General features: G+C 41.3%; 2 long non-coding RNA genes across 2 annotated transcripts; one reads left to right on the forward strand and one right to left on the reverse strand.

Moving 5' to 3' along the window:
* Positions 1 to 8,807: 8,807 nt before the first annotated feature.
* Positions 8,808 to 31,840, forward strand: LOC116663101. The gene is made up of 2 exons (XR_004319154.1): positions 8,808 to 9,280; positions 28,561 to 31,840. It is a non-coding gene; the product is annotated as an uncharacterized LOC116663101 (long non-coding RNA).
* A 2,818-nt stretch (positions 31,841 to 34,658) lies between these two features.
* LOC116663385 lies at positions 34,659 to 52,385 on the reverse strand. Its single transcript, XR_004319629.1, has 3 exons — positions 52,375 to 52,385; positions 42,530 to 42,534; positions 34,659 to 34,993 (listed from the first exon to the last, which is right to left on the reverse strand). It is a non-coding gene; the product is annotated as an uncharacterized LOC116663385 (long non-coding RNA).
* Positions 52,386 to 72,089: the final 19,704 nt, after the last annotated feature.

Below are 72,089 nucleotides of genomic sequence, written 5' to 3' on the forward strand. Positions count from 1 at the left end.
CTGATCTTGTCAGAAAAGTTAAGTACTGGAAAACTGTTAAGCTCATAATGACACATTACATTTTGCAAAATGCTTATTTTCACTTAAAGGCTTGAATTTTCTTATTGGTAACAACATAATGTCAGTGATTTTTCCATAATGTGGCAGGTTCACTTCACTCCTTTTGAGAAAATGCTTGCCAAACACCCATTTCTGAAAAACCAAAGTTTGTCAGTTATTCTCCCAAGAAGAAAATGATGTTCCGTGAAAACTGGTTAGTTCAGCTTGCAACTCAAACAGTCACAGCAGTGCTTTCCCCTCAAGAATAAGCAGTCATACTTTGGAATGCAGGTAACGTGCTTTATGTTTACTTCCCATGTTGTCAAACAGAATATTGAAAATGCACTCAAAGGTCAAGATTTAATGAAAATAGTCATTTTTACTTATTCATCAAGGACATTATCAAGTGAAACTGTTCTGTTATTTTCTTTTTCAAGCTAAAGTTTGTTTGAGTCTACTTGGTCTGTGAAGGGAGGCAAGCAATTGGGGAAGGTAGGGCAGAACATTATGCATTTGAGACTCAAGTTCCTTTACTCTTTGTTTAATAAGTGAAAAGGAACATTAGCTACTTAAGAGGAGAATTTGTATTTCTGTATGCTTGCTTTGAAGCACTTAAAATATAGCATTCTTAAAGATTCACACATCTATTTAGCCTTATTATAAAGAGAGAAAAACTAAAAATACGTGATAGTATTATAATACTGCAAAATCATTTGAGAAGCTGCCAGATACCGTAAATGAACAAATGCATACAAATGCTGCTCTAGGCTGACCAATTACCCATATGAGCTGCAATTATATTAGCGTGCAAGGGCAATTGGAGGGAAAATTGGACCCTGTGGACATCCAGCTGAGCAAACAGGACTGAGGAAGGATAGAGGATGTGTGTTGCTTTGGGAAAAAAAATACATCTAAGCTTACTTAAAAAAATATTTGTATCAGTCACAGTACATTCTTTATATGTCCTCTGGTTACCTAGTATTTTTCAAATTAGCCGTTTTCTCCAGGAAAAAAAAAATGGCTCTGCTTAAATATCAGACACCTAAATAGCAATGTGTTTTGCATGTTAGAAAGTCAGAATAATTTGGGAAATAGAGAACTTGGGATATAGAAATCCAAACATTCAGATGCTACTGTACACATGCACTTAAGTGCGTCATTAGTAGTCTGGACACAGTCTGGATAATATTTATCCTCAATACCAAAATTTACTATTTTTTATGAGTAGAAGTGTTCCCTCATTTTAACTGGGGAAGATTTCTTGGCAAAAACCAAATGATTGAGGATCCAGTACGATGTGGAGTTTTTATAGTTCACATTGAAACTATGGATGAGTAATGACCATCAAGTTAATGAGATTTGTTCTATAAATTGTACAAGGTGTGTAGATATGGCCAAAATACCCTCATTCCATTTAACACGTTTATATTTTAATGGCAGCTTGAAGTAACCAGCATCAAATTTGGGGGTGGTCTATACCGGTTACAACTTGATGTCTTATTTAGAAAGTTCTTGAATGTTTCAAAGCACTCAACATGGACGACTACCCACAATATGGAAAATACCAATCCGTCCAAAGTGCTCTAATTTTTGCCATTCATTTTCCGTGTGCATTTTTTATATTTGAAAAAAAAATTTTTTCAAATTTTTAAAATTTCGGTGATCACTGAGGTAGGTGACCGCTAAGAGGGCCTCCAGGGATCCTGACCTGGTATCCAAACCCTTGTAGGATCTTCCCCTTTTCCCTCCCCAGAGGGGAAAGCTGTTCTAAATTTTTCATGGTTTTTTTTTTAACTTTTTTATTGATTTATAATCATTTTACCATGTTGTGTCAAATTCCAGTGTTCAGCACAATTTTTCAGTTATTCATGGACATATACACACTCATTGTCACATTTTTTTCTCTGTTAGTTATCATAACATTTTGTGTATATTTCCCTGTGCTATACAGTGTAGTCTATTCTACAATTTTGAAATCCTAGTCTATCCCTTCCCACCCTCCACCCCCCTGGTAACCACAAGTCTGTATTCTCTGTCTGTGAGTCTATTTCTGTCCTGTATTTACGCTTTGTTTTTGTTTTTGTTTTTTAGATTCCACATATGAGCGATCTCATATGGTATTTTTCTTTCTCTTTCTGGCTTACTTCACTTAGAATGACATTCTCCAGGAGCATCCATGTTGCTGCAAATGGCGGTATGTTGTCGGTTTTTATGGCTGAGTAGTATTCCATTGTATAAATATACCACTTCTTCTTTATCCAGTCACCTGTTGATGGACATTTAGGCTGTTTCCATGTTTTGGCTATTGTAAACAGTGCTGCTATGAACATTGGGGTGCAGGTGTCCTCCTGAAGTAGATTTCCTTCTGGATACAAGCCCAGGAGTGGGATTCCTGGGTCATATGGTAAGTCTATTCCTAGTCTTTTGAGGAATCTCCACACTGTTTTCCATATTGGCTGCACCAAACTGCATTCCCACCAGCAGTGTAGGAGGGTTCCCCTTTCTCCACAGCCTCTCCAGCATTTGTCATTTGTGGATTTTCGAATGACGGCCATTCTGACTGGTGTGAGGTGATACCTCATTGTAGTTTTGATTTGCCTTTCTCTGATAATTAGTGATATTGAGCATTTTTTCATGTGCTTTTTGATCTTTTGTATGTCTTCCTTGGAGAATTGCTTGTTTAGGTCTTCTGCCCATTTTTGGATTGGGTTGTTTATTTTTTTCTTATTGAGTCGTATGAGCTGCTTATATATTCTGGAGATCAAGCCTTTGTCGGTTTCACTTGCAAAAATTTTCTCCCATTCCGTAGGTTTTCTTCTTGTTTTATTTCTGGTTTCCTTTGCTGTGCAGAAGCTTGTAAGTTTCATTAGGTCCCATTTGTTTATTCTTGTTTTTGTTTCTTCTAGGAGAAAATTTTTTAAATGTATGTCAGATAAAGTTTTGCCTATGTTTTCCTCTAGGAGGTTTATTGTATCTTGTCTTATGTTTAAGTCTTTAATCCATTTTGAGTTGATTTTTGTATATGGTGTAAGGGAGTGTTCTAGCTTCATTGTTTTACATGCTGCTGTCCAGTTTTCCCAACACCATTTGCTGAAGAGACTGTCTTTATTCCATTGTATATTCTTGCCTCCTTTGTCGAAGATGAGTTGACCAAAAGTTTGTGGGTTCATTTCTGGGCTCTCTATTCTGTTCCATTGGTCTATATGTCTGTTTTGTTACCAATACCATGCTGTCTTGATGACTGTAGCTCTATAGTATTGTCTGAAGTCTGGGAGAGTTATTCCTCCAGCCTCTTTCTTTCTCTTCAGTAATGCTTTGGCAATTTAGGTCTTCGATGGTTCCATATGAATTTTATTATGATTTGTTCTAGTTCTGTGAAATATGTCCTGGGTAATTGGATAGGGATTGCATTAAATCTCTAGATTGTCTTGGGCAGTGTGACCATTTTAACAATATTGATTCTTCCAATCCAAGAGCATGGAATATCTTTCCATTTTTTAAAGTCATCTTTAATTTCCTTCATCAGTGGTTTATAGTTTTCTGTGTATAATTCTTTCACCTCCTTGGTTAGATTTATTCCCAGATATTTTATTACTTTGGGTGCTATTTTAAAGGGGATTGTTTCTTTACTTTCTTCTTCTGTTGATTTATCGTTAGTGTAAAGAAATGCAACTGATTTTTGAACGTTAATTTTGTAATCTGCTACCTTGCTGAATTCTTCAATCAGCTCTAGTAGCTTTTGTGTGGACCTTTTAGGGTTTTCTGTATATAGTAACATGTCATCAGCTTATAATGACACTTTTACCTCTTCTTTTCCAATTTGGATCCCTTTTATTTCTTTCTCTTGCCTGACTGCTGTGGCTAGCACTTCCAGGACTATGTTGAATAGGAGTGGTGATAGTGGGCATCCTTGTCCCAGATTTTAGTGGGAAGCTTTTGAGTTTTTCACCGTTGAGTACTATGCTGGCTGTAGGTTTGTCATATATAGCTTTTATTATGTTGAGATATGTTCCCTCTATACCCACTTTGGCGAGAGTTTTTATCATAAATGGGTGTTGAATTTTATCAAATGCTTTTTCTGCATTGATTGAGATGATCATGTGGTTTTTGTCCTTTCTCTTGTTGATGTGATATATTACACTGATTGATTTGCGTATGTTGAACCAGCCTTGTGTCCCTGGGATGAACCCTACTTGGTCATGATGTATAATCTTTTTTATGTGTTGTTGGATTCTATTTGCTAAAATTTTGGTGAGGATTTTGGCGTCTATGTTCATCAGTGATATTGGCCTATAATTCTCTTTTTTTGTAGTGTCTTTGCCTGGTTTTGGTATCAGGGTGATGGTGGCTTCATAGAATGAGTTTGGGAGTATTCCCTCCTTTTCAATCGTCTGGAAGAGTTTGAGAAGGACTGGTATGAGTTCTTCTTTGTATGTTTGGTAGAATTCCCCGGTGAAGCCGTCCGGTCCTGGACTTTTATTTGTAGGGAGGTTTTTAATTGCCATTTCTATTTCCTTTCTAGTGATCGTATTGTTCAAGTGTTCAGATTCTTCTTGATTCAGTTTTGGTGGACAGTATGTTTCCAGAAACTTGTCCATCTCCTCTAGGTTATCCAGTTTGGTTCCATATAGTTTTTCATAATATTCTCGTATGATATTCTGTATTTCTATTTTATTTGTTGTAATTTCTCCATTTTCCTTTCTTATTTTGCTAATTTGTGCTCTCTCTTTTTTCTTCTTTGTGAGTTTGGCCAGAGGTTTGTCGATTTTATTTACTTTTTCAAAAAACCAGCTTTTGGTTTGGTTGATTTTTTTCTATGGTCTCGTTAATCTCTATTGTATTTAATTCCTCTCTGATCTTTATTATTTCCTTCCTTCTGCTGCTTTTTGGGGCTTTTTGTTCTTCTTTTTCTAATTCATTCAGGTGGTGGGTTAAATTGTTTATTTGAGATTGTTCTTCTTTTTTGAGGAAGGACTGTATCACTATAAACTTCCCTCTTAGCACTGCCTTTGCTGTGTCCCATAGGTTTTGAGTGGTTGTGCTTTCATTATCATTTGTCTCAAGGTATTTTTTAATTTCAGCTTTGATTTCCTCATTGATCCATTTTTTTTTTCAATAACATATTGTTTAATCTCCATGCTTTCCTTTTTTTCTCCTTTGTTTCTCTGTTGTTGATTTCCAGTTTCATGGCATTGTGGTCAGTAAAGATGCTTGAGATAATTTCTATCTTCTTAAAATTGTTGAGGTTTCTTTTGTGCCCAAGTACATGATCGATCCTGGAAAATGTTCCATGTGCACTTGAAAAGAATGTATATCCTATTTTTTGGGGGTGTAATGCTCTGAAAATATCCACCAAATCTAGTTTTTCTATTATAGTATTTAATTTCTCTGTTGCCTTGTTTATTTTCTGTCTGGAAGATCTGTCTAGTGATGTTAATGCAGTGTTAAAATCTCCAACTATGATTGTATTCCCATCAATATCCCCCTTTATCTCTGTTAGTAATTCTTGTACGTACTTAGGTGCTCCTATATTGGGTGCATATATATTAACGAGTGTAATATCCTCATCTTGTATCACTCCTTTAATCATTATAAAATGTCCTTCTTTATCTTTCTTTATGGCCTTTGTTTTAAAGTCTATTTTGTCTGAAATCAGTACTGCAACACCTGCTTTTTTGGCTTTTCCATTTGCATGGAATATCCTTTTCCATCCTTTCACTCTCAATCTATATGTGTCCTTCTCCCTAAAGTGGGTCTCTTGTATGCAGCATATTGAAGGTTCTTGCTTTATTATCCAGTCTGCCACTCTGTGTCTTTTGACTGGAGCATTTAGTCCATTAACATTTACAGTAATTAATGATAGATGTGTGTTTATTGCCATTTTGAACTTATCTTTGCAGTTGAATTGGTATATCCTCTTTGTTCCTTTCTTCTTCCTTTTGTGGTTTGGTAATTTTCCTTTGTATTATCATGGATTTTATTTACTTTTTGTGACTCCTTTGTAAATTTTTGGCTTGTGGTTACCCTTTTTTGTAAATCTATCAACCCATTACTATAACTGTTTTTATTAAACTGATAGTAACATGATCTCAAACCCATCCTACTGTTAAAAAAGTTTAAAAAAGAAAGAAAAAAATATTCTATATTTCCCTGCCTCCCTCTCCCACTCTCAGTGATTTGTATGTCTTCTTTTATAATTTCGTGTTTACTTTATTTGTAATTCATGAGTTATCACCTTTCCAGTTGTGTGTTTCTCATTTCTGTAGCATCCTGCTGCTTTTCTATTTAGAATAGCCCTTTCAATATTTCTTTTAGCATGGGTTTAGTGTTGCTAAACTCCTGCAGCTTTTTTTTGTCTGTGAAACTCTTTATTTCTCCTTCTATCCTCAAGGATAGCCTTGCTGGATAAAGGATCCTAGGCTGCATCTTTTTTTCATTCAGGGCTTTGAATGTATCTTGCCACTCCCTTCTGGCCTGTAGTGTTTGTGTAGAGAAATCAGCTGAGAGCCTTATGGGGGTTCCCTTGTAACTTACTCTTTGCTTTTCTCTTGCTGCCTTTAGAATCATTTCTTTATCCTTGACACTGGCCATCTTGATTATGATATGTCTTGGTGTGGGTCTATTTGGGTTCTTCCTGTTTGGGACCCTCTGAGCTTCCTGTACTTGGATATCTGATTCCTTCTTTAAGTTTGGGAAGTTTTCAGTCATGATTTCTTCAAAAACCTTTTCAATCCCCTTTGATCTTTCTTCTCCTTCTGGGACCCCTATTATGCCAAGATTGGGACGCTTTATATTATCCCATAGGTCCCTTATGCTATTTGCATTATTTTTTATTTGCTTCTCTTGTAGTTCTTCTGAATGGGTGCTTTCTATTGCCCTGTCTTCTAGATCACTAATTCGTTCCTCTGCATTATCTAGTCGGCTTTGCACAGCTATTAGGTCATTCCTCATCTCTGTCAATGAGTTTACCCATTCTACTTGGCTCTTCTTTATAGCTTCAATTTCATTTTTGACATATTTTATATCTCTAAACACTATCTCTTTTAATTCCTTCAGCAATTCGATCACTCCTTTTTTGAAATCTTGATCTAGTAGGCTATCGATGTCTATTTTGTTGATCTTTCTTTCAGGGGATTTCTCTTGTTCTTTTAATTGGGAAAGGTTTTTCTGCTTCTTCATCTTGCTCATACCTCTTTGTCACTGTGGTTTATGGAGTATCAGTTGTTTGTTTTGGTCCTTAAGGATTTTATCTATCTGATGCCTATTTAGGAATAGAACTTAGGAAAAAAAGAAAAAAAAATAAGAGAGAGAGAGAGAAAGAATTTTAAAAGAAGGGAGAAAGAGGGGTTGAAAACAGTGTATAATGAATAATATAAGAGTGAGTTGAAGCAGAGTATTAATCGGGTTGAGACATCCTTTTGAAACCTTTACAAAAAAAGGGGGGGGAGATGAATAGATGTATTTGAAACCTGTGTCTAATCAATAGCAGGACATCAAAACCCAAGAGAAATAGAAATGAATTAAGAAGTAAAGATTAAGAGAGTAATAGAAAATAGAACAGGTAAAAACAGATTTAAAAAAAAGGGGGGGGGGGTTGTCGGTGTTCTCCTGGAGTCTGTGCTTTTAATGTGAAGTCTTTCTGTCTTCGTCCTGTTTTGGAAGCTCAGCTTGCTGTTTTCAGAGGCCCTCCGTTGGCGCCCTCTTCTGTGCTGCTCCCAGCACCTGTCGGCAATCAGATCGCGCCTCCTCCTAACACTGGGTCAGGTGCAGCTCTCTGCTGTGGGCGGGCGGGTCGCTGCCCCTCCGGATGCCGCAGTCAGATGTTGCAGACTGGCCGGGTAGGAGGGCGGGTCGTGCCCCCTCCCAGCACCTCGGTCAGGGGCTGTGTTCCTGCCCGAAAGGCGTGGGGGGGGGGGCGCTCTCCCTCTACCTGCACCGCAGGTAGTTCTGCTCTCTGTGTGGCTGCGCGCTCTGCCCTGGTCGGCGCTCCGCGGGTGGGCTCGGGGAAGACCGAGGGACAGCCCTGTCCCTGCTCCGAGCCAAAACCCAGCTCCTTGTTTGTCTTTGTGGAGCAAGTTCTCTGAGGGACCAGGATCTGCCCCGGGCTGCAGGCCAGTCTCAGTCTGGCCTTTGAGGCTGCTAAGCCCTTCGGTGTGGATGCAGGTTTCGCCCCCGCCCCCGCCTGGGTGCTCAGCGAGGAGGATATGGCGGCTGTGCCTGAGCCCCGCCTCTCTTCCCCCGAAAACTTTCCGCGGGTTTTCAGAGATGGGGGTGTGCACCCTTCCCCCGAGAGCACATCAACCTTGCTGTTTTATGGAGGGCCCAGGTTGTTCTGCCCTGTGCACCCACAGCCACGGCGCGCAGCCCCTTGCGTTCCCCCGGGGCTGCCTCCGTGCAGCCGCTTCCGTCCTCCACCCGGCTTGTGCAGCCTGGCCCTGCCCGCCGCTGCCGGCCAGCGTCTCAGGCTGGGTGTCGAGGGGACGCTCTGTGCCCGTTTAACTTAGTTCTGTTAGTCAAGGGCTGCTCTGTACAGATCCGAGCCTCGGAGGCTCCCCCTCCGTCCCGCTGGCCTCTCAGTTGGAGAGGGGAGACCCAGCGAGCGAGCGCCAGTCCTCCTTTGCTGCTCCCTCCCGGCGGGACCCGTCCCGCGCTGCTTTGCCTTTTGTTCTTTCTTTTTTCCTTTTCTCCTACCAGATTTTTGGCGTCTTTATCTTTTGAAGAGGGCGATGTTCTGTCAGAGTTCCACAGGTGCTCTGGTTGGCTGAGTGGATGTGGGTCTTGGTGTATTTGTGGGAGAGGGTGACCTGCGAGCGTCCTTCTACTCCGCCATCTTCTCCATCTCCAATTTTTCATGTTTTTATTCCCCACTTCCACTTATTTTTTATGAATGTAATATGGAATTTTATTGTCAGATTATTATTTTATATCTTCCATTTTAAAATAAATTTTATTGAGGTACAGTTTACATATAACAAAATATTCCCATTTTAAGGGTATCTCAGTTAATTCTTACAAACATATACACCCATGTAACTATCAGCACAATCAAGATATAGAATATTCAGCCATTCCAAAAAGTTCCCTGGAGCAGCTTACTCCTAACCCTAGGAAACACTGATCAGCTTTCTTTCACTGTGTTAGCTCTGCCTTTTCCAGAATTTCACATGGATGGAATTACATGGTATGTCCTTTTTCTTTCACAGGCTTCTGCTCAGCATTGTTTTTGAGATTCATTCATGTTGTAAGTATGAAATTTTTTTTTTTATTGTTGCTGTTGTTACTGAGTGCTATTCTGGTGTATAAATAATCCTCAGTTTTTAATTTATTCTACTTCCTAAAACAGTTACAAAGGATTGGTAAATATTTGATATGTTTCACCAGTGTAGCTAACTGGACCTAGGCTTTTTTATGCTGAAAGATTTAAAATTACTTACTCCATTTGTTAATCTCGTATGGGTATATTCAGGTTTTCTGTTTCTTCTTAAGTCTGTTTTGGGAATTTGTGTCTTCCTAGGAATTTGTCTATTTCATTCAAATTGTCTAGTATGTTGGCACAAAGTTGTTATAGTGCTCCCTTAGAAGCCTTTTAATTTCCTTAATGACAGTAGTGATGTCCCCTCTTTCATTCTTAATTTTGGTAACCTGTCTTCCTTTTTTGTTTTGATTTTTTGGTCTACTGAAAGATTTGTCAGTTTTGTGATCTTTTAAAAAGTCATGCTTTTGTTTTCATTGATTTTCTCTATTTTTGTTTTCTATTTCATCGATTTGTATTATCATTTCTTATTACCACTCTGTTCCTTTTCTTCTGCTTGCTTTTTATTTAGAGTTCAGTGTGCTTTTCTTTTTCTAGTTGCCTTAAGCTGAAAGCATAAATTATTGATTTAAAACTTTTACTCTTTTTTAACATAAATGTTCAAAGCTATAAACTGCCGTCTTAGTATTGTTTTAGCTATATCCCATAATTTTGATGTGTTGGATTTTTGTTTTCATTCAATTTAAAATATTTTAATTTCCCTCATGATTTATTTTTTTGACCATAGATTATTTAGGAATATGTTGTTTTATTTGCAAGCATTTAGAAATTTCCCAAATTTATTTCTATGGCTGATTTCTAATTTAATTCATTGTGATTGGAAGGTTCACTTTGTATAATTTCAATTCTATTAATTTATTGATATTTGTTTTATGGCCTAGCATATGATGTTTCTTGAAGAATATTCCAAGTATGTTTGAAAACAGTGTGCATTCTGCCGGTTTTAGGTACAGTGTTCTACAAGTGTCAGTTACGGCAAGTTGGCTGATATGTTTGTTCAAGTCTATATCCTTCGTGGTTTTATGTCTAGTTATTCTATCAAGTATTGGGATTAGGCTATTGAAATCTCCAAATGCTATTTTTGAATTACATATTTCCTCTTTTAATTCTTTCAGGCTTTGCTTCATTTATTTTAGAGTTCGCTTGTTTGAGTATGGATTTATAATGGCTATATCTTCCTGGTTGTGTACCATACTGCTTGGTTTATAATACAGATATTTTATAAAATATGTAAAACAAAATAATACAAAGGAAGAGAGGAAATGGACCTATAATAGAACCAAGTTTCTGTGTTTTACTGGAATTAAATAAGTATTAATCCATAGTAACTGAGATAAGTTACAACAGACATTCTAATTGCTGAACTAACCATTAAAATAATCTGATAAAATATAGTTTAAAGTCAGTAGAGGAATTAAAACTAAAAATATATATTTAAGACAAAAGGAGGCAGTATGGGAGGAACAGGAAAAAAAAATAGAAAACATAGTAAAATGGTACATATAAATCCAACCATATCAATAATACTTTAAAACAAATGGAATAATAATTCCAGTCAAAAGGCACAGATGGTCAGACTGGAGAAAAAAGCAGGATTCAAGTATATGCTGTCGGTAAGAGACAAAATTTATGTTCAGAGACATAAATAGATTAACATAAAAGGATTATAAAAGATAAACATGCAAGCAGTAATCATAAAGCTGGAATAGCTCTAATGATATCAGGCAAAATAGATTGTATGCTGTATTTCTAGAGAAAAAGAGGACTAGTTTACAGGAGAGGTACTGAAGGGTCATGATTTGATAGCACCAATAGTTTTTACTGCTTCATGAATGATTTTCTTAACTGAGACTGAATTTTTCCCTGTAAATCTTACATCTTTAATGATGATGAAGAATACAATGACTACCAGTACAGTCTGATGTTTTCTATTGATTTGTGCTAAGGGACCATAGACCACAGTTTTAGAACTGCTGATTTACGCCATGTACACTTAATGTAATTATTTTTATTGTTGTATTTGAATTTATCATTTTGCTACTTGTTTGTCATTTGCCCTATCTTTTCTTTGTTCCATTTTCCTGCTTTTGGGGGGATTAATTTAGTATTTTCTTAATACCTTTTTTTATCCCTACTATTGGTTTATTAACTGTCCCTCTTAATTTTTAATGGTTTTTCCAGGATTACAATATGCCTCTTTAATTTATCAATCTACTTTTAAATATTGTTATTCCACTTCATGTGCATTACAGAAACCATACAATATTTTGTTTCCATTTCCTTTTGTTTTCCTTTTGGATATTGTTGTCATATATTGTGCTGATATGTGTGTTATAAACCTCACAGTACATTGCTATTACTTTCCTTTTACTAATCAATTATATTTTAAAGAAATCTTAAAATTTAAAAAATGCTTTTGTTTACAGTTTCTGGAGTTCTTGGTTCCTTTTGGTTTCCATGTATATCTTTTCCTTCTACCTGAGAATATCTTTTCACATCTCTTGTGATTCAAGCCCACTAGTAATGAATTACTGAACTTTTGTTTGTCTGGGAAAGCTTTATTTCACTTTCATTTTTGAAGGATATTTTTTATTAAATGTAGAATTCTAGTTTGGTAGGGTTTCCACACCATCCCTCCCAACTCACACACCCACACTCAGCCCCTTCCATTATGTTGTTATCTGGCAGGCATATTTTCTGGTGAGAAGTGTGTTAACAAGTCTTCTATTTTTTTCCCTTTATCTATAGTTTTCAGCGGTTTAATTATAATGTGTTTTGGTGTGATTTTCTTTATGTTTATTCAGCTTGAGTTTACTGAACACCTTAAATGTATGGGTTCATATTTTCATCAAATTTTGAAAACTCTGGCTATTGTCTCTTCAAATATTTTGTCCGCACTATCACTTTTAAGCCCGTGCTTTACCACTTGGTGTTGTTCCATAGGTTACTGAGGCCCCGTTTATTTTTTTCAGTCTTTTTTTCTCTGCCTCTGTTTTCTTCTTTGAGTAGTTTCTATTCTAATTTTTCAAGTTCACTATCTTTTTTTATGCAGTATCTAATCTACTGTTAATCCCATATAGTGAATTTTTCATTTTAGATATTATATTCTTCATTCCTAGAAGTTATACTTAGTTCCTTAGACCATTCATTTCTCTTTTTATTGTGTACTTGTTTTCCTTTAAATAGTTAAACGTGACTATAATGGCTATGTTTTAAGCCCTTTGTTAAGTCCGTCATTTCTGTCACTTTTTCATCTGTTTTTATTGACTAACTCTTCTTGTTATGAGTCACATGTCCTTACTTCTGTCTGTGTCTAGTAATGTTTGGTTGGAAGCTGGACTGTTTGAATTTGACATTGTTGAGCAAGAGATACCATTGCCTTTCTTTAAGAGTGTTGGACTTTGTTATGAGAAGCTGTTAAGTTACTTGCTGATCAGCTTGATCCTTTGGAGTCTAGTTTTTAATCTTTGATTAAAAAGGCTAATTTAATCCTAGTGCTAAGGCATGAGTGTTCAACTTGAACATCTCCAATTTGAAAATTGTTCTGCTCACAATTTCCCAGTCGTTTGTGGCTCAGCCTTGCAGAGTCTTACCCCCACACAAGTGTGGCTCAGTATTCAGCAGCAGTCTCAGAGATCCTCATGAAGACTTCTGGAGTTGTTGTTCTGTGTGATACCTTTCCTTGTGGTACTCTGCCCTGCAGATTCCAGTCTCCTCTAACTCCCTGAATCCCAGCCCCTGTCTCCTCAGCCCAGTAAGAGTACCATGCTCTGCATGGGGTTTCCCCTCCTTATGTAGCAGACTACAAAGTGACTTGACTGCAAGCAGAAATCCAAAGGGATTTTAGGATTTACGTCACCCTCCCCCCTTTTTTTGTGTTCATCGTTCTGTCTGAGAGTGATGGTTTCATATATTTTTGTCTACCTTTTTAGTTGCCATGAGGACTACATTAACATGAAAAGTATTTAAAATCTTCACCATGAACACCGTAAACATATCCATCACTTCCCAAAGTTTCCTCCCACTGACTTTATTATTTTGTGTGTGATAAGAACACTTCACATGAGATTTTGCCTCTTCACACATTTTAAGTATGTAACGCAGTACTGTTAGCTGTAGGCACTGTGCTCTATAGAGCATCTCCAGAACTCATTTATCTTGCATGTCTGAACCTTTGTACTACTTGAGCATCACCTCCCCATTTTCCCCTGCCCCCAACCCCTGACAACCACCATTCTACTCTGCTTTTATGAGTTCTACTATCTTAGATTCCATATATAAGTAGGATTATATGCTATTTGTCTTTCTGTATCTGGCTTATTTCACTCAGCATAATAGCCTCCAGGTCTACGTTGTCACAAGATTTCTTTCTTGGTTATGGCCTTGATGGTGGTGATAGTTTCAAAGGTGTAGACTTATCCTCAAATTCACTGAGTTATGTACATTAAATATGTACCACTTTTTACCTGTCAATCATACCTCAATAAAGTAGTTATGAAAAACATTAGAAATCTTCTATTTTAAGAATACTTTGGACTCTGGAATTCATTCCCTAGATACATCTCTGTTTCAGCTGGTCACAGGCCTGACTTGGCTCACTGACTTAATCTTTCTTCAGCTAAAAGACAAATTAGTGAGTATTGTTTTCCTCCCAATTCTTTGGTTTCCAGGGGACTCTGACCCAGTGAACTTCTGTTCTCAACAGTTTCTGCTTCTTTTCTCTTGTGATTCTCTGGTGTTCTGACCCCAGAAAAGGCATGGAGAAGTACAGTGACTGGGGCGCACTGCTGTGAAGGCCCTCTCCAGTTCTCCTTCCCCAGTGCTTTGTGCGTGTGTGAGTGTGTGTGTGTGTGTGTTACCTGCTTGGCTGCAAGAAGATACTAATGAGGACTATTGCAGGAAAAATTGTTTTCACGGCGCATTCTTGATGAGTAGAGAGGGATAGTAGCCCAGCTTCCTGGTTTGTACAGGTTTGATCGTCTGCGTTAGTGGATTCTTGATGGAAAGATGTGAAATCTTTTGTGTCTTTTCTCAGGCTATTTCTGTTTCATGAGATAAAGCCAGAGTGGGTTGTGAATTGAAGCTTCTATATATAGTTCTCTTTTTAAATTTTGCTCCACCAGCCTTAAAACTAGTAATAATAACATATACTTTATTGGAATCTCAACGTACTGAGGAAAAAACCTTAAGTTATTTTTCTAAATAAGTATGCTCTGTTAGCTGCCATTTCCACCCCTGGGCGGTGGGTCCCTTGATGGTATTTTGCCCAGATTCTGCAATGTTTTCAGCCACTTTTGGTTATCAAAACAGATTTATTGTAATATTTAAGCCTTGTTCATGCTCAGTTTAAAATTTCAATCCTACATTCAATTCAGAGCTCTGTCCATCCCCACCCCCATCTCAAATCCCACCAGAGATGGGACTTCAGAGCTGCTTCTGAACATTGGTTGTCCCTGCTTCCCTGGCTGCCACTAGCTGGCTGTCAGTGCTTCTGGGTGGCCAGTCCCCTCTTGCTGGCTCTCTGATGGACTCTTTGGAGGACCCTGGGAGAGACAAAGGACACTGTTCTCTGCAGAGCCCTTGATCTGAGAGGTTAGGCTCAGCTTAGCGTCTTTCCTTTCTTTGATTCCAGTGGAAGGCGGTCCCGGAGCTCCTTGTTCAGATACAGGTGAAATGAAAAAGCCCAGCCACCTCTAGGTGCTGTCCACCCAACCATGGAATATTCTTGTTCCCTTGCTGGGAGCACAGTGGAAATATAAGCGCTGCTCAGCCCCTCCTCCCCTCAACACCACCATCTCTTTCCCACTCATTTCTCTAAGCCCAAGCAACACATTACTCACCTGGCCTGTCACTTCAACACCCTTCAGAGGCTGGATGGTCATTAACCTCTTGGTTGATGAGAAATGGGGGTGTTGGGAACCCCCACACTTAGAATTTTTCCTAGGATCCGCCTCCCCTAGGTTCCTGGAGAAGAACCAGCAAGTGTCTTTTCCTGTGTGGAAGGGAAGGTCGTTGTAGTCGCTTTTTCTGACTGTTCACCCAGAGGCCATGCTTCTCTGCCAGTTCTTCCTTTCCATTAGCTGGGGGGCTGGAGCAAGGGGGTGGGGGAGACTAAAACGAGCACCACGCAGTAAACCTAGAACATTTTGTGCCATTACTTTATGCGTTTGCTACAGTTCCAGGAAAATGGGGAAGATTCTGTTTTACAATGACAGTAATAACCAGGAAACCGCTACTTGTGCAAACATTTACTGCGTATTTCCTTTGTGCCCCGCATGGTGCTGAGGGCTGTACAGGCATTATTATCTTCTCTAATCCTCAGAACAAGCCTATGAAGTTGTCCCCATTATCTCCATTTGGCGGCTGAGAAAATTAAGATTACCTAACCATTAAATGGTAGAGCCAGAATTCGGGCCTAGAGCCTGCATCTTTAACCATTTCCCCCACACTGTGCGTCTGGCTGGCAGTCTTAGTGATGCTATTGAGAGTTTCCATCTTCACGTTTATCTTCATAGGTATCGGTGGGAGAAATTGCAGGGGAAGCACCGGTGCTGTTAGAAGCCATTGTCAACCAGAAGTCTCATTTTCCCCTTGGAGTCTTTTTAACTTTAGGATTCTGTGATTCAGGCATCAATAATAAATATGGTTTAGCCGAGGTTAATAAAACACTCATTGACTTACTGCCAGCTTCACTCTAGGTCCTAGTTTTTCTGGTTCTCTTAGGAAATAACTACCTCTTTGGGAATTAATTTCCCCATGTGGATTTGAATGAATTCCCTCAGGCCACAGAACTGTAGTCTGGAAGAGTTCATTTAGCAAATGGCACCCAGCTTTTCTCACCCTGGTTTGCCAGAGACACTGTGAGGCTTTGTTTGAACACAGACAACAGTACTGGACGGCAGATGTTTGCAAATACCATTTGTTTAATTGCTCAGGCACTTTATAATATATTTTTCTCCTAAGCTGTGGGAAACACATGCTTTATCAGCTTTAAAACAGAGTGCAACTTTGGAGAGCCATTCTGTCTGCCTTTTTTCCTTGTGCATTGGTCCAGACGGATCGAGTAAACAAAAAGAAGAGAAAGGGGAAGCTGTTGGCAGTTACCCTCAACTTTGCTTCTTTGTAGCCACAGTATCAATATAGAAATGAGTACCTTTTCCCATCCTGCTCCCCACCCCCTAAAAAAAAAACCCCAACCAACAGAAAAGCACTCACGAGCATCAAGCTGAAAAGACAGTCAAAGGGAAGGAGGTTCACATGGCGGTAGCCCTCCCTAGCAGCGCGTCTTACAGCACCTACAGTTAGACTGAATTCTGGGAATTTCACAGGGACCTGGCATTGCCTTGGGGCTGGCGCGAGCACTAATGTGAGGTTTCCATGGGTGCGATAGAGTGCCCAGTGTGGCCTTTCCCTCTGTGTGCATTCACTTCAGTCTCTTATACGAGCTGCCGAGCCCTGACAGTTGCACCTCAGAGGACGTGGGTGTGCGGTAAGTTGGTCTAGGTTTCATATGCATTGCCGGTGCTAGATGAGGCCCACGGAAGGAAGTGAGGCTCCTTAGAGCCCTCTTTAATGATGTCTTCCCCTCAGTCAGCACACCAAGCCTTAGGACCATCCCACTCCACCCTTATAGAATTTCCAGTGATGCTTCCAAAACTACACCCAGCCAGACCTCACCTGGGGACGATTCAACAGGTCTTGATGAGGACTTGGGAATCTGCATCCATGTATCAATCCATACGTGACTCAGATGTGCAGCTAGGGTTGAAAACCACTACCTTAGTGCCTTCTAGCATGAGACACTAGATGAAGTCTTTGTATGTACCAGTTACAAGAAAGGTCTCTGGAGCAGAGATTCTGATCCTGTCTCTGCCATTTCCTAGCTGTGTGATCTTGGACAGTTAACCTCTCTTGCCTTATATCCAGTTTCTGCTACAGGGATGATCACAGTGCCTCCCTCACGAGGTGGTTTGAGGTTTAGATGAAATAGCACAGGTAAAACACTTCGAATATAGCAGTCCTTCAGGAAATTCTTACAACCTATTTAGAAGGCAGAAGAAATGGCCATGTATTTGCTTTGAGGTTTTTGTTTGAATTCTGTAGGAAATTGCCTCACTCTCTATCTGTGTAGCCATTAAAATATCAGGCATAGTAAAAGCCTGTGGAGCTACCTTTCAGTGCCAGGTTTTTCCTTGAATTCTTATTTTTCCTTATATCTTTCTTAAAAATGTTCTTATAGAATCCAGTTTTAATAGAGCTAGTTATATTTTAAAGAAAAATCTCTGAAGGTGCTACTTCCGGTTTCTCCAGGAGTCAACCTGTCAGCCAGACAAGGCACAGTCTCCTTGTGACAAATGCACCTATTCCAGGTGCGCACTAGGTGTTCCAGCTGATGATAACCTGCGTTTGTGGAGGCCTGGATGCTAAGGGGGCACTTTTGTCTAATCGGACATGACTGTCACAACGATCACGGAGGTGTTAATAACAGTCATAGTGTCACTTATCACGTGCCAGGAACTAGGCTAAGAGGTGTCTCTGTTGCCTCATTTATTCCTTAAAATAGCTGGAAGGTCTATTCACATCCATATTTTACAGATAAAGCCACTGCAGCTGATAGGTCAAAACTCACATCCAGGTTTTCCTGTCTCCAGAGCCCAGAGTTACATGATTACACTATACACTGTATTATTATCTGTGTTTTATGAATGAGGAAACCAAGATTCAAAGAGGTGTAGACTTACCTTGGTATCACAGCTTGACTGAAAATCAAGTCCCTATCTTCTGCTGATATGTTTCTGATCAATCTAGTAAAAAGGACTAAACAAGTGTACAAACAACCATACTAAGAAGCAGAGTAAGAAAAAAGGAGATTCTTAGGAAGAAAGTGAACTGGCCCTAGTAGAATGAATAAGGTTTCTAGAAACGGAAATAACCAGGAAAGATACTTCCAACAAATGCAAGAGAATGAGCAGAAGTAAATGCAAAAGAATGGCGAGTTCAGAAAGCTGGTATACTGATGAAAAACTCACCACAGTGTGAGGCACACATACAGTGTGCTGGGAGACTTGGCTAGAAAGCTCTGTGTGCTTCAATGCAAGTCTGAAGGGTTTCCTCTTACGTTGTTGGAGAATGGGGAGCCATTGAATGTTTTGGAGCAGGGAATGTGTCACGATCAAAGCCATACTTTAAGGAAGGTCATTGTGGCAGGCAACACTGAGACAAAGAGGAGGCCATTGCAGCGGTTCTTAGGCTAGAAGGGGGGTCTGAGCCAGTGTCAAAAGTACAGAAGGTGAGAATTCAGAGAACTTTTACAACGTAGAGCTAGCAGAACCTCACAACTGCTTGGATGTTGGAGGCCACACAGAGTGAGTTATTAAATATAGTCTTGTGTTTGAGACCAGGTCCCTAAAATAATTGTGTTGCCATAAATGAAAGTGGAGAATTAAGAAAGAGGAGGGGAGATGATGATCTTGGATTAGAATATGGCAACATTGAGGTGCAGGCTGGTTATTAAAGTTGAAGAACGTGAACTTGAGTGGAAAGTGATGCAACTGAAGATGTAGTTTGAGGAGGCATTCAAATGAAGGTGGTGGTGGACTGGGCCCTCAAGGGACGGGCCCAAGAAGAGGAGAGAGAAGGCATAACCTTTGGAAATTCCTCCACTTAGTGGGCAGGCAGGTGATGAGGATCTTAAAGAAGGTCAAAAAGTAGGTGGAAAGATAAACGGAGAACCAAGAAGGTACAATGCCATGAAAACCAAAGAAGGGAGTGTCTAGAAGGGAGTGTCTAGAAGAAAAGAATGACTAACATTAGGAAATGAGATAGACGACAACGAAGTCGAAATCAGAAAAAAAGATCTTAAGAGCAAGTTTGATTCCAGAGTGGTGGTGAGTAGAGCCAAGGACACAGAGGATAAGAATGAATGGACCAGGTTGAATGAATGTGCTGCTAACTCTACCAAGAAATCTTTCTATAAAAGTCAAGAGACAAGAACAACTCAGTCGTAGTTTGCAATATCAAATGGTGTACTGCGTGCAAGTCGAGGAGGGTAAGCCCTTTTAATACATGAACCTGTATCTTCAGGAGATTTGGAGAAAAAAGTTTTTAAGTGTTAGGAATCAACGTGAAAAAAAAAAAAGGAATCAACGTGAAGGAGAATTCTAAGGCAGTTATTCTCAAGTGATGGATGAAAAATTCAACACAGGATGGAAACAAACTTGCGACTTAAGAAAAGATCACAACTTTGGCTTTTATACAGCATTCCACTAATCATTAGAGGACAGAAAACTACAGCCTTTGGGGGAAAAATACTCAAGTCATTTCCAACCCAAATGCCAAGTTTCTGGAAACAGCTGGTAATGCACCTGGCTACACATGGCCCTTATCTTGTAGATAAACAAGACGGCTTCCCCTTAGCGACACAGTATTCAATGTTCTTATATTAAATGCTTCATTTCAAAGCATTCATCTTATCTTCTCCAACAGATTACAACAAAAGGACAACATTCTTTTGTTTTTCTTTATTACTTTTTTTTACAAGCTGCTCTCTCTGTAATACGTTACAGTGATGGCCAGATTAAAACGGGTCCTTTCAAAAACACTCAGTCAATGTTGGAGTATTTGGAGAGGATACACAAACTTCCAATTCATAAGCTGTGTGGATATGGTAACTCTGTCATGTGCTCTGGAATAAAACCAGTTATGCAAAGAAGGGACTCTGATTCCAGATGGTCCAGACTTACCTCTCACCTTAGAATACACACACACACACACACACACACACACACACACACACACACTCACACACACACACACACACAGAAGCTAAAATAGCACAGTTAGTGAATCAATCAGTTCTCTCATTGAGGTACAAGACTTACCCTTCTTGGGGGATATAAAAGTCTCAGTTTTTATGATTTTGACATAACAGCTGCCATTCGATGGGCTTATTTCCTCTCGTCTTGTACATAGACAAGCATCAGGAAACCAACAAAATGCTCATTGTTGATTTCCCCAGCCTCCCTACTTCAGGCCCTTACAACTTAAGAGACCCCTGTTTTCCCCATTCTTAAGTATTCTTTTATTTAGAAAACTGTAGAATGTGAAACAGTCACCTCATTCATTTTTAATGTTATTTTTAATAAAGCTACATTATAGAAGAACCCCCCAAAATTACCCATAACTACATTCTAAGAGAGACCACAGTCTTGATTTTGATGTATTCCCATCCAGTCTTTTTTTGGCTATATATATATTTATTACATAATTCTACTCACAGCCTAATACAATTTTCTATTCATTTTCTCTTAGTTTTCCATCTGAAGCACCCATTCACTCTCCATGCCTCATCTTAAGGACTGACATGGAGATTTCCTACCTTGCCAGTGAGGCTACTGGGCAACTGGTATTTACCAACTCTTCTCTCTTGAGGGAAATGCGCTGGTTGGTTAGATTTATCCAGCTGCAACCTGTTTACATTTCTTCTAGTTCTTTAGGAACAGCCTACATAACCATCCAGAAGAGCTGTTTGTTTCTCCTTCGTGATGTAATAGTTTTTTCATCTTCAGGAAATCTGAAGAGAAGTGTGTTCTCTTCTTTGTACCATCTGATGCCTGCTGACTAGACTCACCGTCCTACTGAGTGAGTTGGAACTGGAATTATAGCTCACTTCAGCACTAGCCTAGAATCACGCCATGTGTTGCATGATTTGTACTGAGGATGACAAAGAAGTTACGTATTTCCATTTCCCATCAGTTGGTGGCAGTGAAATAGGAGCCTGTGACCTGTTTTATATCAGTGGTAAGGTGCGATTGTTCAACAATGTGTTGCCCTCAGACACCGGGGGAAGAAGTTACAGTTCACATGCTTAAAGTTTGCCATCCCTTGAGAGAAATATTTATCTTAAGCCTGCTAGGTGCTGTGTATAGTACTACTCTGTGCATACATTATATGCTGTATTCCTCATAGCTGTTCTAGGAAATGGATTCATCTTCCCATCCGGGCAGTAAAGGAGAGCAAAAGTGAGGTGTTCATTTGACCTCAAAGATTAGGAAAATTACTTGAGGGTTAAGCTGTGAAATCAACCCAAAATGAAATACAGAGAAGGGATTTACAACTTTATGCTAAAGAAACTTGTCAGAGTGGCTCCCAGGATAGCAATATGGTTATTCACCAATAACTATCTAATTATTAAGCATATTTTAAAGAATGATTGTCAATCAGAAGATGATTTGAATAATAGTGGAAACACAGATATAAAATTATCCTAACATATTGCTATAAAATGTTTCTAAATGCTAACTTTCAACTTGCAGACATACCTTAATTCACTGGTTTAAAGAACAAACAGAAAACAGTACACGGGCTGGTGCACATCCACAGACCACAGCTTGAGTGGCCTGGTCTGAAAGGATGAGTTGGCTAAGGGAAGGGACTGGGTAGTGGAGAGGAGGGCCTGAGTGGAGATCTATCTGACTGAGATTTCATGAGTAGGTGGTGGGGGTGGGGATGGAGTGGAAGCATTGGTCAAATTCTTTTGGCTATTTGAGTGGCTTAAAAGTCCTTCCTTCTGTCCTGCCGGTGTTTCTCCTCCCCCTCTCCCCCCACCCTTTTTTCTTTGTTGTTTTGAATGATATGTTGGTGTGACCTTTTTAAAACACAGCCTTAGGGGAGTGGGGATAGCTCAGTGGTACAGCTCATGCTTAGCAAGCACTAGGTCAGTCCTGAGTTCAATCCCCAGCATCTCCATCAAAGAAACCCCAAAAAACCAGCCTTCCCATTTGCCCTGATTTCTTCACTTACTTCTTCTATAACTGGACATGTTTTTACAAGTCAACTTAGATTCTTTTTAGAAATAAGACTAATTATGAATTGAAAAATTTAAAATAAAATAGAAAATGGATAGAAATGAACAGAAATGAATAAAGACAATTTTTGCCTTATGAAGTGGCTGTAATTTAATCTCCACTCCCCACCCTTCATGTATAAGGAATATCTTCTGAATGCCCAGCACTAAATTAAGATTTAGCTCTGACCTCAGAGAGTATAAAGCCTAGTAGAAAGGTAGGCAGTCACACAGATATGTTACAGATAAAACACAGTTAAACATGTGACTGTGTTCTCATCAATGTGTTCCTTCGTGAATGTTTCAGTAGACTAGTCCTACGAACACAGTCACAGGAAATAAAGTAGAGGATGGAGTTGTTTGGGAGACAGAGAAGTCTTTAAAGAAGAGAGGACATTTACGTAGGTTTTGTTTATTCAGAAAATAATAATTTTTTATTCTAACACAGTAATGCATTTACATGGTTTAGTGCATCTAATAGTTTAAGTCATTTCGTGAAATCAACCAAGCCCTCTCTTCCTCCTTAGAGACAATGATTTCCAGCACCTTCTGGTTTTAGTTCTGCTACCAGTGTGTTTCTGACTGATATGCTTGTGGTGCTCTTGCCTAGTATTTTCCGAGGTAAGTATCGTGTGTTGACTTTTGTTTATGGAAACGTGGACTTGGCTTTCTTGTTACCCGACCTTCGCTGCCTACCTCCCCATCTCTTTGGTTGACGTTGCTTTTGTTGCCGTCTGTTATAGTAGAGGCTTTGTTCAAATGTCTCTTGACCTTGGCCTGTTTTTCCTGTTTCAAACTGCCTGGAACAATCTGTATGGGAGGGCTGTCAGGCCTGGAGGCTTCCCTGTGGGGGAATCAGGCAGGTATCTTGACGTTTTACTGAGCAGCTCATAAATGTCAATATTTATACATCTTCTCTTTCGAGTTGGTCCATTTCCATAAAGAGGGATCTTACAGTCTCTTGTCTGGGATGAGTAAATCCGTTTGCCAGCTTTCTCAGAGCCAAGTTGGGCACACAGCTGGAGGTTTCGCCTTCCAGTGTGTAGACATCCTCTTAATCCCTCTTTTCAGAATGGCGCCCTTGCCATGAGTGATGCGTGCTCTTTTCGACTCCAGAGTTCCTCAGGCTAAGCCTCTTCAGGATTAAACCTTAGGGCCCCTGGGAGAAGAAGAGGATTCACCAGGCTATACAGGGAGGGTGAGAAGATCCAGGGATCAGCGGCTTCTATACATTCAGCAAATCCAGTGTCCAGCCCCTCCCACCCACCTTCCGAGGCACAGCCCTGGTTCCTGAGTCTTCTGGGTTCTGCGGGAGATTCACTTTGTGGCTTGGCTGGCACACCTTTGGGCACACGTCCTGCTCTGGTCTGTCTGCTCAGTTGGGCACCGTCATCGGCTCTCCACATCCCCAAGTTTTGCTGAACTGTTTTATCACCTGTCATTTTCTTTTCTCCTTGCCCCTATGGGTTTATGCATCTTTATAAATAGTCCGCTTTATGTCCTTTTTCTAGGTTTACATGAGGGAACAGAGGAGAATGCATCTTTGATTAGCCCCTTTTAACTTGGAGTCTTAAGTTACCCTTTAAGGACAATTTCAGTAAGGGTGAGGGCATAGAGGGATGAAAAAGGCATTTTAGGTCAAGGAAATAGTAAGTCCAAAAACAAAGATCTCTGGAAGTATCCGTCATCGTGTTTGGGAAATGGGGATTACAGTTTGGCTGGAGTATAGGTTATAATGGACGGGGGATAACTAAGAGAAGTAGACGGCCTCTGTGATAGATTGGTTGTAAAAATGGCCCCAGTTACTTCCCTCCCTTGATGCACAGTCCTTGCAGTGTGACTTTGCAGTCCTCTATCAAGAGGGAGGGTCTCTTCTTCAACCCCTAAAATCTGGGCCAGCCTGGTGACGGCTCTGGTCAGTTGAATGCGGCAGAAGTGATGATGTGCAATTATGCCTAGGCCACAGGGGTCCTTGCATCTTCCACTTGCTGTTTTGGAAGGTGCTCAGGTGCCATGAGAACAAGCTCAGCTGGCCTGCTGGAGCATGAGAGATGGGGGACCCAGCCTTCTCCATCACCCCTGCTGATGGCCAGTCAGTCCCCAGAAGCACCCTCTCAGCTCACAGCTGAGTACGCACGCACACACACACACACACACAAGGAGTTTCACTGAGACCAGAAACAACAACCCTTCCTTGGACAAACCCAGGCGCCTCTCCGTGCCAGGCTGGATGCCTAGAACACCATGTAAATCAGACACAAGGAACGTGACAGCAGAGAAGGAAATGGGATGGATCGGTGCTGTAGGAATGAGCTACTTCAAATCAGGAGCTGTGGGATTTAGGACCACAAAGACATTCTTCACTAGTATTTGTTCCCCCATCTTAGTTTCTCCTTTATCCGATACCCAAAAGAAAATTAGTTGAGAACATCAGAGCCGTTCTGGCTGTGTTGTCCAAAGTAGCACAGTCCAGAGGAAATACCTTGTGAGCCACGTATGGAATTTAAAAGTTTCTAGCAATCACATTGTTAAAAAGCAAAAAGAAGCAAGTAAAATCAGTCCTGTTTTGTTTAACCCAGGACATGTTTCATAGCAATTCATGCATTCAAAATCAGTTCCAAAATTATGAAGACCTTTCACAGTCCTTTTTTAAAATTAATTAATTAATTTATTATTTTATTTTTATTAAGGTATGGTCAGTTCACGATGTGTCAGGTTTAGTGTACAGCATAATTTCAGTCATGCATACACATACATATATGTATTTGTTTTCATGTTCTTTTTCATTATAGGCTACTACAAGATACCCATTTTTTGAACACACCTTGATTGCAAGAAAGGTGTATCTTTCAAATTTTCAGCACATCACGTTTCAGACCAGCCACTTTTCAAGTCTGCATGGTGGAGAGCGCCCTCCACTGGGTGTGCCTCAGAGAACAGATTGTTAAGCAGGAGGGCCTGCCTCATCAGCTGCACCTCCCTGCTGGGCGCCCCAACCCACGGAGTCCTGCCAAGGAGCCTCCTGGACTCCTCCGATTCTGTTTTCAGGGAGAGACTGCACCATCCTTCCTGTCGTTGGTCGATGGACCAGGGGGAAACCTTAGCTTCCCCCGGGTCCCAGCTCCCAGCGGGCCTCCTCTCCTTACGATGAAATACGGCTGCTGGCCACACCAGGCCAGCAGGCGCACCCCAGCGTGTGCAGCTCCCATGAATCGCTCTTTCTTTTCCAGGGCACACGAGAAACAGGCCCTGACTCCCTTTCCTCCCGTTGCAGCTTCAGAATGACCTGCGGAGGGAGCTACACAAGGCTCCCTTTGTCTCTCAGCCGGGAATTGTACAATGTACCTGCTTTTGATAACTCTTACCCTGAAAAGCCACATTTTTGTCCCTTTCTTCCTCTCCCATTTTTACAGAGCCAACAATCAAACTTTCACTTTCAACATTTAACCTTATAAAATATGAGCAGGTTTTCGCCTTTGGAAATGGATTTGAGAGATTCCTCCGCTCCCCTCCTATGTTTGACTTTCCAAGAGGAAGGCTAAGAACAGGGCCAGAAATCCCTTATGATGCCCCTTGATAATTTGGTGATTCTGTGTCATCTCCATTTCTTAGTGAAATCTTTTTATTAAAGGGAGGTGTCCTTTAAAGAAATGAGTTTGATAAAACTACTGTGCAGTTAGGTAGTTCAGAGAGAACCGGACAGCCTGGACATAAGTGGAGGGACAGAAATGCCATTCCTGAGGGTGACAGCCACCAGGGTTTGTGCGTGAGAAAACCGAGTGCCCCCTCGCCTCACCCACCCGCCCCTCAGGTACTGGTCCCGAGGGGATGTGTCTAATGTGGGTTTTGAGGTCACTGGTGACAACTTTGTTCTCTTATTTTAAACCTAGACTCCTTACATTCTCTGCACAGTGGGACGGTTGGAAACCCTATCAGAAGATTTCCTGACATGGTCTTAGGTCTTAGGTCTTAGGTGCACCTTTAAAAACCCAACCCTGAAGACAGAGCAGCTCCGTGGAGGAGATACACACGGTGGCTTTTCAGAGACTTAGTACAGGGTCCCTGGACGTGGGGTACTTTTAATGTAGGTGGTTGGAACTTTTACTTTTGGGGGAGAGCGTTGGTGTTACTGAAACCAGTTTCCCTCTAACAGAAATGGTGTGTGTTACTCCTTTCCTTCCCCATTTGATTCACTCCAGACTCAACCCTCTTCGTGCCATAGAGGAATTCAATTCAGCAAATGTAGACTGAGCATCTGTGATTTACCACCCACAAGATTAAGTCCCAGAGATGCAGAGAAGCTGAGGAAATTGCCCACTTCTACAGCACTCCCCACCTATCAAGGCAAAAATTTTATTTTTACTCTTTGATTATCATTTCCCCCCATCTCAGACCAGGGGCTAGCAAACTATGGCCCAAGGGGCAAGTTTGGCCATTGACTTGTTTGCTTAAAAAACTTTTTCTTTTAATTGTGGTAAAATATACATAACATAAAATCTATCATCTTACGCATTTCAAAGTGTACAGTTCAGTAGTGTTAAGTTCATTCACCTTGTTGTACAGGCTTCGAACTCTTCATCCTGCAAAACTGAAACTCTCTACCCATTAAACCACGTCTCCCCATTCCCCATTCCCCCTTCCCCATTCCCTAGTAATCACCAGTCTACTTTCTGTTTCTGTGAATTTGCCTACCCTGGGTACCTCATATAAGTGGAGTCATAGAGAATTTGTCTTTTTGTGACTGGCTTATTTCACTTCGTATAATATCCTCAAAGTTCAACCATGTTGTAGCATGTGTCAGAAATTCCTTCCTTTCTAAGGCTGAATAATACTCCATTACATGAATATACCACATTTTATTTATCCATTCATCTATTGCTGAACATTTGGATTGTTTCCACCTTTGGGCTATTGTGAATAATGCTGCCATACCATGGGTGTACAAATATCTCTTTAAGACCTTGCTTTCAATTCTTTTAGGTATATACCCAGAAGTGGGATTGCTGCATCATACATTAATTCTGTTTAATTTTCTTGAGGAACCACCATACTGTTTTCCACAGAACTGTACCATCTTATGTCCCCACCAGTAGTGCACAAAGGTTCCAGTTTCTCCACATCCTTGCCAAGACTTACTATTTTCTTTATTTTTGATGGTAGCATCCTCATGGGTGGGAGGTGGGTACTTCATTGTGGTTTTGATCTGCGTTTCCCTAATGGTTAGTGATATTGAGCTTTTCATGTGCTTATTGGGCATTTGTACATCTTTTTTGTAGAAATGTCTATCCAACTCATTTGTTCATTTTTAATCAGGTTGTGCCAGTGACCTGTTTTTGGAAATGAAGCTTTGTTGGAGCACCCCCTCGCCCGTTCACTTGCGTGTTGTCTGTGCCTGTTTTCCGGGCTGCAACAGCAAAGATCATATATATATTTTTTTGACTTGTTTTTCCAGAGCACAATCTGATTATACCACTCCTTTGCTTAAAAACTTGCATCTTTTCCTCGCCTTCTGAAGTCCCACACAGTGGGGCTCCACTAAAATTCATCCCTTCTTGGAGCCCTTGGTTCATACACTTCAAACTGAACACTGTTTTCTTCATGCCCTTTAGTATATTTAATGTTTATTTGTATTAAATCCATATCTGTGCTGAGTTTATAGTAAAAAAATTCTTTGTAAGGTTTATTATGAAAAACAGTAACTTGTGTTCGTACTTTTTCACAGAGCAGCCATTTTCAACTTTTAGCTGTGTCTTTTGTTTACCTCCATATTTCTAAATAACCTGATCAAAGGTCTTGTTTTGATTTTTCAGATTTAACAGCCTTACCCTAATTTTACCCTCTCCTGCGTTCCCAACTCGCGAATATAAACTTTCCCTTCCACGTCTTCTCACTATAGTTATGTTTGACAGATACGTATTCAGTCTTTACATTAATCTAACAAGGTGAATGCTTTCTCACAACAAGCCATGTAACATGACTGCATTTCTTTCCTAGAACAACTTTTTATTTTCCCTGGGGTTAATAGTTGCCGTGATTTTTAAATTGTGTACTTTTCTCTACACCAGTGAGTAATTCAGTCTTAAGCTCAGTGCCAGAAGTTAAAGTAGTCTCACAGTATATTCATACGTGTCAGGCAATCCATCTGTTTTATTTGTATTCTTTGACTTCACTTTTCTGAACCCCTCTGTGTCCTCATCTGATTTTTCCAATCTTGGGAGAATAGAGATGAGTTTACCGGAAGAAGCAGAATATATACATACATACATCACTGTGGCATTTGGAGGGAAGAGAAAACACTTTTCCTCATGTGTAGTACCCATTTACTTGATTTTAAAATAATCATCCTTTTATGTCCTATGTCAAGGTATCGCGTGTCTCCATGGGCTGTACAGCCTGGAGTTTACTCTCTTACCGATTCATGTCCACATGCGCACAGCTGGCAAGCACCCGTAAACTGTAGCTTTCTCCAGCGATATACGATGGGGTGATGACAGTGCTGGTGATGATGGCAATGGCTGTACAGAAGATAATGAACAAATACGTCTACAGCATGTACATTTTCATCTTGCACGTACGGAGAGCAGTCACGGCGCAGGAACAGTGTGCGTTGGCGGTTTTGTCCCCATGGAGCCGTCCTGAGGAGCCACACGGATCTTCGGTGGAACACAGACACACATCCGACGTGCCTGCAGTAACAGCTTACATTTCTCCAGCACGTGCAACTTGCCAGGTGTTGCGCTGAGTGCTGTGCCTGCGTTGTTTCACCTAATCTGCACAACAGCCCTATGAGACTGAACTGCTGGGGCCCTCATTTTTCAGAGGAGGAAACCCCGTTAGCGTGCCCGTACTCAGACTACGAGTGCTTACGGGAGGGAGAGCTGACCCAGGGGGGCCGGTGCTAGCGCCCCTCACCGCCCTCTGTGCGGTGCTGCCCTTGGCCTTAGAGGTGCTGCACGGGCAGTGGTAGCAGCTGACAGGGTCCCAGCTGGTTGAAGTGAATACCAGAGGCATGTGGAAGAAGAACCTGCCAACTGCACCACAGGCTTTGGACCATTAGGGGTATTTTTATGTTCATCTCAGTGTCCTCAGGACTGCCTGGGCATGTTTGCTGGATTTAATTGAGCAGAACACACTACTTCCACAAATATGTCAGCATATGCCATCTCTGTGAAGAAGGGAGAGAGGATACACTCATTTAGCCATGCCTACAAGGTGCTGCAAAATTCAAGCTAGATTTTTGCTCTGGTCTCACCTCTAGACTTAACGTGACGTGTTCCAGGTCTTTAAACCTTGTCGTTCCCTCGCCCTTCCATGTCTTTCGCACCTCCGTGCGTTTGTTATTGCTGTTCCACCGCCTTGGAATCCCTTCCTTCCATCTCCACCGAGGAAACACTCACTCGCCCTTGTGACGGCTTGGTTGTCGCCTCCTCCAGGAACACTTGCTGGGACTGTCCCAGAGGATTCCCTTCTCCATGTTCTGCGCAGACACCCTTGATCTTGCCCCCAGGAGAGCGTGTCTTCTACACCAGCTTCCAGCACAGCACTTGGCTCTCTATAAAGATACATAGTAAAAATTTACTTAATTAAAGAGCAAATGAATGTATGGATGAATATCCTTAAGTAAACGTTCTCCATGGACAAAGAACCTTTCAGATTCTCCAGAACCACTTTCCCTGAATAAGAAAAATTTCTGAAACCCTTCTCTCCATGTTTTACCTTCTCCTATCTTTAGTTTTTGTTATTTATTCAAAACATTGCATAATGGAAAGTGACTGACCCTTAATTTCTGACTATTTTTATTATGCTCAACTGAGTGCAAATAATTCATTGCACTACTTTGTTACTTTTTACGATATTCATCATACACATTACTCATAAAAAATGTGACTTCCTGCTTGATTTCCAGTGTAACACATGAGGGTTCCATAAAACCTACCAGAGAAAATGAAATAGAGTGCAGACAGGAGATTTTATCTATTCGCTGTGGCTCCCCGCTGTCGACTCGTATCATGTAATTCTACTTAGCACTTCTGGGCCCATTTCCTTCAGAGCACCTTCCAAGCATTACCTAAGTGATGGAGTGTATGTGAGTGGATGGGACGCCAGGAACTCGAGCTGTAAATGTCGAACCGTTAAACTCAGGTCTGAGGAAATTAGATTTTAGAGTTGGAAAAGAAATATGGTCCTGACACTAACACCCTGTCTCAATTCAAGTGACCAAACCTCCTCCTCCCTCCAGCATCTCCTCTGTGAGGACAAAGGGATATTATATTAAATGGAAAGGCAACTGAGCAGTGGTGTTCCAAAGAGTATGAAAAGCTGTAATCCCCGATGGGCCTCCACATTAAAGGATACTCTTTTTTTTTTTTTTTTTTCCAAGATTCTCGGAAAAAGAACTGCCATCACTTCATAACCAAGACATGGAACACGACCCTTGGAAAAGCCGGTACACTTGAAGAACAACCAATATTTTAAAGTGTAATAATAGCAATCACTATTTACTAGGTGCCTACTGTGTGACGGCTGTTTTGCATACAGTATTTTTAATCCTTGTCACAAAACTTAGAACAAGGTAACGATTCTACAGAATTGGTTTTGCCCAGCCTCTATGATTCCTTTTAACTTCAGTCTAGGAGGATTGTCCCACGTGAGAAGGACACCTTTTAGAAAATGCCACGGAGGGGAGAAGGCAAGAGGCTAAATAAGGAGTTGTGCTCACAGAGTCCACTTGTTCAGAGCTTCCCGGTCTCGTGGGAAAGTCTGGAAGTTTCAGGTCGGCACAGCTGTGGCTCCTGGGGAGAGGGGATTGGAGGGAACTGAGAGACGGGGAGCTGTCCGCTATTAATGTATAGAGTTCTGGATCACGGGCAGGTTGTAAACCATAAACATGTAGTTGTTTCAGGAATGTTAGGCATTATAATGAGAAAGAATAAGAGATTCTTTATAATCCAGGTCTTACTTTCACATGTTGCTTCTCTCTCTCAGTCCGGTGTCATCTGCAAATCCAAGTACCCCTAGTTCAGTTGGTCCTGCGGCAGAAGCACTTTCTGTGTCGTTCGTCCTGAAGCTTGCATCACCTGGTGACTGCCCGGCGCTACTCAGGGCTCAGCCGTTCTTGGTTCAATGAGTTCTCTACAAGAATCAGTAAATTTTCTGTTTTCCTTTCAATGACTGTATAAAAAGTGAAAAATTCTAGTTATCTTGAGACCAACGTGGTGTTTTGGTGCATGGGTTTGCACAAGTGTTTAAGGTTGTGCTTGAAACAAATGGTCCAAGCTGATGAGCAAAGAAAACTAGGCGACGGGATGTGTAAATGATGTGTGTGTGCTGAGCTGAGGCCAACGACACTGTGTCAGGCTGTGGAAGGACAACTCGCCGACATCACCAAGCCCTTCCAGGATCGCCACGTGGAGCTCAAAAGCACCTGCCCGTCACCGTCAGGACCATGTGAGGTAAACCAGTGGTTTCATGTCAGCCAAAGAACGTCCTCTGCCATATTAATGCTGTTCCCTTGACTTTCACGGGGTGTGCATTTTGTTTTTAACTTTTGGCTTTGGAGTTATATAAAAGCCATCAGTAACATTTAATCTTGTTTGTGCCTATATTTAACTAGTATCATAATAAAAATAATTTAAGTCAAACACTGGGGGTCTGTCAAAACTTTTTTTTTAAAAGGAATTATATTGGAGAAATGAAGTTTCAAATTATTTGTGAGAATATTAAACCAGAGAAAATCGAGGACAGAGACCTATGACATACACCTTGAACTATTAATCTACAATTTGGCTATATTTGGTCAATCAGGTAAAAATATGCATAATGGAACTATTAGCCACACTGTGCATTGCCCTTGTCCCCAGGATATGCTCACAGGCTTCACCTGCTGTTTACAAATTCAGGATACACTGTGTCTTGGGCCTCCTCCTCACCTGTCAATCTAGTGACCCCATTAGATGTTCATGTAACATATTTACCAAGGGCTCACCAGGTACCAGGCCCTGTTCTGGGGCCTTGGGATCCCAGCCATTGCAGGTGTTAGCACAGCCCTTACACACTCCTCCTCACACTTCCACCTGGTGTGGCCCTACCAGGTATGCTGTTTACTCAACTGTATACAGGTTTTTAAAAAAAAAAAAACTTTCTTGTGGTATAATTTCTGTAAACTACACATATTTCAGATGTGCGATTTGATGAGTCTTGATAGATTTATACACCTATGAAACCATCGTCACAGTCAAGACACCAAACATTTCCATCCCTCCCCGGGAGATGCACATTTCAAAATCCCAATTTATCACTTTCCACCCGCTTTACCCCCAGTAATCATGTCTGATTTCTGTCTGTGAGTCTGTTTCTGTTTTGTAGATAAGTTCATTTGTGTCTTTTTTTTAGATTCCACATATAAGCAATATTTTTCTTTCTCTGACTTCACTTGGAATGACGATCTCTAGGTCCATCCATGTTGCTGCAAATGGCATTATTCTTTTTTATGTCTGAGTAGGATTCATATATATATATACACACATCCATATATATACACACCATAATTTCTTTATCCAGTCATCTGTCGACGGGTATTTAGGTTGTTTCCATGCCTTGCCTATTGTAAAGAGTGCTGTATGCAGTTTTTATCATTACACTGCCTACCACAAGTAGGCCACCAGAAATGGGACGTGTGCAGTTTCTGCCTTCCTGAGACTTGAGCTCCACTAGGCGGAGCTTCCATTATGTTCTTCTGCCGGCAGTCCTGACGCCACGCCCTGCCCACCATGCTGGGCTTCCTCTCCCTGCTCGGCTGCCTTCCCCCCTGGCCCAGGAGACCTGTGTGATTTCCCCTGAACGTACACATGCAGTTGCTTTGATTTCTGTTACCCGCTTCTTCTGCCAGTTCAACAGATCTACCTTCTGAATACCACTGACCTCTCAGCATAAGATACCTGATTTTTGTAAACAAGGGAAAAACATGTGATAAATGATCTCAAGTGGAAAGAGTAGGAAACAAAATTTTATATAAATCCTGTTTACAGCTATATGAAAAACGTGCGTGTATTCTAACAAGGTTTGAGGGGGGAATTATTATATATTATTACTAATAAACTATATTAAGAGTGTGTGTTTATTACATTTTTCCATTGAACTTGAATAATTAAAATTAACACAAGTAACTGAATTTAGTTGATATGACATGTCTTTGGTGAACATCTGATGGTTCCAAGTTTCCACAACTTTTAAAAAACTACTCGCAAGACGATCGACGTGATAGGCCTCTAACAACACAGTGACCTTCATGTCGCCTTTTTCTTCCTTTTAAATGGAGGGGCAGACGCCGTGCCTGGCATTCTGGACCCTCTGCTATTCTCCTTGGTTTCTCCAAAAGATGGAAGAGTGCTGACAGTGATCCTGACTGCATATTCTCTGCTCTCCCTGTCCCTGAAATACAGTTCGTTAGGGCTGGGATACCTCCTCCCGTTTCTTCTTTACAGGGTTTGTCCTGCCTTCTCTGAGAATCAGCCTTTCTATCTAAAAGAACAGGGGGGTGGTTAGACAAGATTGCCCCTAATTCACCTTCCAGGTCTGAAAGATTACATTAAGGACAACCGTGTGCTACATACAAATGTGAAAAGGTCTATCAGATGTACAGAAAGTGTGAAAAACTGAACTTGGAATGATACATATGTACATCTAAATTTAACTAGGAATGGTATAATCCAGCAGTTACTTTTGATTGTAAAATCAAAATTATTTGACTTCTGAAACAAACACTTGAAATATATTTTAAAAATTAAGAAAAAGTGCTGACATTCTGTGTAGAAATTTTTATTCCCAATATTATTGTGATCCACTAAAAGACAATATATTAGCCAGTCACAAAAGAACAAGTAATAGATGATTCCACATATGAGCAATCCAGCATGGTCAAATACAAGACACAGAAAGTAGAATGGTGGGGGGAGAGGGGAATGGGGAGTTACGGTTTAATGGGTGCAGAATTTTAGTTTTGCAAGATGAAAAGAGTGTTGTGGATGGGTGATGGTGGTAGTAACACAACAATGAGAATGTCCTTGATGTCACTGAACTGTATACTTAAAAATGGTTAAGATGGTAGTTTTTCTGTTATGTTATTCAAATGCAGAGAAGCCTGTTTCACTCTCATATATTTATACTTTTTTAGAAGTAAAATACTTAGAAATAAAATTAACAAGAACCTATGAAATCCAAAGGAGAGAAAATTTAAAATTGTACACAAATACAAAATTGAATAATTGGAGGGACATGCATAGTTCTAGGCAGGGAAAATCAACATGTTAAATGGATTATATAAGAAGTGTATAAATTTAATGTACTCTTTTTGCAAAAGTAGATAAATTGATTCACGGGTATATATCAAAGATACATATGTGAGACTACCCCAAAATATCTTGATATTAAAATGTATTCTAAAAACTAAAGAAATTTTAAAAGGTTGATATTGTTATTGGAATAGACAGACAGATGAATGTCACAAACTAAAATTTAAAAATAGAGCCAAATACATACATACATTTGCTATATGATACAAATACATTCCAAACCACTGGGGGAAGTGAATGATGATGATGATGGCATTGGCTAGTCATTTGGAAAAAATTAAGACTGCTTCTCCTGCCAAAATAATTGTGGAGAGCACAACAATTTAAACTTAAAATCAGTTAGCAAGTACATAAAAGCACTAAAAGAAAATGTGAGAATGATTTTTTTGTAGGAGTGGAGTGGAAAGGCATTTAGTATAAATACTCAAGGCCCACAGTAAAGAAATACTTAATAAATAGGACCATATCAAAATTAAATACTTTTGCAGAGAGGTACTGTGAGTAAAGTGAAGAGAAAATGTGAAGTCTAAAGTCCTTAAGATACAAGAGGCTCTTGGAATTAATAAGAAAAGGACCAACAGCCCAGTCAAACAAATGGACAAGAAAGTTGAATCAGTTCACCCAAAAAAAAGTTAAAGTAAATAGCTTATAATCTTATTAACAAGATGTTTATTACAATTCAAATAGGAATACAAATCTGAAAAGTGATTTATCATTCTGCATATATCAGATTGACAAAGATCTAATTCGTTCTGTAAGAAAGAGTTTAGGGAAACAGATACTTTTATCCCCTGATGGGAAAGGTAGGAATTGCTGCAAGTTCTTTAGAAAGCACTTGTGTAATAAATACCAGTATTTTAAATAAACATACCAGTAATTTTATCCAGTAATTCTAAGAACTTATCCTGAAGATACACTGTCACTTGAGAGCAAAGACATATGTGTAAAGTATGATCATTTGATTTAATATCAGAGGACTAAAAACAACACATCTATCTATAAATAAAAGAGCTTTTAAGGAGATCATGGTACATCCATGCTATGGAGTATTATGCAGTCATAATAAGAATGAGTTACATCTGAGTATTAGATGCAATAGCTTAGGAATAGACTGATAATGGAGCAAAATAGCCCAGAAATAGACCCATCCAGATATGTTCATTTCATATTCAGTAAAGAATAACACCAAATAGCTTTTAAACACAGTGGCTATTAGTAATTCTTTTAAAGTATAAATAAAATAATAAAATTCTATGTTTGCCTGTCAGCTGGCAAATATTTAAAGAATGGTACCATCAGTATTGCCAGGCTGTTGTTTTATTCATCTTTTTTTTGACTTATTTAGTTAGTTTTGATTGTTCATTCACTCACTAGTCATTTAATTAATATTTACTATGTAATATATTATACATTATGCCAGGCACTGAGCTCTTACTGCTACAAGCCCAGCTGATGAAAGTATATACCACAATTACAGCAGTGTGAACCTACAGCTTAAAATGTTCCTGCCTTCCCCTGAACAATTCATCTTCTAGGAGTTTACCCCACATCAATAATCAGGGAAGTGTGCACAGGAGTAGTTGAGAGGATGTTCAGTAGATCATTGGTCAAAGATCACGAAATGGTCGAAAGATTCTCCACCCTCAGGAATGAGCAGACCTCCTCCTATAGTGTGGGTGTTACAGCTTCTCTTGCCGCGGTGATGGGGTCCAGTCCTCCATCGCTTGAATCTGGGTTAGATGTGTGATGTGGATTGGCCAATGACAAGACATTAGTGAGTGTGTTGGAAGCAGAGGCTTGAAAACCACTTGTCCACGGGCGGGGCTTGCTGTCTGAGACCCGTGGCCATTGTGTGAAGGAGCCCAGGCCAGCCCACTAGGGGATGAGAAGCCCTGTGGACAGAGGCCCCAGTCATTTTAGCTGTGCCAACACTCACGGTCTCCTTAAAATATCACGAGTTTAAAAAATTGGTTGTCATTTTAAGCTGTGAAGTTTTGGGGTGATTTGTTAACTAGTGAAAGCTAATTGATAAGGCACTCTTTGTAATTTCCAAAAAGCAATCCACTTGTATGTGCAACTGGAGACTGAATAAATGAAATCTCATTCATTCGTGCAATGAAAAAATGAGACTACGGTCAAGAATGATGACTTTGATATATGTTTACTGATATGGGAAGCAATTCTTGATGTGCTGTTAAGTGAAAAAAGAAAATTGTAAGACCATATGTAAAATCTTTCTTTTTGTGTAGAAAACAAAAGCCTAAGTAAAAAACCTATGAATACATCTGGCAGGTTATACTCTAATGTTAACATCAGATTATTGCTAATGTTTCATTTCTGATTATTTTAAAATATTTGATATTAATCTTTGCGTACTCTATTGCCTCATTTGTCTACTTGGACTAAAAGAAAGAACAAGGAGGATTTTGTTTTATGTAGAAGAGATACTGAATGCAGTCTCTGATTTCTATAGGTAATACTTCCGTTAACTCACTTTTTAGAAAAGCCGTTGTCTGTGTCTATGCCCTGGTCCCCGAGGCCGTGCTCTTCCCTTCTCTCGCCTCACCTTTGCTTTGTGTCTTTTGCATCCCCTTTATGTCTCTCTCCTTTCCTGCTTTCCTCCCTGCGGTTGTTGGCTTCCAGGAAACATTCATTATAATTCTATTCTTTGCTTCTGTCACAGCACCTTTCTATCTCGGGTTCCCGTGCTGGATCTGTGTTTGCGGATGAAACCTGAGAGCACTTGGCTACAGACATACTTTGGCTTCTCAATAAGCAAAGTAACCTAAGGAGGCTGGGGTAGGACTAACGCTACCGAGTGCGCAAGGATGGCGCAGATAGGGGAGGTGGGAGATGGCAAAGTTAACAAATGGGGAAAATGCTTTCAAGCTCAGTGTCAAAAAGAATGGAATGACAACATGTTTCACCACACACTCTCCCAAATACCTGCTTAGTGTTTATATTGTGGCTTTGACTAATGAGCTGAGTATCTGTTCCAGAGCATTTTAAAAATTCTGACTAATCTTGAGGTAGCTCCTTTTTACTGTTGGAAATAGTGAGTACCAAAAATGACGTAAGTGATGTATCTCAGGGCGAAGGAAAATCCAGTGTTAAACATGACTTGATCACCACTAGTGGTCTTTGTGCTTTCAGAGTGTACAAATAGGCACTCTGAAAGGAGTGTGGCAGTACTGCTGGGTATTTTCAGAAGTAAAATGACAACTTGTGATTCAAAATCTAAAACACCAGTGAATGTGCAAGTAACCATTAATGGGAAGACAACATCACTATTTGTTTCTGCATTTCTCCTCATCTCCCTCTCTCTCTGTCCATCTTTGCCTACGTATATCTCATGCAAACAACATGTTTTTAAAAAGTGAGTTTACATAGGTAAAGGCACTGTGTTTATATAGCATTTGGGGGCAGTTTCTGAGCCCTTGTATCAGGTTTTCCAAACGCTCAATCAAAATGCTAAGTGATGCAGTGTAATTATGTGGTTTTGTGAGCTTCAGGATAGTTTCTATTTTTTTAATTGGTTCAGCCTCACATTTTCCCTAATAGTTAAAATGATTTGAGGCTTGGAGCCATGAAATCTGCTTAGTGGAAGGTAACCCTGCCCTGGGAGTCATTCACTGGGCCTGGGGAGGAAAAAAGAAGTGTTTCATATATTATCAGTATAAATGGCTGCACCCATGCTAAACTGTAGCAACTGTTAACGGTGGGTGTGTGTTAATCCATAATCATAGTTGAACCGCTTTCCTGGATGTAACCAAGGATTTGTCTATTTTCGGTACTTTAATACCATGTGTTACGTATGGAAATAAATTCCTCAAGCTATATAAAATCAGACTAAAGCACATTTCCCTTCAGTGTGTGCTCTAAAATCCATGCCTAACTTTCTTTTATTGGAAATCCATATCTTATTGGGCTGTGCATTTTTCTGGCTGTTTTTCTTCATAACTTACTACTTTTAAGTCCAAGTATATTGAAGGAGCAGATAGTGGTGATACTAAAATAATGTGAATTGAACTAAACCATTCTCTTTTTAATCACGTAGAAATTGTCCCATAGCTCCAGTGAAGCCTACTTACTGCCCCCGTCCCTCCCCGTGAGAGAAGGTTGGAGGCTGAATCACACCTGTTGGGGGATGGCGGGTGGCAGTACTTAAATTCAAAGGGCGAGTGGTTTGCCAGTTCAGTAAGTCAAATTAGTGCTTTCAAATATGGTGTACAGAAACTGCATCCGTTAAATCTTTATTACCTGTTATGTACCAAGGACGTGCTGGGCTCTCTAGATACATCTTCCCAAGACTCTGTCCCCAGGAAGATGGAACTCAGGTCTAATGGAGACACAGTCGCACTGCAGTGTGATAAGTGGAAACCATAGAGGAAAGTATGCCTGACAATTACTTGGTCACCTTCGACTGGAGAAGCCAAAGAAGTCTGCAGAGGAGAAGCAAATCACTGTACACACGGAGATTTCCAGCCTGGGCACTGGAGCAGACAGACCTGGAGATAAATCACGTTTGTGTGGAGAAACTCACGCCGTGACCTCGGGCAGACTTAGTCATCTGCGCTCAGCTTTAGTTTCCTTATCAGTAGAAATGGGATAAATAATGCTAGTGAGGAAATACATGTCAAAAGCTTAGCACAATCCCTGGTCCGTAGTAAATTCTCAGTAAATGGTAGTCCTCATCACACTCAGTCACCACCCGCACAGCACAGATGAGGAGATTAGACTGAGGCCTGTGGAGAAGTCACTGACCCCAGTTCGCACAGCTGTTAGTAGAAGTCCTAGGAGCAGAAGCAACTGCAGGCTCTCGGTCCACTGGCGCCTGGGAAGCTGAGAGCACTGAGAAGCCAGGCTTCTTCTGGCATCTTCCAGGCTCTGTCCAGGCTGTGCCCCTCTGTGTATCAACAAACAAATGACCATACTCCCCCTGTACAAGTGAAAATGACATGTCCCTGGTAGGGCGGGAAGTTGCTGTTCCTTCTCTGTGAATCTGGTCTGAGATGGGCCAAGTGGGGACATCAGAGGAGGAGATGGAGGAGAGAGAAGGATAGGATGCAGAAGGGCTGCAGGACCAGAGAAAAGGCTCTTTATCATAAGGGATCGGCATTAAAAACCCAGAGCAAAACTGGCCTGTTGTCTCCAAAGCACTGGAAACAAAGCAGTATTGAGTCATCTTTCTCCTCCATCATGCCTTTGCATTGGAGTGAGAGGAAGCGGAGGAAATGGGTCCCTTCTGAAACACTGACCTTAAGAGTTAATGGGGGAAGGGTTCTGTCTAGAGCCAGGGGGCCCAGAGGGGCCTTATGAATGGATTTGGCCTAGGGGACAGTAGAGAGAGGGAAGGAAGGGGATTTTTTTTTCCCAAGTGTTGTTTCATTTGCAGAAAGTATGGTAAAATGCATAAATCAAAAGCAAAATGGGCCTCTTTTGGTCCAAGCGTCTGAAGTTCTTTAATAAGAGACCCTTGCACCTGTCCAAAGCTCCGGAGTCCCCTGGAAAGCAGCAAGAATTGGGGGTAGTTGGGGTTGAGTTTCTTGATGATGCAAGGAGAAGGGGGCAAAGAAGAACCCTTGTGCCTCCTAAATCATCTTGGAACTCTGAGAGCTGAACTGCAGCTGGTAACACCCATGTCTCCCTGTCACAGACGAGCCAAACTGACCTCATTCAAGCTCTGTCCTCCCAGAAAGTTCATAGCTGTGCAGAGCTCCACAGCTTCTTATCTGGATCTCCAAACAATTCATGCAACTAAAGCGTGGAATACTCTCCTTCTGCAGGCGAGGGCCTTGCAGTTCAGAAAGGTTGAATGATGTGTGCAGCTGATAATGCTAGTAACTGGGAGAGCCAGGACTTGACTTTCCGTGCTTCCGCTTCTGTGCCCAGTTCCTTTCCCCACAATGATCTGCTCTGCTGTAATTCATGTCTCTGCACATGTGGATTAGCTCATGCACAGTTGGCCAAGGAGAAATGATGATGGTATAATGAGGAAATTGTGTTGGTTCATACACAGTTTATCCCTAGCAAAGGGACCTGGCATAATGAGAGTAGACTTACAATCTTCGGCAGGAGAGGAAAAAAAGAATTAGCTTGCTGCTGGACTAGCAGGAGAAGCCCCTGTCAGTTGTAGTTATAAATATTCAATTTGGAGACTAGCCTCTGGGCTCCCACCCCAGGCGTGCATGGCCTCCAGTTCACGGCAGGTTGTCCTCCAATGCCCACCTTCATGGCAGCTGCATGGCTCACAGTTCCACTTCTGATTGCATTGTTTCATCTCTTTTCAGCCTTGCTCTAATTTTTAGCATTTCTATTCTATTACTTTTGTGCATTTTTATATCTGAGATGACAACCTACAGTCATGCTAACCTGCCTGCTGGGCAGTTCAGTTTATCTCCCTAGCTGTCAATGCTCATCATTTTTGTTGGTGCTCTGGTTACAAAATGGCAGAGGTTTTGAATGGTCTAGCCCTAACCTGGTGTTTCCCATTAGTCCTGTTCCTTGGCCCCTCAGCTGCTGATGAGGAATATGTATTTACTGTATTAAACACTTCATCCACATTATCACATGAGGTCATAACAAGAACTGGTCATATAAGATGAGCTGTGTTATTAAATTCTATTATTACCCCCATTTTACAGAGGGAAAAACAGGCTGAGAGGTTAAGTAACAGCTTCAAGTGGCAGAATTGGAGTTACAGTCCAGGTCTGCCTGACTCCATTCATACATGTGGCTAGTGGTGGCCATATTGGACAGCACCGCTCTAGCCCGTTGTGGTGCTCTGCTCCCTGGTGTCAGTTCTCTGAGTTTAATGGCATTCTGGACTTGTAATCTGTGAAATTTTAAAATAATGTCAAATGGCCTGCCAATTGGGAATACAGAATCAATTCTCAGATTCATAGAGTGGTTGTTTTATAAGGGACCACTTGTCTGGTTCACATTATAATGAAGTATAGTGCTAAGATATAAAAGAGTATTTGACTTCCTCTCTGTTTTTTCTTTTTCCTCCCAAGGCCACGTGGATGTGGTTAGCCTGAAAAGGAGAAAACTGAGAGATATTATAAAAGCAAAGTACAAATACCTGAAAGGCAATTTTATGAGAAAAGGAATTTAACGAGAAATGTCTATATGACCTAAGGGGCATGACTGGGAACGATGGAGATGCCCATATGGATAACAATGGATAGAGGACAGTCAAGTCTGTGGGAAGAGACAGGAGGCCGGCTTGGGAGGTAGTGGACTCCTCGCACTGGAGCTGTTCATGCAGAGTCTGGACAGCCACTTGGTGGGCACGCTGCAAAGGCAGCCCATGCACTGGGGCAGAACTGGCCTATGTTCTTACATTCCCAAGTGTCTGTGACTTTAGAATGACAAATTATGTTCTTAAGTTTTGCATGATCCCCTTCTAAACCTAAACTTAGATATTAGTATATAGATTTTGGCACCATAGTGAAGACATCTGTTTAGTTTAAATGTCCAACATTCAGTCAATAAGCTCCCTTGTGTAATGCCTGCCATTGGGTAGAAGCTGGATCACTGCAAAAGAAAATGACATGCCTTCTTGTTTTATTTTGGAAACATCCAATAAGGACCCATTAGCCTTTGAATTGATGATGTGATGTCAAGACCATACTACCCAAGCGAATCTGCATTTCAGAAGATATATCATTGGTTTATCAACCCTTGAAAGCAGAATATGGTGGCAATCTGAGGGTTACCTCTTCAAAAAACAGTGATGGGAAGGTGCGTCTCAAAAAACATCCAAAGTCAGGAGGAGCCTTGTAGCTACATTAATATTAAATACAAATCAGACCATGGTAGTCATTTTAGTCTCAGGATGACTTGCTCTACATTTTGGATAGATTAGCTCAGTGTTCCTAACACATATGAATTATTATGGACTGAATTATATTCCCCCGAAATTCATATGTTGAAGCCCCAAGCCCCCAAATACCTTAGAACATAACTGTATTTGGAGACAGAGCCTTTAAAGAGGTAATTAAGTTAAAATGAGGCCATTAGGGAGGGCCCTAATCCAATCTGGCCAGTGTCCTTAAGAGAAGAGGAGATTAGGATAACACCATGAATGCGTGCACAGAGAAAAGGCCATGTGAGGACAGGATGAGAAGGCAGCCCTGTAAGCCAAGAGGAGACGCCTCAGGAGGAATCAGTCATCCTGACATCTTGCTCTTGGACTTCCAGCCTCCAGAACTGTGAGAAATCCATTTCTGTGGTTTAAGCCAACTATTCTATGGTATTTTGGTATGGAAGTTCCAGCAAACTAGTACCTGAATTATCCAGAGATCTTCTTAAAATGCATATTCTGATGCAGTAGGTGTGGGGTGGAGCCTGAGTCTGCATTTCTAACAAGCTTCCAGAGGATGCCGTTGCTGGTCCAGGGATGAGGCTTTGAGTAGCAAGGAGCTGGGTTGGGTTGCAGCAACAGTTTTACTCTGAAATCACAGTGGCTTAACAAAATAAAGTTTACTTCTTGCTGAATATCTAAAGTGAGTGGGCTTGGGTGAGGCCATCTATATAGCTGTTTAGGAACTTAAACTTCACTACCTAGAATATTGTTTGTTGCCAAGTCAAGGAAGGAAGGCTACCCATGGACTCTTCATTACCTCAGCCTGAAGTGATGCACATAACCTCTGCTTATATCCCATTGGTTAGACTTAGTCATGTGGCCTTACCTAACTGCAGGAAGTCCAGGAAGTGTAGTCTTCCTTGTGCCTAGAAACAAGGGGCTACCTGGATACCTACCAGTGAGAGTAACTCTGCTACACCAGTACATTTCCACTACACGTCCATTCCGATTTTACCCTTTCAGACATTTCACTGCTATCCAACAACAGTGTTGCATGGGAATAGGAACATTCTTGAGTTTCCACTTGGGAAAGGAATGGTAGCATTTTCCTCTGACAACCCACTAAACTAGATTGTAAACAGATACTTGGGGTGGTGAATACAACCTACACCCTCAAGGTATTAATATTATGCTCTCTTTGCCTTGCAATGATCTCCTTCAGAGACCATTCAAGATGCCAATCACTGGAGAAAATGGTAAAGAGTTTAACTATCCTTATTCTCAGTCCGTATATTCTTCTACAGTATTTTGAAAACAAACTTGCTCTCAGATTTCCATATCCTTGGAGCTATATGTATTCCTAGAAGCTATCTTTTAGAGAATCAGGCTGATTGCAAGTCCTTTGAAAAACTCTAAAGTATAGTTTACATAATAGAAAGAGAAGCTTGTAAGGAAGACAAGGGTTTGAGTCTGACTCTTGACAGATGTCTCAGCAAGATGAGAAGCTCAGAGATCGGAGTGGGGGAAAGGGTGGGAGCAGGAAGTCATGATTAAGAGGTTCAGAGTACCTCTTTAAAAAAAATTTTTTTTTACTGAAGTGTAGTTGACTTACTATGTTACTTTCAGGTGTGCAGCAAAGTGATTCAGTTAGACATATACATACATGTATGCATTTTCAGATTATTTTCCATTATACGTTATTATAAGAAACTGAATATAGTTCCCTGTGCTATACAGTAGGTCCTTGTTGTTTATCTATTTTATATAAAGTAATGTGTAACTATTAGTCCCCAGCCCCTAATTTATCCCCAGAGTACCTCTTTTTAAAGGTTCCTCTCTAAAAGGAACGAATAATAGTATCCTAGTCTTTGCCATAAAACAAGTCTCAATAAACTTAAAGGAATGAAATTATATAGCAGATGTTCCTTGACTACACAGTATTGAATTAGGAATCAACATAAGTAAACTATCTGTAAAATATCCAAATGTTTACAAAGTTAAAAATACACTAGTCCATCATCTCTGAACCAAGAAAAAGTCATGAGACATTAGAAAATATTTTTAAATAAATAATAAGAAAAGACAGTATATCAAAGTTCATTGGATGCAGCTAAAGCAGTGTTTAGAGGGGAATTTGTAGGTTTGAGTGAGTTTAAGAAAAGAATAAATGTATAAAATCAATGATCTGTGGTCAACCTTAAGTAATTAGGAAAAGAGAAAAACTCAACGTTAGTTTTTAAAAAGGAAATTCTAAAAATAAGAGTGGAAATGAGTGAAATAGAAAACATATAAGCAGTAGAGGAAACAAAGTCAAAACTTGTTCTTTGAAAAGATCAATAAAATGAATTAGACCTTAGCTAGACTGATCAATGAAAAAAAGAAAAAGAATTACCAATTTCAGGAATGAAAGAAAGAAGAGTTATTATGATACGTTCTACAGACATGAGAATAATGATAAGAGAATATTATAAATAATTTTATACCAATTAATGTAGCAACTTAGATAAAATGAATACATTTCTTTAGAAATATTTCATTAAAATTGGCACAATAAGAGATAGGATGTCTAGATAGCCTGTAGCTACTAAAGACATTACTTTAAAACTTTTCCAGAAAGAAAACTAGGGGCTCAAATGGCTCCACTGGTGAATTCTATCAAATATTTGAGGAGGAAATAACACCACTCTTTTTTTTAATTGGAGTATAGTCAGATACAATGTGTCAATTTCTGGTATACAGCATAATGTCCCAGTTATATATAATATATAATATAATATATATACATATATTCATTTTCACATTCTTTTTCATTAAAGGTTATTACAAGATATGGAATATAGTTCCCTGTGCTATACAGAAAAAAATTGTTTTTTAACCTATTTTTATGTATAGTGGTTAACATTTGCAAATCTCAAACTCTCAAATTTATCCCTTCCCAACCCCTTTTCCCTTTTCCCCCAGTAACCACAAGATTGTCTATGTCTGTGAGTCTGTTTCTGTTTTGTAGATGAGTTCATTAGTGTCCTCTTTTTATTTCCTTTTTTTTTTTTTTAATTTCACATATAAGTGATGTCATATGGTATTTTTCTTTTTCTTTCTGGCTTACTTCACTTAGAATGACAATCTCTAGGTCCATCCGTGTTGCTGCAAATGGCATTATTTTATTCTTTTTCTTGTCACTGAGTAGTATGCCACTATATAAATATATCACAACTTTTTTATCCAGTCATCTGTTGATGGACATTTAGGTTGCTTCCATGTCTTGGCTATGGTAAATAGTGCTGCTGTGAACATTGGGGTGCATGTATCTTTTTAAATTAGAGTTCCCTCCAGATATATGCCCAGGAGTGGGATTCCTGGGTCATACGGTAAGTCTATTCCTAGTATTTTGAGGAATCTCTATACTGTTTTCCATAGTGGCTGCACCAAACTACATTCCCACCAACAGTGTAGGAGGGTTCTCTTTTCTCCACAGCCTCTCCAGCATCAGTCGTTTGTGGACTTTTGAGTGATGGCCACTCTGACTGGTGTGAGGTGATACCTCATTATAGTTTTGATTTGCATTTCTCTGATAATTAGTGATATTGAGTATTTTTTTTTTATGTGCCTATCAGCCATTTGTATGTCTTCACTGGATAATTGCCTGTTTAGGTCTTCTGCCCATGTTTGTGTTGGGTTGTTCATTTTGTTGTTGTTATTGTTGTTGTTATTAAGTTGTATGAGCTGTTAATATATTCTGGAAATTAAGCCTTTGTCAGTCACATCATTTGCAATTATTTTCTCTCATTCCGTAGGTTGTCATTTTGTTTTGCTTACGGTTTCCTTTGATGTGCAAAACCTTATAAGTATAATTAGGTCCCATTTGTTACTTTCTGCTTTTATTTCTATTGCTTGGGTAGACTGCCCTAGGAGAACATTGCTAAGATTTATGTCAGAAAATGTTGTTCCTATGTTTTCTTCTAGGAGGTTTATATTGTCTTGTCTTATATTTAAGTCTTTAAGCCATTTTGAGTTTATTTTTTTTTTATATGGTGTGCAGGAGTGTTCTAACTTCATTGACTTACATGCAGCTGTCCAGTTTTCCCAACACCACTTCCTGAAGAGACTGTCTTTTCTCCATTGTATATTCTTGCCTCCTTTGTTGAAGATTAATTGACTGTAGGTGTGCAGGTTTATTTCTGGGCTCTCTATTCTGTTCCATTGATTCGTATGTCTGTTTTTGTGTCTATATCATTCTGTTTTGATTACTGTATCTCTGCAGTATTGTCTGATGTCTGGGAGGATTATTCCTTCAACTTTGTTCTTTTTTCATCAGTATTACTTTGGCAGTTCTAGGTCTTTTGTGCTTCTATATAAATTTTAGGGTTATTTGTTCTAGTGCTGTGAAAAATATCATGAGTAACTTGATAGGGATTGCATTAAATCTGTAGACTGCCTTGGGCAGTATGGACATTTTAACAGTATTGATTCTTCCAATCCAAGAGAATGGAATACCTTTCTAGTTCTTCAAGTCATCTTTAATTTCCTTAATCAGTGTTTTGTAGTTCCCCGTATATAAGTCTTCCAACCTTCTTCATCAGATTTATTCCAAAGTATTTTATTGTTTTGGATGCAGTTTTAAAAGGGATTTTTTTTCCTTTACTCTCTTTTTCTGATATTTCATTGTTAGTGTAAAGAAATGCAACTGATTTCTGTATGTTTATCTTGTAACCTGCTACCTTGCTGAATTCTTTTATCAGCTCTAGTAGTTTTTGTGTGGAGCTGTTTGGGTTTTCTATACACAGTATCATGTCATCTTCATGTAGTGACAGTTTTTCCTCTTCTCTTTCAATTTTGGTCCCTTTTATTTCTTTTTCTTGCCTGATTTCTGTGGCTAGGACTTCCAAAACTATGTTGAATAAAAGTGTTGAGAGTGGGCATCCTTGTCTTGTTCTAGATTTTAGTGGGAAGGCTTTCAGCTTTTCACTGTTGAGTATCATGCTGGCTGTAGGTTTGTCATAAATAGCTTTTATTATGTTGAGATATGTTCCCTTTATACCCATTTTGGTAAGAGTGTTTCCATAAATGGCTGTTGAATTCTATCAAATGCTTTTTTCTGCATCTATTGAAATGTTATGTGATTTTTGCCCTTTCTTTTGTGGATGTGGTGTACCACATTGATTGATTTGTGGATGTTGAACCATCTTTGTGTCCCTGAGATGAACCCAACTTGATCATGGTGTATGATCTTTTTTATGTGCTGTTGGATTCATTTTGCTAATATTTTGTTGCATCTATGTTCATCAATGATACTGGCCTGTAATTTTCATTTTTGGTAGTGTCTGTAATAACACCACTCTTGTTCAGAAAATAGAGAGGAAGAGAATAGTTCCCAGCTCATTTAATGAAGCTAGCATTATATCGATATCAAAAACAAGGTGATTGCAAGAAAGTTACAGAAATGCCCCTCATGAATAAAGATACAAAAATCCTTAACAAAATACTAGCAAATCAAATTGAGCAATATATAAAAAGAATAATATTTCATCAAATGGGATTTATCACAAGAATGCAAGATTGGCTTAACATTCCAAAATTAATTATTATTAATCCACAGTATTAGGAGATTGAAGGAGAGTTCTATGATCATCTCAAATAGATGCATAAAAAGCATTTGACAAAATTCAACTCACAATCATGATTTTAAAAGACCCTTAGCAGGACTTTTCAGTTCTAATCTTCATTTTCTTAAAGTAGAATTGTCTTTTGAACATGGTAAATCAAAGATGCTTTCATTCCACCTTCTTCTTGTCCCAGAACATGATCACCCTGTCTGCTTCTGAGGAAGAACAGAATCTAAGAATCATGTCTGCTTCTGAGATAAAAACAGGATGAACTTCAGGAACAGTGATTGGTTTTAGACAATGACAGACCTGGTTTTGATTCCAAGCTCCAGCCCTTACTCTGGGACAAGTAATTTGTCCTAAGCCTTGACTTCCAATTTTGTAAAATGTGGAGAAGAATAGGAGACTTAGTCGTGAATCTCTCCTATCTTTGCCTTGACTGTTCTTGTGAGGAACAGTGCCCAGTTCTCTCCTCTGGTCACTTCTGTGAAGCCTTTCTCGATTTCCTCCACTCTTGCAAACCAGACGCCTTCCCGGTTACATGTGTTCTTGGCACTTCTGCATCAAAGTACCCGTCATAGATGTAATTTTGTACTTACTTGTGTGAACATATGATTAACGCCCCCATCACTGCCCTAAACTATAAGCAATGCCAGGGTAAGGAACATGTGTATTTTTGCACACTGGCACCTAGTACAGTGCCTGGCACGTGGCAAGTAGGTGATAAATATTTGCTGGAGAAGTGATGAGTGGGAAAGACCAGTGAAACCCAGAAACTCTGCCATCCATCCTCCCCTCCCTCCTCTAATTCCAGATATACACCACCCCCCCCCCCCACCAGCCTGCCTTTGGGGGCTTTCTTTTCCCCTTTGCATTTCCCTGAGTTCCTTTGTACCAGCCTTTACTTGGCTTACAGTTGTAGAGGAAGGGAAGGGAGGGGGCAGGTGTTTGGGGCAGTGGGGAGATTTGTCTCTTAATAGCAGCCTCAGAGTGATACCCCTGCCCTTAAGGAACCCTGCAGCAGGAGACACAGTGATTAAGAACTCAGCAGCCGTCTTTATTCCCTCCTAAGAATTTCTACACTGGAGGGCACTCCAGGCCGCCTATCACGGCTCTCCATCAAGGCTTGGGGGTTTCATGTTTATCTGTGTTACTCATTAAGTCAGACTTGCACCGCCTCCCTGAGTGTTCTTAGGAGACTTGGTTGTGAAACTCTCCTATCTTTTGGCAAGACTTGCCTTGTTAAAAAGGGCCAACAGGGCAATATATTGTTACTCTGCCTTCACTGCCACTTTTTCATCTTATTCTCTGCCTTGTAAAAGCACAAAGAGAAAGTAACTGTCCCAGCCCGGTGGGCTGGGGACACTCATAGACCAGGCAGGCTTCTGCAGGGTTGTAGGGTTCAGAAGTGCAAACATTTAGTTGGAAGTGCATATACTTACTTTCTTTTCCCAGTTTTTAATTTTGAATTAATTGTTCATTCATAAGAAGTTGCCCCCCCAAAATGTCCAGAAAGGTAGAATTGAACATCAGTGCGAAAAACCTAAAAATAAAACGTCACAGTAAAATAGTTTAATAAGATGATTCTTCAAACAGCATCTAAACCTGCACTCTTCACCTTCCTTTTTGTTTTTATTTATAAATGTGAGGGATGGGCATTATAAAATTTCAAAGAGTGCAAAAGCATATAAACTGCAAGTTCCTCCCCATTATTAATTGAGTCAATAGCCGAGAATCTTTTCCTATGCTTAAATGAATATACAAATACGACTGAGTTGTTTATCAAAAAAATGGGATCGTGTTATCCAGCAACCTCCTTTTCTTTACCAGAATCTAAGTCAAAAATCTTCCCGTGTCAATGGACAGAGCTGAGGCACACTCTTATAAAAAATACTTCAAACACATGTTCAGACACTGTGGCTTTTTTTTTTTTTTTGGAAACTTACTCGAGAAAAGTCAGTATAATTTAAGGAGGAGCACACTTCAATTCCAGAGTCACTTGTCATTAAAAAGAAAAAAAAAGGCATGTCTAAGGGAAGCTCAAGACTGTCCCTGGTCTCAATCAAATCATCCTTCTCTGGAAACAAACACCCGTCTTCAGGGAAAGCTGCAGGTGGGTCATTACTGGTACGTCTCCAACTTCAATAACCAGTTGTTTCCATTCAAGCGCTCAATCTCCTTGTTTGGACAGGTAAGAAATCTGCTGCCTGTTTCAAAAATGGCCTTTTGTCCAGCATGCTGGACATGGCTCAGGGTGTCCCTTTGGGAGTCCTTTGGGAGTCCTTAGGGATGGGTGAGACCTATTAAGATCAGGTCAGGACGGCACAGTGGGAAGGCGACTGGATGCCACGGCAGCAGGTGTGGGGGAGCGGGGTCCTCCCAAGTGGGCACGTACCACCCCTTGCACAGTATCGGCTCAGCTTTGGCTGCCTCCCTGAGGAGATGCCAAGGGGCCCCTGATCCCCTTCTGAAAGTATCACCAGGAGGGGACAGCGAAGGCGCCGCATTGTGGATGGTAGCCGGCCATCCGGATGGGCTCAGATACTGGAGAGGCAGGCGGCCCTCCGGGCAGGAACCCCTGTCAGTTTCACCTTTGGACTCATCTCTTCTCCCCAGGCTCAGATCAGGAGGCTTGGACTTGAGGGGATTGCAGTGCATGATGATAGCCCTGAGGGTGAGGGAAGGCAGCTCGTAAAATGGGCGGAGGTATGTTCCTGAGTCCTCGGAGAGGACGGAAAGCTGGGACTGCTTTCCTCTGAATCAGAGTGACCGAATACTTTTTTGCCTCCTTCTCCCTCATGTGCCTCACATGCTCTTCTCTGTTACCCTCAGCTGACCCTGGTCCCAGCGGAAGGATTACAGAACTTTCCTGACCTGAACCCAGGCTTTTTCTACGAGGTCTAGGTAAATGACTGTATAATGTGTCTGACTCGTCCAAGCAGGTTCTTAGTGGAAAATGCTCACTTCCTATCATTAGCCGGACTGGCCATTCTCCCATGTGTCTTCATTTTGGATGCACCAGCTCCCCCTCAAGCCTGGCCCTCAGGAGACACGGCAGACTCCCCCTCCATCAGCCCACACACCCAGCACCTGGTCTTCTGTTCTCCATGACAACTCTCCACCCCCATCACCGCTGTCTGAGTTCAGCCATTCATTTGACAAACACTGGAGTGTCTGTGTGCAGCCTCTGGGCATGGACGATGGGCAGACTCAGACTTCATCATCCCTGCCCTCCTGGAGCACATGGTTTAGGAAATTAAAGCCTCATCAGTTTCCCCCAGGCCTTCTCACTGGGCTTCTCTGCTGGTTCTCAGCTTTGCTAACTGGCTCATGCCCCATGTAGTCTCTAGCACATTAAAAGAAGAAAAGAAAAGCCCTAATAAATAACCCCCCAAGCCAATTCTCCGTCCTGTGTCTCTTCCAGGCTGTAGAAGGGAAGAAGCACTAGATGTGAAGTAAGAGAGCAAAGGCCTTTCATTGTCTGTGTGACTTCTGGGAAGTGGCAGGTCCCTAACCTTGAAAATGGAGTTGGAGCCAACAACCCAACACGGAGATTTATCTTGATTTTAGTAATAACTGCAGCTTGGGATGAGGCCTTACATTGCCTGCTCAGTCGTGATAATGACCCTAGAAAGGAAACTTACTGAGCACAGGGCTCACGTACGCAGCCTTAGGTTAGATTAGAATTGAACAGCAGGGCCCAAGGCCTAAGAATAAAACAAGTCACAACAAGATAGTTTAATGAAATGATGCCTCAAATAGCACCTAAACTTGTGGTCTCCCCCATGGGTCAAGAGCCCCGAGTAGTGCCCACTCCCGTCCATGGATCCCAGGGGAGTGAGGCGCCCCCCAGGCTGGCGGCTGTGCAGGGGCTGGAGCGGAAGCCAGCAAAGGCCCCGGGGAGGGGCAGAGGGGGCCCCTCTGCAAGGGGTGCGGGCACCGGAAGGGCTTCATGTTTGCTCCTCACTCTCTGACCTTCCCTCTCTTTCTCTCCTTTATCTCTTTATCTCCCTGTTTCTCTTTTTTCCTGATTATCTTTACAGCTCTCTTTTTAATATAAACCTCTCCTTTTTAGTGGGAGAGTTGTTTCTGTCTTCCCTATCCTCAGTTCCCCCTTAATTATAAACAATATGATTTGGGTCAAATTATGGGCCTCTGTTTCCTTCTCTGTAAGTAAAACATTGGCAACAACCACACACAGAAGTCTTCTTCACCTGGCACGATGTTAAGCACTGTGCTTACAGTAATTGATGGAATTCTCATGACAGTCATAAGGTGCTTTCTTATTACTAATTCCATTTTCCGGATGAGAACACTGAGGCAAAGAGGTTAACTGACTTGCCTCAGGTTACACGACTAGCTGGTAACAACACCATGATCTGAATCCCAGCCACTGTGGCTTCAGAGCCCTCCACGTCGTGTCGGGCTGCTTCTCAAAGAGCAGAGCCCGAATCCTCAAAAGTAGTGCCCAGTACAGCAGCCTGTCTGCAAAGGCTAGGCCTCCACCTCGGCTCTGGGCGGACCCCTAGGTCATTTGTGAGAAAGAAATCAAAGCGCCCCCAGGACATAATTGAGCAACAACTGGTGATTGCTTAGCACTAAAGAGCTGGCTTTTTCCAAGCTTTTGTTCTACTGAGTGAGGTGTGGACATGGGGGGAGGTGGCTACAGGCAACTATGGCTGTAAACCTAAGAGGGGAGCCTGGGGGTCAGGGAGAGAACACAGGGCAGGGACAAATGCTATGGAAAGAGGAATTTGAGGAAAGAGCCTGAGATTTGAGGAATTTTAGAGATTTAAACCAAGTGGGAAGTTAGCACTCTGCTCATCTCCCCACAAAGCTTCCTCGTTAGACACTATCGCTTGGGGAGTTTCATTGGTGTTTTTTTTAACACCTAGTTAGCCTTTTGACCCGGGTCAGGTGAGATCAGTTCAGCTAATGAGTCCAGTCGCCCTGGCTTCTAGCTGTGGGCCCGTTTGCCCGACCTCTCGGTGCACAGACTCCGTGGTTGCACTCAGAAGCTTCACTCCGGGTAAAAGGCAGCCTCCAGGCCCCAAATGGTGAGTACTCAGCCCCTGGGCAGGCGTTGCGGGAATACAACCCTGATTCTGAGTTCATTCGCTTTCTCACTCTGCCAGGGACCCCCAGTCACCTGTTCTGTGGTGTTCCCCAGCTGTGCAAGTGAAGCAGGCAGGTTTGTTATTTCTACCCCATCTCTCTGTTCCCCACGCTTCACACAGTGATGGAGAAATGCCGCAGCCTCTCTCCCACCGGCTTCTTCCCTCTCATCTCTCCTGGTTTCCCACTTGTGTTGTCAGCTCATCAAAGGAGGTGGCCCCGCAGTGACAATGACAACAAACACTCTCAGCAGACAGACCCGTGTATTCGCCTGCCACGTGCCAAGATTATTAAAGGATTCTGGGGCAGGCAGCAAAGTGTTGGTGGCTGAGGAGTGTTCTCAAACCAGCACCTCAAAGTCCGGCTCTGCCCTAAAAGAGCCCCTCGGAGGCAGCGCAGCAGAAAAAGGAACAAGGGGGTCCTCCTCGCACTCAGAGCAGCTGAGAGAGGGGGGCGGTGGCAGGGGCTGATTGCAGGGGAAAGGGGGGAAACACAAAAGCCGCCCCAGCCTCACCTCCAGTCCCACAAGCTTGGCCCAAAAGAAGGCTCTGGAAATGCCTGTAGAGTGAGGGCCTGGGTTCCAGGACGCTGCTGGCCCTGAGCAGCCCGTCCCTTCCCCTCTCCATCTGCCCTGCCTGTCACGACTGGGTGAATGGGACACAGACTGTGTCTCATTAACCTCCATCGCCCCCATGTCCACAGTGGGATGTCCGACACATAGTAGGTCAGCAGCACTGCTGTTAGCTGCGAAAATTAAAACAGGAAATCATGTTCACCATTACTGGGCTGATTATTCAATCATTGCTCAAAATTTTTACAAAATACAAATAGGATGTGAAGAATGGGGTGGGGAAAGAAGACAAAAAGGAGGCTTTGGGATCCTGGGGTACTTCAAAGGCAGAGGCCTGGGTGGGGCAGCCCTGTCCCCCGCCCACCCGCCTGAGAAGAAACCAAACAGACTTGAGGAGGGAGAAACCAGAGTCCGGGGCGAGGAGAGGATCAGCTGTGTCTGCAGAGGGCAGGTGATTCTCCTGCCAGCCCGGGGCAGGCAGGCCTCCGTCAGCTCCTGTCCCGTCTGAGACTGGGGCCGACGGGCCTCCCCGGTGAATATAAAAATATCCGAAGGACCGGGCTCTTCACAGCAGTCGAATTTCCTCTTTGAAGTTCACAGGCCGAAACAAGTTGCCTTTGCCGCCTCCCACAAACCGCATGCAGAGGGAAGAAAATGCCGGTAATATAGCCATTTATTTTCCCCTTTACTGTGACCAAATCAAACAGGGGCTGGTCCTTTTAAACTTTCTGCAGCAAACTGTAAATTCTAAGCCGAAAAGTCATTTGGAGAATGCCAGCAGTGCCAATACCAGCGAAAAAGATGACAACATGCCATAAGAGCGGTGGCTTGGATTTGGGGGTGTGCTGGAAGGGCCCCGAAAATCAGCATCGCCACTCTTAGAGGTACCTCTGCCTTTTTGTGTTTTGGCAAAAGAAAGGGCAGGAGTCTGTCTCCTTGGCCTAGCCTGGACTTCTAATTGTATGACTCTTGATTCTCCCTGAAGTATTCAGATATTTACTCCTTAGAAAAGGAGAAAGGCTCTTCAGGGCAAGTGGTATGTTAGTAAATGGTGGTTCCTGCTTTCTGTGTGTGCTGATTGGAAGGACTAATTCTAGGTCCAGGATGAAGCCAAAATGACTGGTGCTCAGGAGAAAATAAATGAATCCCCTTCCAGAAGGAGGACGGGGAGGGACTGAGTGGGGCATGAAGTCTAGAGCTGGGATTGTGGGCACACCTGGCGCTTTCCTTCTCATCATTCTTACCAGGTGTTCCTAGATGCAGGAAATAACGTTTCTAGGCCATCTTCAGAAGGGAGGGAGCCCTGGGCCCAGTGCCTCCTGATTGAGAAACTGTTCCGGAGGCCGATTTATCTTTGCAGACTGCAGGGCTCTTCTTGAACAGAGATTTCAAAGAGTTAAACTGCTTCCATATGTCCAGCAAGAGATGGAGTTTGTAGCCTTTGGCAACCTCGGCTGAGTCCAGCTGCAGCTGCTACCTGTGTGCTCCAGTGTGTGTGTGTGTGTGCGCGCACGCCCGTGTGTGCAGTGACATCTGAACCATGTTCTGACTGTGTCAATGAAACTGTTATGTCTTTGTTGGGGGAGATATTAATTCTGAGCAATTACAGCTCCCCTCTCCCCTCCCTCCCTCCCACCCCCTTCCCCTCCCTTCATCTGCTCAGCAAGGACCATGGACCATGTCAAACAATATACAACAGAGAAGAATGCAAATAAACTTTAGTCTGCATAGCCCAGCAAAGCAGTTAGCCGCCCACTTGCAAGATACTTAACTCTTGTACACATGATACACAAAGAACGCTAGCTACTTTCACCAATCCCTTTAGACCAAAAAAAAAAAAAAAAAAAAAGGCAAAAGAACTGATCCTTGTCTTTCTATCTATGAGGTTGTGGTAGTTCCTCCTGCTAATAAAGGAGCTTTTCCCATGATGCAGTGTGATAAGGACTGGCCTACATGTAGTCCAGAAAGCCACCGCCGATGTTTCCTTGATTAGGTGTCTTATCTTCCATTGAGCTGCATCTGATGAAGATCGCTGACAGCGTGATGGCTGGGAAAACATCGGACAGCTCCATAAAGTGGCAGCTATGCTATGATATGTCAGCCAGGACCTGGTGGATGGTAAGTCTGGCGTGATCACAGTTTCCTTCCCCCACCCCCCAAACTTTCCGCCCCCCTCCTTTATTGTTCCACGCACGTGTTATAAAGTTGCCTGCCTGCGGGAAGTTCAAGCTGAAGTTGGAGCCTGCGGTCCCTTCGCACACCAGTGTGCGAGATAGGATTTCCCCGCTATTGTGGCCAGGGACATAGGCCTTTTTTTTTTAAAAAGGCCGGGTGAGTTTTTGTTCACTTTTTGAAAAAAAAAAAAAATGCAAGTGGTATAGTCGGCCCCCGGCTGTCTGGTGTGAAATGTATGGAGGTGGGACAGTCAGTGGGGGACCGGAGCCTTCTTGGCTAATTGTTCTTGCCTTAGTCTGAAAACAGGGTAATGTGTTCTGTCTTCAGCTTCTCTGAATCATGATTTAGGCAGTGTTCTCTATCGCGTTGTGTGCGGGTCCCTCATCAGTATGCGACTGTCCCCCACGCTTTGCCTGAATTTGGAATCCACCGCCCTTTCAATGAACACTGTAACTGGAGCAACCACTGATTACTATGCCACTCAGCGTAATTAAATTTACTTAATGAGGATATGCATATTCAGTTCATTATTTTTCTTTGCTCGGGCAAATGTGTGTGGGTTTGTTGTTGCTGGTTTTTTTGTTTTTCTTTCATCCCCATATTTGTCCAGCTGCAAATTTGGGGAAGAGGAAAAACAGCATAAAAATTCAGGACACTGATGAATCCTGTGATTCAACTTGAAAAAATAATACTGGGGGGAGAGACGTCGTCATTTTCTTTAATCAGAATGCTGCAATTTCAAGGGCATGGTTTGGGGAGAGAAACCTTTCAGATCAAAAAACTGCTACATGAAAAATTTCAATCTGCTGATTTCTGTTGTGTGGACAATGGTCTCTTGTATGCAATAGTCGTGACACGAATGGGGAAACCTTCTGTAGGAAAGCATCTTAGTGTGAATATTAAATTTATCCTTGGATTAATTCATCTGAATGTTGTCTTTCTTTTTCTCCTGTCTTTCCTTCCTCTTTCTTTCTCTCTTTCTCTCCTCTCTCTCCCTCTTTCTCTCTCTCTTTTTTTTTTCTCCTTCTGCCCCTTTCATTTACATCTTGACTGCTTTTGCTTGCTGGCTTTGATAATTATTATGCTTACTGAAAGGGCTGTTTTCTCTCAATTAGTACAGTGTGAGACAATGGGAACTTTATTCTAGGTGGGGAGGGGTGATGGCCAGCCCAGCCGTGGTGGTCAGCCCATCCCCAGTGCCCAGACAGAAGGGAGCGCCTTCCGATTAGTCCTGGCTTCTGGCACTGCTAGGCAAGCGGGTTTCTTATTGATGTTTGAGTTTCCCAAAAGGTAGAAGTTATGCTGTTGGTTCTGGGCTCTTCCTGAGACCTGACCCTGCAGGAGCTTCACTGCACATGCCGTCCTTCCCCTGTGCTTTCTCATTAATGTGGGATGTGGGAGCCTGTGGGGAACTTTTCTCCGGCTGCTACTTGTTGCTGTTTTGAGTACTCTGTTTCAGAAAGAAAGGCCGGTTGCTCAAGGAGAGACAGAAGCCTCTCTCTCTCTCCCCGTCTCCCTCACCATTTCACTCCCATTGGAGTACACTTTACAAGGGATAGAAACTCCACAGTGGCAGTTACGCATTGCTGGTGGACTCTCGTTAGACCTTAGCATGGTGCGTGCACTTGGGTGCAATGAACACTTAAAAGAACTGGCAGATATTTGGAGAAAGATAATGCAAATTCAGTATGTGCAAGATTTGCTGGACATGACTGTACCAAGACTTGGAAGTGATGTTTATATAAATAGTTACTGTGCCTTTTCACTATCATTTTAGGATGTTCCCAGAAGTGAGTTTTAAAATCAGTATTTTTACTAAGCAAAATTTTATTTCTGTTGGAAAAAAATGTCAAAGGTTTTATGCTAATGATTTTTTACTTAAAAACTGAGAGTAATATGGGTATAGTGAGATAATCGCTGAATTTTGCCATTAAATTTCATCATTCTGGTTCTGTACAGAGAGATCTTAGCTTCCCAAGAGGAGTATGTTGTGAATACTATTGTTAAAGGTTTGTGTAAGCTGATTATTCATTTTTTTAAAAGCATCTTCTTTTATTGCCTGAGAAGTTGCAGAATAGGTATAGGGACAGGTTCAGAAATACAATATAAAGTGAAAAATGCTTGCATAAATTATTTTTGTATCTAATTTGCATTAGGTTGTGTGAATAGTATGTAAGTTTCTTATTAAGGACAATTCAGTTTTAATAAAGTTGGTTAACTTGGGAAAAAATGTCTAAGAGACTAATGTATAATGTGTCATTGAAAGCTTGGAATGACAGATGCTTTGTGGAAAACCTAATTAATCAAATGAAATGATTGCTTATCATTAGTAATATATCAGACCAGGGAGGACAGTGGATGTGAACTACTTTACCATGATTGCCCTGGTTTTGATTTAAGGAATAATTTTAAAAGGTGTTTTAATGTTCTTACAAACCGGTTTGTCGTGATTCTTCTCTCACCATGACACTGCTTCTTTTATTTTTACAATTACTCTGGGGCTTTTGTGTAAGAAAGGATACTGTGTCCTTATTTGGCTTAATCAAATGAAGTTTGAGTAACCAAATCCTGAATTCCAAGGCTGCAGCGTTCAAGTATCCCGGCAATTGCTTCCTGACTTATTGTCTGTTTCACTTAGATTCTCTTACTGGGTGACAATGATCATAAATTCTACTTGACAGGGAAAAAACCCAAACAAGGCGTACTTGTCCAATTCTACATCTGTTTTCCTTCCTAGATAGGCATGTTTTAGTAAAACAGAGGGAGGAAAAACATTTTATTGAGACAGCTAAAAATAAACAAGCACAAGAGCGAACTAGTGTGTGTGTGTGTGTTGAATATCTACATACATGCAGTTTATTTAATGAGGTATCCTTATATGTTTTACTGCTTTAGATTATTTTGCATGTAAGTTTTTTCAAGGAGTAAGCAGTTGAAATTACAGCTGGTTGTCTATATTTAGACTTCTGTTGATGACCTTTCACATTATTTAAAAATAAATACCACTTGGAATGTATTAAAGGCGTATCTCATAAATAGCATTGTTTCATTAATAGTTATTGGTGATGCTACATGCTTCCTTTTGGAATGAAACTAGCAAAAACAGGTTTTGGACTTACCATTCTGTTTTGCACTGCTTACTGAAAGCCCTCTATGAGACTTACTAGAACTTCTTTGTTAGCTATTTAGAACTTCAGGACAACAGGTATATACCAGACATTTTTTTTCTCAATTTCATAAGTCTAATCCTTTGATCCCATCAGAAGCAGGCCAGAACATTTGTAAATTTACCTTAAGTATGGAGGACAATTATATAAATATTAATTCATAAAATTAAATCAAAAAACTAATTGCTAATCCATAAGACTTGAAATTCTCATGTTCTTATTAATATTAATCAAAGTAAATAGGCAGATAAACATAAACATTGAACCAGCCTTCACATTATTGAAGGCACAAAGGTGATTGTTGATTGAATACCAATTAATCTGCTCAGGTATAATGTACTTTTAGTTTTTCTTGAAAGGAAATAATTTACTTTTTGTAAAGTTAGTGTGATAAAATATGATACTTTTACATAATCTTGTCATTTAGTCTAAGACAATATTAATAAGGTGATAAATGCATCATTTATTTGTTTTTAAAATCAAATCCTGTTCTCAGTACAAATTTTAATTAAATGACTTGACAACAAACGTCAGCATAGGTACAACAACATTGAAGAGACTGTTTCCATGGCAAATATTTCCTTAAAGTCTGAGAAGTTGAGGTGAACTTAGGTTTACAATTAATTATTTTTAATTGAAAATCCTAAAATTAATGTATCTTCTTACAAATGCTGAAACTAGTATATGTTACAATCTGTGTTTTATTTTACTTTAGTTTAAGCAAAAGTTCCTGAACACTCTAATTAACATGCTAAAAGTATAAATGAGAAAGTTCCTGCCTAGCCTAATGACCACGGTTACACTCCTGCGTAACCTACCGGCCATGCAAAGGTATATCTGAAAATCAAAATTCAATATTTATTTAATTTAAATTGTAGTTCACTTCCTCTAGAAATGTAATAGAAACTAATAGACACCATACAGATAATAACCATGTTAACTAGTTGCCTGACGATATTATGTCTATACATTGAATCTATTTCCAGAATTAGAAGCTATGAAACTTGAGTTGCATTCAACCAATACCTGTTAAGAACTTAACTATGTGCGAGACAGTGTTCTAGGTGCAGAGACAACCACGGCTCTCTCTCTATATTGGAATCAAACCCATGTCCCAATATTATAAGCAGGGGATACTCAGCATATTAGTGGAGGCTTCTGAATGATTTCTGTTTGCTCTACAAAGTCGGTAAACATGTAGATGTTACATTTGCAGGTTTGTCCTTCATTGTCCAAGGTAGTTAATACATCTTTCTGGCACTCACGCTTCGTCCTGTAGGTGAATGTTAATATCTCCTGTGCAATGAATGAGGTAAATACCAGTAGTTGAATAAATTATCAGTTCCTGAGTAAAAACAACAATGATGATAGTGAAAAAATGATTTTAGCATCTGTAAATAATCACACTTTTTAAATATTTCAACTTTTATCATAGCTAGATTGCACTTTTTCTCATTACACATCTTCCATCCTTCCATCCCTATATTCTTTAGTGACATATTTTATTTTTTATTTATTTATTTTAGTACCATTTTAGCATATTTAAAGAAAAATAAACTGTATAGAAGATATAGTTAGATAGATTCAAATTCATTAATTGCTGTTCTTCCAAGATACTTTTGTTAAAATTTAGAAATAATTTTTATTCCATTTTCCATGATTTCTTTTCACTTACATGCTTGCATAACAAATGCAACCTACAAACTCTGGATAAGGAAGCTATCATTTAGACCCGTATTAATAAACAGTAATTAGATGGTTATTAATTTAATCAGAGAGTAAAGAAACACAAGTTCCTGTCTATCCTTTTTTCCAGTTCTTTTTTGGAAACAAAGGGTCATGTTCTCAAGGAGTGTTATCTCTTCTATCTATGGGAAAGCTGGTGTTGATTTTCCAGTTTAGAGACTAGCCAACAAAGAGAGATATCTGATGCTCACGACGTTGTTGAAACTACAGCGTATTTCTGGAACATGGCTGAATGATGTCAGTCACTACCTTTAGGCATTTTTTAATTCCCTGAGATTGTTATTTTGTGATATTTTCTATACTGTGATTTGTAATACACATTCTGAGGGGCTGAGAAAATGAACTTGGATGTCGGAGAATATACCAGTGAAAATATACCAGGCCAGGGAAAGACAATTACCTTTCTCTGTTGCATCTCAATGTCCGAAATAGGGTAATGCCCTTCGGAGCGAAAGTTCTTTTTGCAAGTTCTGTTAAGGCATATATGTAGCTATACTGTGTATTTCACTAACTTTAAGCATTTAAAGTCTCGTTGCATTTCACGTGCTTAGCAAAGAGCCAGGAGAACACTCAATAAATGTTAGTTATGGTGATTATTGTTATTTCAACTTACACTTAGCATGCTTTATAATGAGGCAGATTTGTCATATCATATAATGGACAGCTTTAATAATACTTTTCATTTCTTACTGTTCTAACATAGATTTCAACTTAGCACCTCTCTAAAAAAAATGACTTTATTTAGAAAACAGTTATTTCTTTTAACTCCTCACTACTGTGTTCATTTTCCGAGGTTAGAGCATAATGGATGTGTTTACGGGCACAGGGCTGAATCCTGGGAAATGGAGATTTGGTGACCTCTGGCAAATGCATTTGCTCCTCTCACGGCTGGTAGAGCCAGCTGTAAAGTGCAGATAATCATACTCATTACTTGTCGCTCCAACCTGTCGTGAGGATGAATGAGATAGAGTAGGGGAGGCACCTGGTGAATACAGTGTAAATACCATGTTCACGGCACGAGGGGCTGCAACACACTGTGACTATACAGGCTCTTAGTCCGAGCAGTTAGTAGGTGCTCCAGAACCTCACAGGGTGGATGAAGTGTATGTAACTGTAGCATTTTCTCTGGGGCTTTCATAACCACATTGAGTTTTTGAATTCATCTGAACTTTTTTTGGTGGGAACTGCATACATTAAATGAATCCTATAAAAGAAATCAGTATTTTTTTTGTTTCAAATTGTAGCAGGTTTCTTAAAAGTGGAGCCTCCTGAAGTATGTCCTTGTGCTTAGTAAGATTCAATGGTTAATGTTACATATTAATTTAATTTTAAATATTAAATACTATGATTTTTAGGGTAAAAGACTTCATCAGTGATAATTGAGGTCCTCCTATTTGCCAGGGGTTTGCAGAGAACCTGGGGAGGCAGTTTCTACCTGTCGTCTCATTCAGTCTTCAGCACAGCACAGTGAAATAGGAATTATCAGCCCCATTTACAGATGAGGCCTCTGGACTCTGAGATTAAGCAACTTGCTGAAGTTGCCGCCATTAATAAAAGCAGGGGGGCAGGCAGAAAAACACTGAAATTCACAAAGTCTAAGGCTTGCCGGCTCCTTCCCCAGAACCCAGCAGTCAACTGTTTGATCCAGTGACCTGGGTCGTGACTCATGATTTGTGACCACGGTCAGGTGTTATGCCATTGCCTGCTCTGCACCTGCCTCCCCCTCTCGCTTCAGGCCTGACCTCTATCCAAGCTCAACTCTCCCTGTGTGTCCAGTGGGCCAGCCTGCTCCCCACTGAGTTGAGTCTGAGAATTGTTCAGTGCTGGGATTGGAGGTGGCTGAATTCTTTGGAAATGTGATTCCATTCATCTTTCCTTGAGACAATTAGACTCGCTATAGTCATAAGCCATCTGGGGGAAATTTTTTGGAAAGAAATTGGCAAGCAAAGCGTTTCCATTTTCAAGTTTTGATGCTATCTGTTTACCTCATGGGGCTTTTGTGAGGCTCCAATGAAATAATACGTAATAAATGACTTGAAAACTGTAAAATGCAAAACCAATCAAAGGTACACATATTATTATCTGGTGGTGATAAACACGGATAGCTGAAAAAAAAGCCTCCTAGAATTTTGCCAGTGTTCTGGAGCGTGAGATAATGATAAATTTCCACCAGGCACAGAGGAAATGCTGGCTGTCTGTAATGTTACATGATGCTTTTTGCAAATTCTACTGCTAAACTCAGAAGGCTTAATCCTTCATATAACAACACACTACTCGTTCACCAACATTCCATGCAATAGCAGCAATAATAATACCACCTCCTTTTGCATAGTTAATGGGAAGACATAAAATAAGGAAAATTCCCCAGGTATCATCTGTACCATCTTGCATTCCATCTCTTAGGTTTTTCATTGATGTAAGTTTGGTCTTCGACTTGCACCACAAAACAACTCGGATTATAATAATTCTTTGATGGAGTTACTATTTTAACTTACACTTAGTATATATTATAATGGGAATGATTTAGCTTATCGCATAATGTAAGGGACAGCACATTACGCTGTAAATGGAATTCCTTCTCTAATTTTCAGGATTGTTAGAAGTCACAATATCATGAGCAACTGTTTGAACTGAAACACTCTAGCATGTCTGATGTTTTTATGCTGTAGGCAGCCTGTATGACTATTCCAGTAGAAATGAACCTACTTTATTGTATGACATTTAATGTGTATGGATAGATATGTGTCTTATTTAGTTGCTCAGATGTGCAACCCAAGTTATAAGCCCCAAGAGGATGGGGACCTGGTCTTACCAACTGTAAACAGTAATTTGCCCATAAAAAGCCCTTGATAAATAATTGTTAAGTTGCATCCAGGTTGCTGCTAACCCATTTTACTGAGAGAGACAGTAAGTTCCAAAGGAACACTATGCTGCCCTTTTCAAGATAGAACTGAAGGGAGCTAGAAAGCTGAGGGGATCAGGGTTTTAGCAGCAGCAGAGTTTTAAAGCTGAGGGTGAGAGCCAGAAGAAGACCCAGAAGCAGAAGCAGAAAAATCCTGTTTCCCTTCAAGCAGACAGGCTCGTGGTCGTTGCCATGAGGGAAGGCAGTGGGGGAATAAACCGTCTTTGTCAGCCTGCCATCTCTACTCTCTCAACTCGATACCTTCATCGTGGTGATTAAGACCTTTCAGGGCTTCACTAAGTGAGAGAACTGGGAAAAGGCTAATGTTTAGCCAAGATAAATGGCCAGAGCGAGGAGACTTTGAGCTTTTTGTTTAATTTCTTATTTGTGATGAAGTAAGTTTCATTTAAGAGGATTGGTTATTTTTCCATCTGATGGTTTTGATCATCTTGCCATGTGTGTTTCCTTTCTGGTAAGGCTGGGCAAGGACTCGGCTGTGGATGGGCATTTCCACCTTTGGGCTTTGGGTGAGGACTCAGGGCAACACACCGAGAATAACAAAAACTTACAATGCAGTGAGTGGGATGAGGAGCGATGTGGGGTGTTTGCGAAGGCGAGAAGGGAGGTCCCCAAGCACATGTTAAGAAGTAACAGCTTCTTCGTGATTTTGAGAAGGAGGTAAAGTGAAAAAAATCACCTATTTGGACTGGGCCCTTTCCAACACTGTTAAGTCTAGGTCTAAATGAAAACTGAGAACCTTGCTTCCCGACGCCAGGACCAAGAGTGCTACTGCCAGTACTAGAAACTCTGCAGCCCCGTCTTCAGAGCCTAGGAGGTCACGTGCTCCTCCTCCCACAGCCCCCTTTCCTTGTGCTGCCCTAAAGGGAATTTGGGAGGGTCTTCCGGAGTCTCCTGCAAAAGATTAGAGCTCTCTGCACCAGACCCTGGCCCTCTGTATAAGATAGGTTCCCATGGCGAGCAGAAACGGGTTACAGAACAACCGCTCTGTCTGCGCCGCCCCTCCCGTGCTTCTTTTTGGATATTTCAGTGTGAAATGATCCTAGAGAGACATAGGAGGAAAAATCGTGAACCATTACTTTTGCTCCCAAGCACTCCAGTCGCTGCTGCAACCAGGGGCACTCTCCTCCCTTCCGAAGCAGAGCCTCTGGCTTGAAGGAGCAGTGGGAGAGCTGTGACAACAAGATGAGTCGTCTTCACTTCACCTGCCAGGCGTCTTCAACTGTTCTGACCAAGTGTCAAGGTTTCGTGCTGATGCCGACAGCTCACCTGGCAGAAATTACACAGAGGGAAGTAAACAACATTTCTCAGATTTGGAGTTTGGGTAGATCTAGGTGGGAGAATATGAGACTAAAAATAACATCGTATACGTTACAGCATGCGTGGCAGAGGACAGTAACTCTAGTGGCTTTCTAGAGTCACAGGGGGTTTGCTGTTTCTGCTAGACCTGAACAGCCTCACACAAACGTCTTTCACCGTCTCTGTAAAACTTCCTCAGATTTGCTCTTAGGAGGGATTCCAGAAGACAAGACTGTACAGTAATGACCAAGACTTTTGAAGAGGCAGCAATGCTTTTTTTTTTTTATCCGTGAGTTGAAGGAATAACATTAAATTGCCATTTTATTTTTCCAATAAGATATTAATTATCCTCTGTGAGGCGATTCATTTTTTTGGCACCAAAGATGTTTATAAATGGTACCCCATATAATATAAACCGTATGTTTATGTCCCGTGAATGTTCAATCAATTCGTTTACACACACAAACGCTGGAATATTGATGACACATGTTAGCTTTTAGTGGGAAAAATGCCAAAAGAGCTAATTTGATGCACTGATCCTTGGGACACGCACACAGATGTGAACCTTTGACTTCATCACAAGTGATTCGGCTGACAAACAGTAGCTTGTAATTATTGTTGCGCCATCATAAATTAATTAACAAATCAATCAATCAGCTCAGAACCAGCCGCACTTGTCGGCTGTGGATGCTTCCCTTCCCTCGTAAGTGCTTTTCTTATTAGGTGCTTTGAAAACATTTGCTCGCGCAGATTGGCTTTCTTCTAAGCTTTAATCGGGAGTTTCAAGCAACAGTGTGGGTGTAAGGAAATGTTCTCGATGTACTGATTGACGGTCTCCAAACTCTTGGCCACGGGACTATCAGTGGGTAAAACGAATAGTTATTGAGCACTCAGGAGGTTTTGGCCAAAGCCATCTCCGCAGGCAAGGAATAGGAAAACAGCATCCTAATCTCTCAGCAAACAAGCAGCCTTTAGGCGCAAGATGATTTGTAAAGTAACAGTTTTCAACATTGTCCCAACAGGTACTCCTCTATCCTATATTTTGAAAGATTCCGTTAACTGGGCAAGTTGCATTTATTGAACTGTGAGTTATTCCTTTTTTTTTTTTTTGACAAGACCATTTACTAAGTACTCCTGTGCACCAGCTTCTCTTCTGGGCTCTTTGTATTTCTGATCTTATTTGATTCTTGCAACAACACTAAAGAGTAGATGTAACTCCCATTTCAAAACAAAAGAAGCTGAGGCTCCGAGGGTTTAAATAATTGGTCCAAATGTGCACAGCTAATGACGGGCAGTGCCACGGTGAAAAGTCAGGGCATTGGCACCTCCCACTACACCACGATTAACCAGAGTCATCAAGCGGGGTCTGAACAGCCCATGACAACCTTGTTACCACGTGGACTTGGTGTGATTCTAGCCAAAGCAAAGGAAGTTGACATTTTAGTTAGAAGCTATATTGTGGATAAACCTACCATTTCTGAGCGACTTTGTGAAATATTAAAAAAAAAAATAGTTCTTAGATTGATTAATTACTTTTCCAGCTTCATTGAGATATATTTGACAACATTATGTAAGTTGAAAGTGTACAGTGTGATAATTCAATACATTATATATTGTGGAATGATTATCACAGTACAGTTTGTTAACTCCTCTGGCACCTCATATAGTTCCTTTTGTGTTGGGGGTGCGTGTAGAACATGTACAACCTGCTTTCTCAGCAAATTTCAAGTGTATAGCACAGTACTGTTCACTATTGTCACCGTGCTGTATATTACATCCCAGAACTCATTCATCTTGTAATTGCAAGTTCTTGGATACTTTCCTTGAATCTACTTTTGAGAGTTTCGAAAAGGGTGAGAAACTTCTGAATCCTTTGTCCTGCTCTGTCCTTTTTACCTCAGAAGCATCATCCACTGGAGGGTTAACACAGTGTTACTGCTTTCTTTGGTTTTGCTTCATTTTCTTGTCCTGAATCAGTGGGGGCAGTGAGAATCAGAAGAACTAGATGGATGTCCCTGACCTGGTCTGTAAGCATAAGGAAGCCATTTAACCTCCGAGTCGTGTCTACTTCTTTGAGCCACCGTGAGAACCAAATGAAATGCAGTGGTTTCCAGCTCTTCTGGGCCTCCTATCATAACCTAGCTCACATTCACATAGGTATGTAGACTGCAAATTAAACACCCATAAAAAACGATCTTTACTCCTAATGCCTGAAACATACTTTTAATAGCTTTTACCTTATTCTACGTCATCTTTTTAAGTGAAGGTGTTGTCTAACTAAATTGATACCTTGATCCACTAGTGGGTCATAATACATGTTTTGAAAAATACTGAGTGAAGAGGAGAGCTCTCTGTTGGGGTGGAATTCAGTATCTGCACGGCGGTGCTCCAGGTTCCCGTGGTTAGAAGTCTCTTATCATTGGAGCCCCACGTTTTAAAGGAATTTCCTAGTCATTAGAAGAGAGTGACTACTGGGGGGACTGTGGCCTTGGTCTGCGGCCCCGGTGTAGAACATTCCCCTGGGGTGGTTCTCCTCTGAGCTGCTCTAAGGATAAAAGAGCCAGTCAACCCTGGAAGGAAGGGCTTCACCTAGGTGGTGGCTGCCGGGCTGGCTCCACGTTCCTAACGCATATTGAATTCTTATCTTCATCAGAGAAGTAGCCCCTAATAGGACAGGTCCTTATTTTGCTAATAAGGTGATGGAATGAGATTGAATAATTTGAGAGGGAAAATAGTGTGTACCAACTTGTGTTTAATTTCCCCCTGGAAACAGAAATAGCCTTGTGGTAAAAATCAAAGAAAATGGCTAGAATAGGGTTTTTCCTAAAGAATTTTCTTCCCCCCTGAAATTTTTAGCAGAAGGAAATCTGAGGTACTTTGTAAGGTAAGATCTACTGCACTTTACATGTCCTCATGTGGAATGGATGAAAGTTAGAAAGTATAAATATTTTCTTTAGCATATGGAAACCTCATATTCTTCCCAATCTGCATTTTATAACATTTATAAAGTAGAGAACTGAGGGGCAGCTAAAATTAAAATGGAAGGGAGTGTAGGATATAAAAGTAGCTTTTGGAGGGTGTTTCAGATTATGCTGAGAGTGAGAATAACATGTATTTCCAAAAGCCATTGAGAGTCTGAGCTCCTAACGCCAGGCTGCCTGGGTTCAGATCCCAGATGTGCTATCGACCAGCTGGATAAACCTAACCTCTCCGTGCCTCAGTTTCCTTGACTGTTATATATGGGGATAGTAGCAGGATCTGACTTGTAGACTTGTCGTGAGGATTAAATGAGTTAATATACATCAAGCTGTCCAGTACATAGGAAGTCCTCATGTTAATTTTAACTATTAACTGCATATAAAATGTAATCACAGTGCTTTACAATAAATAAATTCTACAAATAAAGAAAAAAAAAAAGGTTAAAAATAAAATCAACCCCACTTCCCCACTCACAGTCCCCTGCCCCGAAACCACGTGTTGGGGAAATGACTCTTAGCAATCACACCAGGTGAGCAACTAGCTCAGACGAGTTCCGGAATGACTCCACTTGCCACGTGTCCAGACAGAGGGATTCCTCCCAGATTCTGAGCTCCTGTCCACTTCAGTCTGTGTATGACGAGTATCGCTGATTTCATTTTCCCCATGAACTCAAGGGTAAATTTTTGGAGAACAGACCTTACGCAGCCTGACACTTCTCCTGCTGCCTTCTCCCGCCGGCAGTGCCCTTGCTCAGGGGACCCTCCACAAGACTCGCTGAATGGAACCGAGCTTGCCTTAAGTTCTGGTTCCTTAGCCAAGCATTAGTGCTTTGGACACACAATTTATGAATTACATGCATATATAATAATAATATATTAAATAATAAGAAATGCATAGATGTATAAATAACGTCAGTTTTGCTTTTCATACAGGTGCCCCTAAACACATAACTTACAAACGAGTTGTGCTCTGAAGCTCACCATCAGTCAGTCATTAGAAATTCTATAACATGTGTAGTAGGTCCTCAAAGGACCCATGAAAGATGATTTCCCCCACCGTGTACCAGGGGCAGCGGGGGCTCCAGGCAGCCAGGGCCAGCAGCACGCCTTTCCATTCCACAGAAAGGGCCCTTCCTCCTTTCAACAGCCCCTTTCTCAGCAGAGGAGAAGGAATCCACCTTGGCTAAGGGACTGAGGGTGGCCCCCACCGCTCTAATGCAGAAAGGGGAGATGAGACCTTGGCCCCTGCAGAGTGCTGAGAGGGCGGAGGAGCATCAGCTGGTAACCTCTGCTCCACCCTCCTCCTTGTCCCTTTTCCCTTTCATTTTTCTGTTGCGGGCAAGGAAGAGAGGGGTGAAGCTTTCCTTCATCTCTGACTTGGTTTCCCTTTCTGTCCTTCCTCTTTCTGGGTTTCTTCCTGTGGCCCTCTTGAGCCCAGAAACTACAGGACAGAAGAGGAAGGGGTGAAGGTTAGGACTGAAGGAGGACCTAACAGACATCTTCCTACTCCCCTTTCTTATTTCTTATCTAGTCCTTCTAACCCTGCCCGTCCATCCTGGATCCCACCACGGGAAACTAGATTATGATGACAGCTTGGGATCTAGGCTCTCCTGTTGAATAATGGGTGGTGTTGATCAATGAGACTCTCACCAGCAATGGGCCTCTCAGTGGGTGGGGGATGATCGTAGAGGTGGGGACAGGGGGCAGGAAAAGAAGTTCCATCCTCAAGGCAGCTGTGCTCAGCCAACTAGAGCGAGTCGAGAGCTGCCTGTGCCCATAAACATAGACACCTGCTCTTCATTAGTTATCTTGCTCCAAACAGAGGGCCGTGGGTTGACAGGTCCTTAACCTCTCTACAAAACATAAATATCTTTGTGATGACCTTGTTGCCAATGTTCTGTTGTTGTGAACATCCGTTTTTCAATGTTATCTAGACCCAAATCTTTGCCTTCCTGTTAACACTGCATTTTCAACTGCGTAAATCTCATTCTGCCCATCGATTTTCATACAGCATGTGCAAAAAAAAAAAAAAAAAGCTGCATGAACAAGGGAAACTTCCTTCTCTTCCTATGGAGCTTCTATGGAGTACAGGCTGCAGTGTGACAGGTCCTTTGTTGGTGAGGCATTGGCTGCCATGAAACTACATAAGAGAGGCACCTATTTCATCTTGAAAGTGGTGAGGTTTGTCCAGAGTTAGATGAGAGGGGAGAAGATTCCTTTCTACTGAGGGATCAGCATGTATAAAAGCCCCGTGGCAAGGGAGCGTGGCTCTTGACCTGAAAATAGCACGTGGAAAGGCATCATGCTTTGAGTGAGGGCACGGAAACTGAGCAGAAAAACCCACACCAACAGCCCTGCTACTTTGCTGATTGATTTAAAGAAAAATGTCCAGGAACAGGGCCGAGGGCTATTAAAACACCCCTGCGTACACACCTCCGCCACCTCCGCCACCACCACACCACACAGCGCACGCCCACTGCAGGACAAGGATTTCATTATAGTGGAACTTCACAGAGGGAGCTCGAATGACACAGGACAAGGGTCTCAGCTCGGATGGCTGCTGTTTTCTGCGAGCCTCTGGTTTACCCGGCCTATTAGACTGTAGCCAGATGTACTGTGTTACCTACATAATCCTTATCAGCAGCATTCCATCTGTGTCACCCAAGTAGTAGGAATTAGGCAGGCACCCTTTTGGAAAGCGGCCCAGCGGGTCCAGAAAGCAGGTAGGCCTTGGAGGCCCGTAACCCAGGTCCCCCCAAGCCGGGAGAGAAGAAAAACACATTGAGCTTCTGCCCCAGATCCTCAGTTGAATTGCTCCCACATTCCAGAGAGAGGTTGGTGGCGGGGTGGGGTATGGGGAGGTTAGCTGTGGGCCTCAGAGTGGTGATTACTTTGTAATGGAACAAATTAAATTATGTGAAATTTTAGCTGCTTTCCCCCTGCCCTAGTGGCTCCCAATCTATTTAGGGGCCGTCAGGAAAGGGGACCTTCGCCACAGCTGCTTAGCTGCTTGAGCTTGGAGAGGAAAACCATAATTTGTCTGTAATCCCTAATGCCAACAGTTGTTCATTAAGAAACAAAACTAATGTAATCTTGATTATTTGCTCAGATTTCTACTCTATCATGTTTTGTACATCTGGCAGGCTAATGTAATTTTCCTCAGAAACCCAAAGCAATCTGGTGCTCAGACAACACCGTGCAGATTTAGGTAAATTCCAGGCTCAGATTAGCATAATACTAACTAATCACGAATATCATTTGCATTCATTAGAGTGTTGGGGAGAAAAATTGTTTCTAAATGGCAGAAAATTGAAAGAAAGATTAAGGGCAAGGGCTTGAAAATCCTGTCTGGCTTGATGCGACTACATTACAGACGATTTTTCTCTTATAAGGCCTCATGTTTAATGTGGAAGTATTAATTAGAGTATTGGAAAAAGATTGCGTCTAATTGGAAGACAACTAAGAGAGATTAAGGACCAGGCGTATGGAGTTGCTTTTGCTTGATTCAAGTGTGGAACAGATAATTTCCCATGCACGGCCAAGGAGCTTAAATGTGTAAAAGATAGGGTGATTAATTTTTCAGAAAAGAGCCAAGCCTTTTTGGGGAGATAGGGGAGAAGTACAATTTCTTTCCCGCGTGAAGTAGCAAGTTCCCGGTCAGTGCCTTTATTTTATGATCGAGGAAAGAAGATAAGAGAATGAAACGCCTAAATCTGAAATACTCCCCAAGGAAGGCGAAATCCTGCAAAGCCCACCCACTGGGGAAACCTACGCGTCACGGTCATAGATCCCAAATGTTGTACTGATTGAAAAAATAATACTCAAAAGATCCCAACCCCCACCGCCTGGAGGTTAAGCCATTTTCCTCGCTGTCTCCCAGGTCCAGCCATTTGGCAGGAAGGGAACTGGTTACAGGCTGTGTGCTGGGGCCGGTGCCGGACTGTGGCCTCAGGCAATTGCCTGTAAATCCTGTCTCTCCGCGGCTCGGCTGCTGTGGAGCTAAATTCAGCCCTGGCTTCCTGAGGGCTGGGAGCAGGTGCTCGCCAATGGCTTTGGCTTCTCTCTCTGACAGATGAGCAACGCAAGCCCTCTCCCCTGGTGAGAAGCCAGCAGAGCAGCCATTAACAGATCTGCCTGCAAAAGTCCAGGCTAGCCTAGC

The sequence above is a fragment of the Camelus ferus genome, chromosome 4 (assembly GCF_009834535.1).
Source record: "Camelus ferus isolate YT-003-E chromosome 4, BCGSAC_Cfer_1.0, whole genome shotgun sequence".
NCBI lineage: Eukaryota > Metazoa > Chordata > Mammalia > Artiodactyla > Camelidae > Camelus > Camelus ferus.